We start from the raw sequence: 72,089 nt of genomic DNA, 5'->3' as shown, positions 1-72,089 counted from the left end.
AAAATTAAAATGTGTGCAGCGAGATGATGACGTATGGCTGTTAGGAGAAGGACAAGTGGTTTTACTGAATAATGACTAGATATTATCATGGTCAAGCGCATGTCAGAAGGGATGCCATGATTCGTACATTTAAGCAATTTTGGTTCAATCCAAAGTTTAAACAGGTTGCTGAAGCAGTTTGCCACTGTTGCATCATATGTCAGCAGATGAACGTGGGAAAGAGAACAGTGGTCAATTTGGAAGCGTGAGAGGTCCATTTAGCAGGATGCAGATGGATTGTATTGAGATACCAGTATGTGGAGGATTGAGAAATGTGTTGGTTTGTGTGTGCATTTTTAGTCAGTGGATTGAGGCATACCCCACACGAAGAAGTGATAGTCTTACTGTAGCAAAACTACTGCTTAGGGAACTGATACCTTGTTTTGGGTTTCCAGTCTCCTTAGAATCAGATAGAGGAAGTCACTTCAATAATTAAGTAATTAAATTGCTATGTTCAGCTTTAAACATTGAGCAGAAGTTGCATTTTAGCTACTGCCCTGAAACATCAGGACTGGTTAAGCAAATGAATGGTACCTTAAAGTCAAGACTTGCCAAGATGTGTGCGTCCAGGAATCTGAAATGACCAGATGCACTACCGCTAGCACTGATGAGTATGACACCCGACAGGAGGACTGCACTGTCACTGCATTAAATCCTGATGGGAAGAGCAATGAGATTGCCAGCGGTTCCTGAGAATGCTCTTGTGAATATAACAGATGATATGGTGTTGGACTACTGCAAGGGCCTGGCTGATGTGGTTCGCTCTTTCTACATCTGTGAGGTGTTCAGGAGTCCTGAACTGGATACACAAAAGCCATACTAGGAAAGTAACCTGTCCTTTGGACAATGAAGATGTGTTGTTGAAAGCACCAACAACTTCTGGACGCTCTCCAGAAAGGGAGCAAGAAACGGAATCAGAGACTGAATCTGAGCAGACCGTAGGTGGTTCAGACACTCCTGTGAGAGATGAAGTGGAAGACTCACAGGAGGATAACAGTGAACCAATCTCACATGAAAGAGCAGGAGAGTCTAGTCAAAGGAGGGCTCTCCCAGAAGCATTTGACGATTTTGAAAGACAGTCCGAGCAAGAGACGAGCTCTGAAGAAGTGGAAGGAGTTGAGGCAGGTCATAGTCAAAATGATCTGACTCCTCGGACAGAAGTTGCACGTACATCACATCAAAATCCTGCAGAATTGGAAAGTGCTGAAAGTTCGAAACTAAAAAGAGCATTGACTAAGGGTCCACTGAAAGGAGATAAGTAGCTGAAGCCAAGAGAAAAGAAACAATTACAGTGACAACAATTGAGGAAGAAGTAGACACAACAAGAAGAGAAGATTTGAGCAATGGAGAGTTAAATGGAGATCGAAGATTGAAAAGAAAAAGAATTGCAAGCAGGAGGTACTCTGGTCTTGAATGGGCGTATGCAACGAGAAATCAATGGCAAAGTAAATTTTTGTCTTTTTGTTTTGATCGTGAAATTCCAAGTCAATATTTTGACATGTGAAGAAGATCAATAAACTGTAATTAGTCAAAGTTACACAAGTAGAACATGAAAAGAGACAATTGAAGTTAACTGGAAAAGACATTTTGTGGGAACTGATTTGACAAGCTGCTAAACCGATTGTGACAAAAGTGCCGATTTTGACAAGTTACCTATTTTTTACCAAGTCCTGGGAAAAGAGACTGAAAGCTGTAAATATTTTTTAGCAAGGGACGTTTTTTGTTTTGCTGCAAAGCTATACTTTTAAGTTCCTTCTAATTTCTAATGCTTTACACACCATGAATAACCCTAACAAAAACATTAGAAACAATAGATATTGTAGATACATAGGTATTGGCTTAGCGGTCATATGCCTGATGGTATGTTTGATATTGATTGTGAGTGTAAACCTTATTGAGAAAACTATGGTCAATAATGCTACTGCTTTAGAGACAGCTACCACACTTACAGGATTAGAGAAGTTTAATAGGGATGAGAGATATTAACATTTAGACCATTCACAAGGAGATCTTTCTTCTAATGTCTTCTATCGCCTATTTGATGAGTATGTTAAGACAGTGAAGGCGAGAAAGTGTTATATATGTGCATGCAAATTCCTTCATCAGTAGAGGAAGGAGTTACTTTTCATAGTCTGTCACTAACGTATGCGATTAGTTGCAGTCTTTTACTAACAAGATTCTATAACCAAGAGTACATTCAATATTTCTTTTCAAATCAATATGTAGTATTTTCATTTTTTCCTACAATTAAGTATTGGAGTAGAGTAGCTAAAGAGAATAATATACAAGTAGTGAGAGGATTCTTCTTCGAGCCTACATTAACATTTGGCACAGCTTACGCACACTGCAATAATTTGACATTCATGCTAACACCAGTAGAAAAGAGTTTCTTAGATCAGAGTGATGATAGGAGAAAGGTACTGAAAGAGAGGTTAGAAAAGGTCTTAGAGAAAAGGACATTTAAAATGACCATGCATTTAGTAATATCCAAACACAAGGGAAATTAGCTTTAGATGTGCCACACGTAGGGAAGCTTTGTGTATATAGGTCTAAGTCTAGAACTGACACATTGTTTGTGGGAACGAGTGAATGTAGACATGTGGTTTTGTTTCAGATTAAATGAACTTTTATGTTGAATGGACAAGACCCGGCAATTAAAGGGGTTTATTATATCTGTGGACCAAATGCATATTACCGTCTTTCAAGAGGATGGTATGGCACATGTTACTTGGGGACAGTCTTCCCAAAGATTTATCAACCTGAGAACCTTTAAGAGTTGTATAATACTAGACCAAAGAGATAGTCTTATTCTGGCATAGTTGGAGATAAATTTGGAGCAATGATTCCCTCAGTGGGAGTTAGTTTGAATTCAGTGAAAATTTGAAAGTTGTCTACTATTGTGGATTAGATGTTGACTAGTTTTTCAGGAGCCATGATCCTAACGGATACAGAAATGGCTGTGGTGAGATCTAAGACTCTTCAGAACTGCCTTGCGTTAGACATCCTTTTTGCAAAGGAGGGCGGAGTTTGTAAACTAGTGAAGGCGCAACATTGTTCTACTTTCATTCCAGATAATAGAACGAAAGTTAGAAGCCTTTTTAACAATTTAGCTAATAATAGCTCTGAACTAACAGAATTGAAAGAGCCTGGCATTTGGGAAAAGGTATTTTTTTTTCTTTTATATTTTTTTATTTCTTTCATTATAGTGAGATAGAACATAACAAAACAGTCCCGGCACATCAGGCAGAATGCATAATGAACAAATTATGATTGACACACCTCATGTTCAAACATTACAATCACCGTGAAGTTGTATTACCGTCCAGTTCCTATTTTTTGTAATTAATCATTTGGTATGTGTTCATGTAGGTGAAATTGAAGTAAAGATTATTCGGGTAACTCAGCTACGCATGACACCATCTGTACCAGTAAACAGTAAAAAGGAAAAAAGAGCAGGAAAAGCAAGTAGGAGAAAGGAATAGAGGAGTCCTAGCATTTATAGCATTCAACCTGAAAGGTAAGGCGTTGGCTTGTCTCATCACGGGGGGCCAACGCGGTCACATTTGGCTCTATACACCTACAACTGTTTCACACCACTATGGCTGAGATTCAAGGTGGGCCCGCAGGGGAGTCCATATATATTGTGGCCAAGAGTTAGACAGTATCAATTCCCAGCAGGCCATTAGTTGTTCTTGGCAGTACGCAGCATCACGCAGCCAATCCTGACAACGGGGTGTCTGTCCCCTACCTCAGCACATCTTCACTCTGCACTTCGTCAGTACCAACATCAGCCCCACTAGTCTCCTGCGTTCGGGGGGCATCTCCTTGACATATCCCAGGAGATCAAATTTGGGAGACTGTGGCAGCTCGAGTTCAACTATTTCTTCCAGCTCATCCAGCACAATCATCCAAGTATCTCTGCAATGTCCTGCAGCTCCACACCAGATGCAGGAAATCCACCTCCGGCGCTGAACACCTATCGCATCTAGCGTCCAACCGGACACCCATCCTCTTAAGGTGCCTTTGCATATAATACAAGCGATGCAGTCTATAATTGGGGGAAAGCTCACGCATATGTGCACAGCAATTTTCTCACACGTCATCCGAAAGGGTCTCCCCTATATCCACCTCCCACTGCGCTCTGGCCTTGGCTGTTGTCGAGGGCGCAGTTATCTGCATCCACCTATACAGGCCTGTAATAAAGCTGCGGGGAGATGGGGGACCTGTGCACTAGTTCCAGAGCGTGGCTCACCGGGGCACCCCAGGGAAGCCGGGGTATCTAGCCCACAAAATTGCCTTGATTCGTAAGTAAGTGAAACGATAAAGCACAGTATTGTGCAGTTCACAGAGCACAGCTTCGGGGGAGATAAATGTGCCCTCTGGATACCAAGACCACAGGGTCGTCATCCCTAAGTCACTCAGATGCTCACATATCCGTCCGCCCTCCAGTGTTGGCGGGTTCACAATGTCCCGCACTTGTGTCGTGGTCGCAAAGGGTTCCTCCGTCCCAGCCCGCCGCAGAAGCACCCACCAGGCCCACACTGTGCCCATTACTGTGTCAACATTCCGCGTCCTAGATCTGGGTGGTCCATAAATCACCCCAGAAAGTCCATCAGGCCAAACAGAATCATGTTCCAGAGCCAGATGCGGTAAATATTTCATGGGGTGCTCCTAAAAATGCTCAAAGTGTGCCTGTGCGCAGTTATAATAAAGTTCCAGAACCAGAGCAGCAGGCCGCCCAAGTCAAACAGCTGTGTTAGCATTTCCCATGTGATTCTGGGCTGTTTACCGGCCCAGACCAGAGTTATGAGTGAGGACCTAAGCCGCTTCAGGAAATTAGACATGACCGCGAGAGGAATATTGGTGAACAAATCGAAAAATGTGGGCAGGATTATCATCTTGGCAATGGCTATACGGCGGACAGTCAGCGAAAGCGGAAGATAGCGCCAAGCCATCACCTTATCCTCTAGCCACATATTGGCCTTGCCGTAGTTGGCCGACCATAACTCATCGACCTCCCTGCTAATCCGTATGCCCAGATAGCCTACCGGGCCATCAGCCCAGCTCAGGGGGTATTTTGAGCAGTACGGTGTCGTAGCAGCCGACATGGGTGGAATCACTGACTTGGACCAGTTTATTGTAATCCCAGAGAACTGACCAAAGCGTCCAATCTCATCTATTAGTGTGTCAAGGTGAAGCTGTGGGTCCTGTACATACAAAAGCAACATCATCAGCATACATAGAGATCAGGATTGGGCCAAGCATCCAGCAAGTGGCTCCATTGCTACCGAAAAATAGGAGGTGCGAAAGGGGGCAGCCCTGCCGAGTTCCTCGAGACACCGGGAAGGGATCTGATATTATCCCGTTAATTTTCAATCTCACCACTGGAGCTGAATACGATAGACGGATTAATTAGAGAAATCTATGGCTCAGACCCACCCTCAACAACAGGCCAAACATATAAGGCCACTCGAGGGAGTCGAAGGAGTTTGTGGCGTCTTCATTGTTCACCATTCGGTCACCGCAAAAAAAGTACAGTGGTTATGCAAGGTCTAGCGACCAGGCACGAGACCAGATTGATCCGGGAGCACCAGAGACGGGAGTAGGGGTTGCAGACGAGCCACAATTAACTTTGCTAGTATCTTGTTGTCCATATTTAAAAGCTATAGTGCCTATACGAGTCGCAGAGGCACGGGTCTTTACCCGGCTTCAATATTGTAACAATGAGAGCTTCACGCAGCGAAGGCAGAAGAATTCCACCCTCAAGTGCCTCTGCATATACATAGTTGTGGCGCCAATAAGTCTGCGTATTCCGTATAGAAGGCCGCCGTGAGCCCATCTAAGCCAGGGGCCTTATCTCCCGGCAGGCCACAGATAACTTGTATGATGTCTTCAACTGAGAATGGTGAGTCTAAATACTGCCTATGCATGTTCTCAAGCCAGAGCAGGCTAAAAGTATTCTGTATACTCCTGCGGGTGAGGCCTCGCCAATTTGGAGTAAAGGGAAGCATAGAAATCAGTTAGCACCTGCTTTTCCTCCTCAGTGCCACTCCAGGATCACTCCAAGCACACTGTGCTGCTTAGCCAGACACAGCCCCTCTCGGATCACCACCTTAAATGCCTCCCACAAGGTACTCGTCGATGCTACAGATCCCTTATTCACAGTGAAGTATTGCACTATAGCGGTTCGCACCTCCTCCCTAAAGGCTTGATCTCTAAGTGCGCCGTGAGGCAGCCTCCACGAGAAGCAGCAACGCAAGCCCCCAGGAATCCTCAGCTCCAAAAGAACAGGAGAGTGGACCGACAGAGTGGGAGGCATATGTTCAATAGACTCCGTCCAGAGCTCTACGTCTCTGGTTCAGAGCCATCTATCAATGCGTGACGAGCTGTTATGTACTGTATTGAGGCATATTCCCTCTTTTTCAGCACCGTGTTTCACCCTCCACAAATCTGCCACTGCACCCTCCGCCATAATCAGGGATAGAGCGTTAGCAGCTGCCACATGCTGAGGCCGCGCCTGGCTCTCACGGTCTGCCACAGTGTCCAGCACTATGTTGAAGTCTCCCCCCGTAGTAGAGACCCAGAGCCCAGGGAGCACACCATACGCCACACCCCCTCAATGAACACCGGGTCATCCACATTGGGACCATACACTGACACCAGTCGAAACGGCCTGTCTTGTAATGTACCCTGCAGCATAACATAGCAGCCATGCATGTCTGTAAGCACTCTCTCAGTGCGCCACTACCGGCCCTTTCCAAGCAGGATGGCCACCACCCTTGCATAGCTCGAGGACACTACCACGTGACTTTCACCAATCCATCCAGCCCTCACCCTATGTTTCGTGGCATTAGTCAGGTGGATCTCTTGAAGCATGCAGATGTTTATCGCATGGCACTGCATGTAAGCCGATACCAATCTCATCTTGCGACTGTCATTCAACCCTTGGACATTCCAGGTCAACCATCTCACAAGCGTCATTATAGCAGATATCGCAACCGCGCTGCAGCCTCCCTCCACCCGGCCGCAAATCGAATCAGCTGCGAGGACAAGTAGGTACAGATGAGAAGAAACAAATGAAAAACATCCATTTATCCAACATTATAACCAACAAAACATGTGCCGCCCCTGCCCACTCTGGCCCCCCAATTGGGCCAGACCTCCCTACACACCCCCACCCAAAATCACATCCCATTGCATTTCAACAAAAAACTTATTTGGACTCTTCCAATGGGGCGCTGGCATGGCCATCAGACTTCCCACCCAGTATGGGTGGGTGGGAAGGAGCCTTCCCATTGTTAAGAGTCTAACGGGCTGGTCCACTCCGAGGCGCAGTTCGCTTGCATGTTCCAGCAGGCTTCAGATCTTCATCAACCTCTCCATTATCCTGGGGGCAGCCCGGGACCACTTTTAAAAAAATGTTTTTTGCTAATTTTGCTGCCTGTTTTGGGTCTATGAAAAAATGTAGTTTGCCCTTATGTTGCACATGTAGCTTAGCTGGGTAGATGAGGGAGTATTTAGCATCCGTATGACTGAGAGTGCACTTAGCATGGAGGAAACGCCCTGCGGGCCGCCTGCACTCCAGGAGTGTAGTCAGGGAAGATGCTGAGCTCATTATTATTATAGACTATGGGGCGGCGCTCTCGAGCAAGGTGAAGCACTGTCTCTCTGTAATTTAGCAAGTGTGCGATAACAGGGCACGCCGGCGTCCCAGCAGGTGGCCCGGGCCGATCAACCTATGCGCCCACTCCTCCACCAACACCGGGGAGAGCTCACCAGGAAAAAGCGCAGACAACATAGCCTCCACATAGTCCTCCATGCGCCCCATGGCTGTCGACTGTGAGACCTAAGATACCGATGTTTAGAGCGGGCTTCAAGATCCTTGTTTTTATTCTGGATTACTTCCAGCATCCACTCCATGTGAAGCAGCTGCTCGTCTTTTCCACGCCGACTGTCGTCCAAGTCTGAAGTGCGCGATTCCACCTGCTCAAGACAGGTGTTGTGATCATCCACCCTTTCTTTTAAGCAATCCATTTGCTCCGTCAGATGATCTAGCTTAGCACCTATACCCACCAGGCTGTGCTTAAGGTCTAGAAACATAGCTTTCACTGAGGTTGACTGACAGTCTTCTTCCTGAGGCAAATCATCCGTTGCTTTGTCTGCTTGGCTGCACTTTCTTTTGCCCTCGAAAGAGAGGTTAGGTTGCTTATGGTCAGCCTTCCCCATCGTAGTAAAACCTCACCCTGGGGGGGGGAGGGTGCACAGTCCAAGGTGGACAACGTAAGCGCCCAGTCCAGCACTAGTCACTCCTGAGCGCTACCGTGCAATATGGGCAGAGGGGCACCCCATCCCAGCCCCGGAGGTTCCCCAGCATGTCGCCAGGCGAGTCACCGGCTTCTTTCTGCCCTCAGGTACACACCTACACCACGGCCCCGTTCCCTCCTCAGGGCCCTGGGTCCCCCAATCATCTTCTGCTCCGGCGGGCAGTCTGCTGGCCTTCACCTGCTGCAGGGGGGGCACTCACACTACTTCTGTTTCACACCCCCAGCAACAACGAATAAGGTATTCTGCCATGGGTGCTGGGGTATACAGCTCGGTGCTCCTCACCAGAACGCCGGCTCCTCCATAAAAGCGGGCATGCCGCCCGGCGTAATCAGCGTGTTCCCCGCTCTCTGCCAGCCATCCTCTGCTCCTGCCTTGGGTACAGAGCCAGGCAGTGCGCTCCACCACCAGTTCGACCCCAAGTGCAGCACACCCACCTTCAGGGCCCGCAGCCCTATACCTGCCGCCGTTCCGGCCCCACAGGCGCTCACTGCCCGACCCGCGCAGGTGGCTCAGGGGCAACGCAGCTCCAGATCTCCAGGTCTCGTTGTCCAGGGGGGCAGTCAGTACCCCCCACGCTGTCCTCTGCTGTTGCCGGCCCGCATCGGGGTCCTGCCCGGCTGCTACACTCTCTGGCCGGCCTCGCCGCCAGGCCTCACCGTCAGTCGATAAAGCGAGTCTTTATATGTATTCCACCATCGAGTCGGCTCCGTTTCACCAGCCCCCACCTCCTTGGCAATTTAGCACATGGGGCACATGATGAGGAGCGCCTCGGGCAACCGATCCGTTCGGATTTTATACAGATTTGTGCTCCTGCCCTGCAGAGCCTCACGGAGTGGCTGCCATCTTGCAGGATGGCCAGGCCACGCCCCCCACGGAGTTTGGGAAAAGGTTGGCAAAGGTTTTGCTTCTGTGGGAAATTGCTGGGCAACCTAGGGATAGGTATAATTTTGAAAACAATACAGATAATATTGATTACTGTGATTTGTATAATTGAAGCATGGGGAATTTACAAATTGTATCATGTGATTAAAATGAAGAAACTGAAGAATGATCAGAGGAGGGAAGAAATTAAAATGGAAAAGTTCTTTAGAGAAAATTCAAAAAGGGAAAGGAGAAATAAAAGTTACAGAGAAGGCAAATTTTAGGTGAACACAATTTTTTCTAAGATGATTTAAAGTGTGGTGACATATTTAGTCATCAGAGGAGGGATTGTGAAAGCTGAATTAATTACTAATGATTTTGTTTATTAATAAGTAAGAATTTTCATAAAATGGGACTAATATAGAAAATAATGTGCGACTTGGAAAATGTGCCCACCATAAATTACGTAAATGTTTTTAGTGAATGCATATTATTATTAATCATAGTGCACATGTAGAGAAAAATGTAGAAGTATGTCACGTTAACAGATTTATGGTATGTATTTGATTTATTAATTGTAAGCCATAAATTGGCGAGATTTGGGCCTAGTTTGCAAGGTCTAATGTCAAGCTGCAATGTTTAATAAAATAATGGGAAATGTCTGGCCAAAGAATTACTAACTGCATTGTTCACACTGTGCTGACCAAACAAGTTGCAGATGTCTTTAACTTTCTCATGAGAACTGCTTGTAGAATCATGTTGTCCTCGAAAAGATACAAATGTTAACTTGATGCGTGAGACTGAAATGTTCCCAGGATTGAACAATGGTTGTTCTGACTAGAGTAAGGATTGCAACAAATAAGACACCAAGACACCAGATGAGCCTGACGATGAGAACAGGAGAAGAAGAGCCAATCATCGACATGTGAAAGACGGTTTGGTTATATCTCAGATTTGGGTTTTAGTTTCCATTGTTTTGAGTATATTTTTTTATCTGTTCTATTGTGACTGCTTTCTTTTTTATTATTCCAGCAGTCGTGGCCCATTTTCCACATTACCTGTTGTTATCTTTTCTGTTTGCCTGGATATGGTAAGAATATTACACATCCCTGTGTGTAACTCTCCTTCCACCACGGGCGCTGCATGGTTCTTCAGAATTCAATATTGCAGTTTTATGACGAGGCTTGTTATGGTGTGTACTTCATTTGCATGCAGGATTTCTTTTTGCTCTTCACTTCTTTAGGCAAGAGTCTTTTGTGAGAAATGACGTTATGAGCTCAAATCTTTCCAGCATTGACGCCACAGAGAGCTTTGAATTTAACTTTTCTTTATCTTGTGGTTTCTTGTGTTTAGAACTTGATGGCATCGTTTTGGTGACTTTGAAATCTATCTTCCTCACAGATACCGGTGCTCCCACATGGCAACAGACACATACATATTTCTTATGCACCCACTACATTTACTAGGCTGGATATAGATGAATATATATGTTTTTAATCCATACATAGATTTGAAGGAATGGCGCTATGCGCAATAATGGACATAATGCCCTGATGAAGGTGGCTGTTAGTAAGATGAATAATTTTGGAAGCGTAAGTCCACCGAAACGTGCGTCGGCAGGAATGATAACTCAGAAACAGATGAAGTATCATCTCTCAATAGATGAACCGGATTAAGTCTCATCAGCGTGAATTCAAATAGGGATCATGAGCATTGTTGTCTGAGATCATTACCATAATATCAGTTGCACAAACCTTGTTTGACTTTTGTATTTAAGATGATGTGCAGATCAATCACACATTAATTTGCTTTTCCACTATGATGTACATATGAGAATTATACCTGTTTTGAGAGAAGATTTTTGATTTATCAATTATGCTTTTAAAAATATATGTAGTTATTTGTTATTTTTTGTGATTCCGGTGTCTTGATGTTGTCTATATGTTTGTTGAATGTTCTACGTGTTTTTAGTCCTATATGGTATTGGTCTTTATATTTGTTGTGTGTTAGGATTTGATTTAGGGGGAGTTTTTTGTACAATCTTTGATTAAATATTTCGTATAAATTTGAAGATTTATGTATATTTATTTATGGTTTGATTATTAAAAAATAAAAACACTTTATATATCATTTAAGGTTTGCTGTGTTAGATTAAGTTGTCTTCTCATACTTACATGAGAGAGATATACCTTTGACTTTTTGTACTTTTCCCTGAATCTCTCTCTCTGTGAGGTCAGGGCCCCTTTCTTTCCTTGTTTGACTGGTTTTCTTACAGCCATTGCTGTCAGGGTTTGTTACGTTTCACAATCCTGTTGTATAATTATTTCCTTTTTTAATTTTTTCTTTGTCTGTTACCGTGTGGTTGTGCGGGTCTGTGATTGTTCATAGCCACAAGTTTCAATTTATCTGTTGCTTACAGTAGACCTTTCAGTGAGTTGGTTACACACAGTGCTTTGATTTGATGGAGAGTATCAAGACCTTTGGGTTTTCTGAAGCAGATTTCTGTAGAATTGTCAGTGCAGGTCTTAACCCTGGGTCAGAATCTTTGTTCTCAAATAGTTTGAACAACGATTGGTTGAAACTACTTTATTTAAAAAAGAAAGCCCGCAGAACAGAAGCGCATGCTGAATTCTTACTGGAATATCTAAAGGCTGGCACAATTCCTAATGGTTTGAGAATGAAGAATATCGCAGGTCTATTTGTGGAGATTTTTTTAGAGAAATGATCGTTGATCTCTAATCGTTGTTCACATGACTGGATGTTACTGATCATAGAGACAGCCAGAGAAATCGTTACTGTATTGCTTACCGAAATAGAGGATTTGGAGGGCAAACTTAAACAATCTGTAGCAATAGAAGAAGCCAAAAAGAAACTTGAAGAAATAAACACTGATTTTGAGTCATATAATCAGTACCTCATTAAGAGGAAAACCGATAAACTTAAGAAGGACATCAGGTATTTTACCCTAGAAAGGACATATTCTCCAACACCTCAGATTCTGAGGGAGAAGGAAGTTCCCATTTTTTTGATACCTATGAAAATAGGCAAAATCAAGTAGAATATTATCAGTCCAATCCTCGTTTTTTAGGGAATCGAAGACACAATTTCCGACCCAGATTTCGTCAGAATCGGGGGAACGGACCCCCAAATTTAGATCAATATCCCCACTATCTACAGACAAGACGCAATCAGTATTGGAGAGATTAGACAGCATTCCCATCTTTAATCTCAGTACGGTTGCTCTAGATTACAGCTCAGAGCATCTTTTAACGAGGGGTCTGTCATTTGTCCCCAATACTGACATTAACAAATTCGAACTTATGAGAAATTTATATGCCTTCTTCAGACGGATTCCTCTCAAAAAGTACTTTTCTTCTTCTCCTCCTTCTTCTGATTTCAACAGATCAGGTCTGAAACCTCCATCATCATTTACCCCAGGCCTAGAACTTCTAGGCCCAGAGGTGGCCATTTTTGAAAAAGAAGTTATACAGAAATTTGAGAAGATGTTGAAACATATTCCCAAACCTAAATCTAATCTTAACAAAAAGGAATGCACAGCTTTATGCAATTTAAAAGGGAACAATACGATCACAATAAAACCAGTAGTTTGAGAGGAGGAAGTTTTATTGGCCAAACACCAGCATCTAGCTGCTTTTTCAGTACAAGATCTTGAATGTGAACTACCTAAAATGATTTCTGATGTATCTCCATCCATATGTTGAGATTCCTTTATGTATCTTAAAAGATCGTGAAGCATTACAGTTAAGGAGACAAGGAAAGAACAAATAATGCAGCAGGCTTAAATAAATTATGCAGCATGAAAAGGTAGATTTTACAGAGTATCACGACACATTTTGTGATATCATTACTTCATTATTTTTCCAGCTACAGATGTTAGCACTGCCTGGGAAAAAAAGTTTCACCTTATTAGTCCAGGTTTAGTACCCAGCAACCCAATAAGCATCTTTGCAGCAGGCCTTTCACTATGTGGCAAGATGTGTATCTGTGTGCTTAGTAACTTTTGATCCGTCTAATACTATAAAATTTGTTTTTGCTACAATCTGCAAATTATTCAGGTAATGATGGACTATGTAGCAAATGCGGCAAATCTATTATTATGTAGAAAAAACTGCAGCCACACAATCGCATAATTGTAGTGGCCCTGGTTATTGGACATCAAAGACATATACATCACTGATGAGGACAGAATAGTAACTATTCTAGCACATGGACAAACAAAATACTATTACAAATAAAATATTGGGTACTTCAGGGTGGTATTTTTAGGATACAATTTATCCACCTGAGCAAAGGACTGGCAGCAAGATTCTTACAGAAATGTGCCACCTTACAGCCTCCAAATAAGTTGAGAAAATGACAACCCCTCACAGGCTTCCTGAACTTTGGACAAGTTTAAGTGTCAAACACTGTGGTTAGCAAGTGAAGCCCCTATATGATTTGATGTCATCCACCTTTTCAGGAAAAAAACTGGACAAGCATGCATACAGCTATTTTATGTGAACTGTAAGCAGACATGCTAGAGACAAAGCGCCCTATTACGAGTTTGTCGGCCAAGAAAATCTGTCTGCCAAACTCCCGACAGGGTGGCCGCTGGCTTCGTGGCGACCTCCCCACCGGAGTGATTAAGAGATTCCCGCTTGGAAACCTCAGTTTCTGCTTGCCAGCCTAGTGGGAAAGAGGCTACAGCATTGTTTCCGGCTTGTAATTGAGCCGGGGGCAATGCTGTAGCCCACAGGGTGCACCAGCAACCTCACAATGTTCACTGTCTGCAGCGCAGACAGTGAACATTGTGATGGTTCTGGACAGGGGGGCTCCTGCACTGCCCATGCCAAGTACATGGTCAGTGCAGGGCCCCCCTGTGGTGCCCTGCACCTGTTCTCCGCCAGCCTTTTTATGGCAGTTTCACTGCCATGAAAAGGCTGGCGGAGAACAAGGTCGTAATCCGCAGGGCGGATCATGATCTCTGCCACCGCAAGGCCGCCGGGATCATGGATTTTTGTGGTGCTGGCAGTTCCCCGGCGGTCTGACCATGAGGGATGTAATGTGGCGGTCGGACCGCCTCAGCAGCACTGGTCCTGACTGTCACTGCGAATGTGGTGGTCTGTAGACGACCACACTAGTAACGAGGCGCAACGTATCTGCAAACACAGGGCAACAAGAAAAAGGTAGTAATTTGGGTTATTCATAGTGATTCAGGCTACACTTATGTAGTTTACAATGAAGGACAGACAGCTCCCAAATACAAATCAAACTTTTGTTAATGATTCACTCCAAATAAGAAACTTCTCTCTGCTATTTTAAGGAGCATTCTGTGGCAGAGGCAAACAGACTATTGTAGTTTCCAATACACCTTCTCTTGAGGTGGCTACTAAAGCAAGTCCTCTAATGCACATGTGGTACACCATAACATTTTAAACAGTATAAAATTGGACTATCATCCCACACTTTGAACACAGAAATCTTTATAAATTCAAATGGCCATTCCACAAACTCAAGAGTTTTTTCCATGCACTAGTATGAGTGTGCTTTATACCAACAGCTTTGCACAAGCTAAGGTTGATACTAAACATAAATATTCTACAGCAAGTGCCACAGTACAGGGAGTCTTTCAAGACTGTCATTTGTTTACAGCCGTGCCCAGGTTCTTCTTTTTTAACTTGTATGACTGAGTATGTATGGCTGTATATTTTTTTATTTGCAATTGCTTTTTCTCAGGGGATAATGCACATGTTTGCATGACTTTTTTTTACGTATATCAAGTATGTGAATCATTAAATTGTAGCATTCTTTCATTGAATGCCATTTAGGATTTTTTTGGTCTTTAATAATTATTGTTGTTGGCTTACTACTGTATTGTGTGTTTAGAGGGATTCTGTTATTTCAGAACCCTTACCTGAAGGTGTTTTTTTTTTTTGCTTATTCGATTCAGCATTCTCTACACGGTGGTAAAATGTGGGGTTTCCTCATTACCTTGGGGAATGGAGGCTGCTTTAAAGGACAAGCTAACCTTGGTTCATGTACAACATATGATGGATGAATTTTGGGTTGTAGGGACGTAATTCAAACACCAGACATTTTATGCATTTTATTGGATGATCTTGACTCACATGCTTCATTAGACTTTGAAGATCATTATCTGAACACCGAAAATAATCAGTTGCTGTTTTTGTTTCCATCATTATGGACATCATTTTTTTCAAACCTTTATTTTTCAGTTTTAGAAAACACATTACAGTAGTGAGTGGAGTATGATGTGTACAACATGATGGGATTAACATGTGGATTTTTACTAACCATCCATCACTCACTTGTTTTATCAAAGTCTTCCCAAGGTACAATACATCTTTCCATACAATTCTCTTTGTTGGTGTTAGCTATGATTACTATCCCGCCTCCTAAGTCTATGTTATCTCCCATGTATTCATCAGTGCTGGTGCTGTCTGTTGACTTGATATCAGCATATGGGTCTAGAAGTGTTTTACATAGATCCCGCAGACCAAGACATCTTTGTCTACTTTTTTGTTTCGTATGCTAAACTTCATATGGGTCTTCTCTGCTAGTGACCACTCTTGTACGTCCCTGTGCCTTTATTCAATCTCATGTGCCCTCTGGCCCATCCAGGTGATGGCAACTCTACATCTGGCCAACACCAGTGCCAATCTAAAAATGTGTGCACCATTTTATGGTCCTTTGGCCTTTTAACATTGCCTAGTTGACAGCTCTGCAGTGTGTGTTCTATTCTGAGGTGCGTGGTCTGCCTTGCACTGCCAGGCCAGGTGCAAAAAGTCTGCTCCGCTAACACCACAATGTGGGCAACAGTCAGGTAGGTCCATGCAGGAAATTGTAGTGTACCAGCTTACAGCCAGCATTGCAAGAGACTGTATCGGTAATGTCTCAGAAATGCGTCCTGTCTTCTGCGTCCAATGGAGTTTTTAGATTGGCAACCCAAGCCAAACGGGCCAGCGGCAGGAAGCCTGTAACATCAGCTCGCATAGTCTTGTATAGCAGTGTGATCAATATCTTCCTATCCTGCAGGACAGTAAGATCTGAGGGTGTGAATAGTGCTGGGCATGGCGGGGTAAGAGGGCAAGGTCATTTTAGCTACTCCGGCTAGACCGGCATGATGTAAGAAGTGCCCAGGTCCAAGCACAAATTCTTTACAAGCCTATTTGAAGGTTATGAAGGTCTCTCCAGGGTATAAGTCCCCAAGCAGGGCACAACCGCCCTCCCTCCATGCTTGAAAGGACACATTGTCCATGTCCATCATTTGCCTAATCCGCATCAACCTCCAAATTATGAGCTCACTGTTGAATGGTGCCCAGTTCAGTACTGTCTCAACAAAACATTGTCATATTTTCGCTGTCTGTTGGACTATGTATGAGATCTCTTTAGAGACCCCCTCACCCTCCGTTTATAATTCCGGTAGTTGACGTGTTTCGATCAACCCTGTTAACAAGCACTTTCCCCAATTGTCACCAGCGTCCAACCATTGGGCAGCATCTTGTAGGTGTGCAGCATAATAATACAGGTCAAGTCGTGGCACCTCTAACCCACCCCTCTTCGTATGATTTGGTCATCTTTGCCAAGGCCACCCTGCTACGGTTGCCTGCCCACAGCAGCGAAATGAGAATTGAGTCCAACTGTTTGAATACCTTTATTAGAACGGGGCATAGCGAGTTTTGTAGAACATACATGCATCTTGGCAGTGGCAACATTTGTGCGCAGGCCAGCCTGCCATCAAGGAGAGGGGCAGTGTATTCCAAAAGATCATCAACGTTTTTAACGCGTCAAGCACACTGGCTATGTTGAGGCCTAATTGCTGTATTCTGGTGTGTGCCACCCAGATCCCCAGGTATCTAAATTATGCCAGCTCCCATCACAAGCCAATGTTCGGGAGATGGTCCTCTGGTGTTCCGACCAGGGACACAAGGGAAAACAGCAGCGATGTGGTGCAGTTGAGCCCGAGAACAGAGAGATCATCAAATTCATCCAGTAGCTGCAGCATTATCTGCAAAGCTTCGTGGAGGGAGGAGAGGTAGAATAGGGCATTGTTCACATACAGCGATATAATGTGACAGACGTGCCCAAGGTGCATGCTTCAGTCCCGCGGCTCTAGGCACACCTACATTGCCAGGGGTTCCATTGTGAATGCAAACAGGAGCAACAAAAGCGGGCAGCCCTGTCGCGTCCCACAACCCATGGTCCACGCGTCCAATCGACTGCGTCCCAAGCACTCTTTGGCACTGGGTTCAGTGTGCAACAGCCAGACCCTTCGGCGAAAGAGACGGCCAAAGCCCATGATTCTCAGCACTTCAAGTAAATAACCCCAGTCCAGTGTCGAAGGCTTTTTCCAGGTCAATAGAGACCAACACCAGTTCTTTGTCACAATGCTTGACTTCATGAAGGACATAGAATAAATGTCTGAGGTTCATTCCAGTGTTCCAGCACTGTAGAAACACGCACTGGTCTTCATGTACCAGTTGAGTCATGTGGGTAGCCAGTCAGTTGGCGAATAATTTACAAAGCACCTTCAGATCTGAGTTGATCACCGTGATTGGGGTGGTATGCTGCGGGGTCAGCCTTGTCGCCTCTCAGTTTAAGGAACATACATATCTATCCTCCTTCATAGTCAGCACCAGAAATCCATTGACATGCACCACTAGGATGGCTTCCAGGAGTCCTTGGGTAATCGTAGTTGAGAACGCCTGATAGAATTCGGGTGGGAAACCATCCCCCCTTGTGCCTTAGCCCGTGGGAGCATACTCAATGCAGATTTAAGCACTTCTAGTTCTATGTGAGCATCTAGTGCCTCGGCTACCAGGGGTTTGAGCCTCAGGATGTTCACGCTCTCTAAGAATGGCATATGTCAGTTTGGGTCTGTGTCTGAGTCCGGGGTGTACACTGTCTGCAGGTGCTCCCGGAATGTGTCCACTATGTCTGCTCTGGAGGTGACCCTGGTGCTGTTGGACGTCGCTAGGTATGTCGTGAATGGTGGCATGTTTTCCCTACGCAAGATCCATTCTAATAGTCTACCCAATTTGTTGCCCTCTCTGTGTAGTTTCTTCCTATATTGTTTTAGCATATACTTTTCTAATCAGTCCCAGATTTCCGATATATGTCTGCGCACCCTTCCTACGTGTTTTGGGATGTTTCAGGGTCCCTGTCCGTATTGAAACCAGCACTGCTTCCTCCCTATTCAACTCTACCTGTAGCTGTCGGCGTACCTCGCAGGTTACACCTATACAAGTTCCCCTCATCACTACTTTATGGACCTCCCATTCTGTGTCCCTCCGGGCTGTGGAGCCCAGGTTAACCTCCATATAATCTGTTAATGCCTCCGATAGTGCTTCCTGTCCAACCGGATCCACTAGAATTTCTACTGACATCCTCCAGGACCTAGCACCTCACGCAGTCCCCACCTCTGGGGCAAGCATGTTATCTGACACAACGTCCAACGTGAGACTCTAAGACCTGGTCTTAGTTCCATCGTCTAGTAGTTGCGTGGCAGTATTCTTCTCCATGTCTTGTGTTTCAAAGGTGCTTAGCTGCATGGTTCTGTCCTCACTATTGTAAGCTTCCGGTGGCCCTGGGGAGGGAGTTCAGATTCTTCCTTGCTGGGTGGTATTGGCAGGGTCCCCCACGAGGTCAGGAACCCCAGATCCGTCATTGGCTGTTACCCAGTCGGTGTACTGCTGTCTCGTCCCTTACTTCCAGCCATTCCCACACCTCCCCCTGATCATCAAAAAAGTGTGCCTTCCGCTGGAAGATGAATTTCAATCTTGCTGGGTAAAGGAGCATGTATTGTAAATGTAGCGCTCTTAGTTCTTGCTTGATGCGGAGACAGGATTTGCGCTGTTCCTGTACCTTTTTTTGTATAGTCAGGGTAGATGGCTATCTTACTGTTGCCGAAGAGTGGGACTGCCTGCTCACAGGCCGCTCAGAGGATGCTGTCCCTGTCATTGTAGTTGAGGATTTTGGCTATAATGGCCTTTGGGGGCCTCCCGGTAGTGGAGGAGACACCAGAGCTTTTTCCACAACAAAAAGTTTGGACCGATCCAGTGGCTTGAGCTCTGTCTGCACCCAGTCCTCCAGGAACTTTTCTGCAGAGACTCCATCCACTCTTTCTGGGAACCCCAAGACACGGATGTTGCTACAGCAGAAGCGGCCCTCTGCATCTTTGGCATGATGTTCCAGCTCCTCTGTGACTGTTGCCTTCTGTAACTTCACCCTGCAGCTCCGCGATGTTGCCTTCAGCGGTCAAGACTTTGGGCCTGATTCTAACTTTGGAGGACGGTGTTAAACCGTCCCAAAAGTGGCGGATATACCACCTACCGTATTACGAGTCCATTATATCCTATGGAACTCGTAATACGGTAGGTGGTATATCCGCCACTTTTGGGACGGTTTAACACCGTCCTCCAAAGTTAGAATCAGGCCCTTTGTCTGCAACCGTCCTCAGGTCTGCTTGCAGACAATTAACATCAAAAGATACTGGGCCTGATTAAGACTTCGGTGGAGGGGATTACTCTGTCCCAAATTTAAAAAAAGATTGCTTTATTGAAAAGCAATCACAGACATGGTGGTTTGCTGAGCCCAGCAGGCCACCATCCCTGTGATTGTAGCCATTTGCAATGGCTCGCAAATAGCAACCTACCACATGAATATTAATGAGGTAGGTCGATTTGTGAGCCATTGCGAATTGCGGTATGGAACTCCTGGAGTTTCATACATTCCAATAGCGATTACTTAATAGCAACTCACTAAAAATCGCAATTAGGCAATCGGTATTGTAAAAAATGATAGATCTGGCCCTAAATTTACAACTGATATTTCTGATTTGCTTGGTGCTGTATTTAATGATGGTGTTTCACATTTTTTAAATATATTGGCTCTGGATTATTGTTTTTTTGGACATGTATCTGCATTCAAACATTTTTGTTGGAATATCAGTGGTTGTCATCGTAACAGCCATTCTTCAAAGGAGATAAGCATGAACAGTTACACACCATATTTGACTGAGCACCACTTTTGCCAAGCTACTACTTTCTACTTGGGAGCAAACCTCCTCTCTAGCCTGGCTGAACATTGAGTTCTTTGATTTTACAATCTTGAACCTTAGGTGAGATCTTCATTTTAGTGCTAGAACTGTAATCAGACTACCGTCTTGAAAATTCCTTTAGAACATCCGTGCTCTCTTTAGATCAATGGAATCTGATTCAAACAATAAGTAACATCAAGCTTATAGCACTGCTAGACAATTGTCCAATCTCAAAGCTGCTTTGTTTGAGTCACTACTGGTTCTGACACATGTCACAACCAATAATTGTGGTAGTGTCAAGTGTCATTTTGTATGCGAGTCCCATTTCAGCTGGTGTACCACTGATTTCAACGTTGATGCCATATATGGTAATTATTCATTCATCCGCAGCATTACAATTTGAAGATTCAAATATGTATTGGCATTTGTATCATCTACAGTAGTTGCACTGGTGCAACTGGTTCCTCCTTCATCTCTGACGTCTTCTGATATAAGCAGGACTTGTGACATGTTATTGTCTCTGATTTTAGATTCTGTTTTTGACGTTGGAGGTCTGGCAGTTTACCATAATGGTTTCATAATGAAAAAATCAGTTAAGAATGAAAAAATCAGTTAAGAATTAGAAAACAGATAAGCAGCTGCTACTGGTCCTTATATAGGTGTCCTTTACCAGCTTTAGTGCATGTTGATCCTTTTTGGATTTTTAGTTTGGCACCAGGCGTGTTCAAATTGGGCTGAAGGCTACAGCTTAGCTTGAACATTTATCAACGCACATTGGCATTCTAATGATACAACAACGGGGATTTTAAGAAGCAAATGGAGCGCTCACTACTGTGTCACATTTAAAGTACCCAATGGACGGTGCTGCCCAAGGTTGTTCCCCTAAACAACCTTGAAATGGAAAGCCAAAATGCTGTCCCTAACACAATAGATCAACGGAAGCACTCAAGTCCTATAATAATGTTAATGAAAGCCAAAATCAGAGTCCAAAGTTTCATTATGAGTATCCATCATCTTTTTTAATGTTTTCCTTTTAACAGCCACATCCAAGCCAACATGTGTTTCTTCTGGGTAACCATCTCCCCACAGACTTCCTCAGGGCTTCTCTTAACTGTTAATAATACATAGTATCTAATTAGTCTAATATTCAGACTCTTAATACAACCAGAATATTAATAATTATCTTATTCCCTATACACCCAGTGATACATAGTTATATTCTATATGGTGGAAATCTATTACATAGTGATATTATTTCATCCAAGTATTGGTGATTTTTATACAAACAAACTCACATGCACCAACAAGTGACGTACCCAATATCAGAATAACCTGTGTGTAACCATCTAGTTGCAAAAAGAAAAAATAATTTTTTTTTAGTTTTACCTGGTGTAAATGTTCCGTTTGTGTCTCTATATCAAAATCTAGAATAATCGTATCTGTAGATGTAAACGAATTAGAAAGAAGAGAAGTTCAGACACTTTCTCTTCTGTCATTTTAAATCATATTTAGAAAAGTATATTGTCAATGTCCAATACTGTATTTGCACCAAGTTGTTGAAGTCCATAATTAGCTAGAGTATCTCTTATGTCCCTCTGTAGAGAGAGAGAAACACTCTCTTGGGCACCCAAAAATTACGCATCATTGCTGTTGTGCGATATCGCGTTTTTGACATTATATATTACCTCTTATAATTGAAATATCCTGGAGGTCATCGCAAAACTGCTTCCAGTACGCCATCACGCCACCTCGAATATCTTATTTGATAGCAATGTCAAATAATCGAAACCTCTTCCCCACCGCGAGTACGCGAAAGGAAAGTCCGTCGCTAGTTAGTCTGTTTTTATTCATTTCCTCGTAAACATAAATAACGGCCTTCCCGTTCTACTTTACTGCAACAGTCTCAATAGAAAGAGTACTGTAATTCCTCTAAAAAGTATGATTGAACTAGTACTAATAAACACAAATAAAGGACTTGAATTGTTATTTTACCATTGGGACATGTACTGATTACCCTCATAAATATTTATCTTGTAAATTCCAATATTCTATCAGGTTAATTAAACCTCTAATTATAATAGTAACAACCAAACCCAATTTATACAGATCTAACATTTAATTACAATTCTTCATATTTATACTTATCATTAGTTCTATAGAAATAACCCATGTTATGCCCAGTATTGAAAGTCTAATCAAATGTATATGTACAATGTGTACCCTTAGTTAGAATGCATGTATTACTTAATGGTTCTCTGATATTCAGACCGCACCTATCCGTGCATGTGATTATCTATTATAAAGTACACCACTCATTTCTCTAACTTAGTTTCCCAAAAAATATTCAAGTTAGTAATCTGAGTTGAAACCTTGTTCTACTGCCATTATTCTAATAATCCTACATGATTCTCTTCGTCTTAAAGCAAGTTCTCTATTTCCTCCCCTTGGGTCTATTTTCATGTGGTCAAATCCAAAAAATTTAAACTCTTTCTGTGTATCTTGCTTATCACAATTTTTCATATGTAAAGCAATAAGAAATCTATCATCATTCTGTTTAATAGCTCTCCAATGCTTTCCAATCCTTATTTTCAGTGGGCGGATGGTACTTCCTTTATATATACGATTACATTTGTATACCAACATGTAAACAACATAGCTAGTATTACAGTTTATAAAGGGTTGTATTGGATATCTCTTATTGTTTCCCATTCCAACAAAATCTCTTTGTCCCTGACATGCCCATCTACATACATTGCAATTACCACATTTAAAAAAACCTCTACATTCTTGATCCAACCAACTAATATTAGTATGTAGTCTAGGATAACTAGGACATAATATGTTACTGAGAGTCTTCCCTTTACGGTAAACTACTGTAGGTCTTTTTTCTAGATGTTTTTTAAGAGTTCCATCTTGTGTTAAAATATGCCAATACTTCTTCATACTTTTCAGTAGTAGTGCTGAACAGACCGTATAGTCTAGAACTATCCGGATTTGTCGTTCCCGCGACTCTACTTTTTAAATATCTTTAAGTGTACTGTCACGAGTTTTCTTAATTCTACTAATTTGTTTTGGTATCCTCTAATAATAAATCTTTTACTTATATCATCTACGCAAGACTCAAAATGTTCATCCAAACTACAATTCCTCCTTGCTCGAATCATTTCCCCAAACGGTATTGCTCTTATTTGACTAACTGGGTGGGCACTTGTGGCATGTAACACTGAGTTACATGATGTTAGTTTCCTATACAGTCTACTCTCTATTTTATTCTCCTTTATAAACAGTTCAACATCTAAAAATTCAATGTGTGTGTCGCTATGATGATATGTGAATCTCATATTAACAGCATTACTATTCAAATAATCACAAAATGCATGTAAATTATCCAGAGTTCCTGTCCTGGGTAAAAGACAATTGTCTATATACCTCCCCAATAGAAGATGTGTGTGTGCCATTCCGCCGCTCCAGGTCCCCATAACCACGTTTCCTCAAACCATCCCATGAATAAGTTTGCATATGATGGTGAAAATTTGGACCCCATAGCGACACCTTGTTTTTGTCTGAACCATTCATTCTTGAAAAGAAAAAAAATATGTTTCAAGATTAAATCCATCATTTCAATTAATATCTGCGTATGTTCTGATAAACTTGCCGATCTTTTACCTAATACATGTGTTATAGCTTGTAATCCCAACTCGTGTCTAATATTTGTATACAGAGCCTCTACATCCAGGGTCACCATATACGTAGTAGGTTCCCATGATATATCATTTAACATTACCAATAGGTGTTTTGTGTCTCTAATAAACAAAGGCATATTACATACAAAAGGCTGCAAAAATATATCAACAAATTCTGCTAATCTTTCAGTAGGGCCTCCGATCCCGGATACAATGGGTCTCCCCGGTGGAAAAGCAAGATTCTTATGTATTTTTGACAAAGTATAAATACATGGAAATTTTGGACGATTAACATGCAGATATTTATATTCATCCATGTCTAAAATACCTCTCTCAAACCATTCACGAAGTCTCTGGTTAATTAAGTTGGTTATATAATATTTTAGATTCGTTTTCAATTTCTCATAGTACATCTCATTGTTTAATTGTGTATACGTTTCATTTTCATATTCCTGTCTGTTTAAAATTACCACATTTCCCCCCTTATCCGCTCTTTTAATTATTATATTCTTGTCTGTCAGGAGAGATGTAAGTGCCTGATGTTGTTGATAATCTAAATTATAATTCATCTTGCTTTTTTTAGCTGATAGAAATTTCTTATTCAAATCCTCGTTAACTAATTTATAGAATACTTCTATATTGTTAGCTAGAGAGACTCTTGGTATCCAAGTTGATTGCAGTTTCAAACTACTACTTATATGTGTATCTGAAACTATATTCAAATCTTGTAGAATTCTAGACATAATAGCAGGAGATTCTTCTTGATCAGTAATCGATAAAATTGCCGCTGTATCCCTTATATCTTGTATAGAGAGTAAACTCATATTCTTAGTAGATTCTTGACCTGTTCCATTATTGGAATCCGTAGAATTCAATTCAAAGTGTTTCTTTAATTTTAACTTTCTCACAAACTTAAAAAGATCAATCTTAGATTGACAGACGTCTCCCTGGCTTGTAGGACAAAAGCCTAATCCTTTGTTTAAAAGACTTAGTTCATCCTTGGATAACCGTTTATCTGACTGATTTATTTATAACAATATTAGTAAGGTTAAGATCTGCATTTACGTCTTTCTGTGCCATGATCTTGTCTTCATACCCGTATCTTTTTCTGGCATGTTTTCCCCGCCGACCTCTCCTTGTTTTATATCTTGACTTTTTCTCGTAATTTGATCCCGATTTCCTTGCTGAATTCTCTGCACCTCTAGTAAAAAAGAGCTCTTATCTGTACTGGAAGTCCATTATTTATGTTTACAAGGAAGTGAATAAAAACAGACTAACTAGCGACCGACTTTCCTTTTGCATACTCGCGGTGGGGAAGAGGTTTTGATACTTTGACACTGCTATCAAATAAGATCTTCGAGGTGGTGTGACGGCGTACTGGAAGCAGTTTTGCAATGACCTCCAGGATATTTCAATTATAAGAGGTAATATATAATGTCAAAAAAGCGATATCGCGCAACAGCAATGACTCGTAATTTTTATGTGCCCAAGATGGTGTTTCTCTCTCTCTACAGAGGGACTTAAGAGATACTCTTGCTAATTATGGACTTGAACAACTTGGCGCAAATACAGTATTGGACATTGACAATATACTTTTCTAAATATGATTTAAAATGACATAAGAGAAAGTGTTTGAACTTCTCTTATTTCTAATTCGTTTACATCTACAGATACGATTATTCTAGATTTTGATATAGAGACACAAACGGAGCATTTACACCAGGTAAAACTAACAGTTTTTTCTTTTAACTTTTTGCAACTAGATGGTTACACACGGGTTCTTCTGATATTGGGCACGCCACTTGTTGGTGCATGTGAGTTTGTTTGTATAAAAATCACCAATACTTGGATGAAATAATATCACTATGCAATAGATTTCCACCATATAGAATATAACTATGTATCACTGGGTGTATAGGGAATAAGATAATTATTAATATTCTGGATGTATTAAGAGTCTGAATATTAGACTAATTAGATACTATGTATTGTTAAGAGAAGCCCTGAGGAAGTCTGTGGGGAGATGGTTACCCAGACGAAACACGTGTTGGCTTGGATGTGGCTGTTAAAAGGAAAACATTAAAGAAGATGATGGATACTCCTAATGAAACTTTGGACTCTGATTTTGGCTTTCATTAACATTATCATTGGACTTGAGTGCTTCCGTTGATATATTGCACATTGGCATTCTGCCTGATTCAGACCACAATTCTGAAGAGGAAATACATTTTACAGAGGAGAAAGCCCTTGTAGGTAAATTTGTGGTAAAATACTACAAATAACTACATGGGCTGCCTCCAGTCACCCTAACTGGACCCAAAAGGCAGCATTTTGAAAGCAGAGATAGACTGCGTCAATCCACTAGGGGAGAAAGCTGGCACTCCTGGGGATATTAAGAAGATCTGGGGAGGTAAGAGGAGGTCGTGTTATGCGGTTCCTACTTTGCTAATAGGACTCCATGTTTAGGTTGGCAGAGCGAGAAAGTGTGGGAGACTGAATCTCTCCATGCAGTCAGTAACCACCAGCCTAACTCCTGGCTAGTTTACAGTGCTTCACCCAAACCTTCAAACCCACTGGGGTAAAAAGTAATTACAGCAACCTGAACTTGACACTCTGACTCCCCAGCAAAGCAGTGAAAACAGATCATACACATTTCACTCAGTTACTCATGCATGCTGAGGCAAGACAAAGTTGCGAGATAAGTTTTCAATACATTTATTGAAACAATCGTAATATGGGATAAGAGTGAGCTGTAATAATTCAGACAGATGAAACTAAGCAAGGTAATCAGCATTACGAACGTGGTAAAAAAGATAAAAATGCGATCATAATGTATGTGGTTCTAGATGTTCTGGTGGATCCTACCCTACCGTATGTCTACCCCTGACAGCATAGTGGTGGTAACCCTCTGCCTGGCCCAATTTAAGGGATGATCCTCATCCTCATACCTGGGTAGAGTATTAGGAATCACCCTGTTGTGTAGATGGCAGTCCCCTCAGGAAGTTAGCAGATCAGCGCCAGCTACGATGTGTGTCACACAGCATATGTCCTAGGGATCATCGTGGCCGGAATGCCCTCTACCCTACATGGGTCAGTGCATGGTTTATGTACTAACCATACACATTGGGAATACAGTTCTAACGTAATGCTGAGTCTTGGTTATTGAACCTGTCTCCTGGACCAGCAACGCTAGTTAGCATACTGTGTACCTCGTATCATAGCCTTAGACAAGATGCACTGATTATATATTGAGCAAAGACTGGTAAAGCAAGCAGAATGTTACCTGCCTTCCAAGAATAAAAGCAAACTGGTAAAATATGTAAAAGGCCATCACTAAAAAGCAGCTTTGCGAACAGGGATAAAATATGAATGAATAACATGAATCATAAAACTCGGCTAAAACAGGGGTGACCAACCCGGGTCCTAAAAGGGTCCTCATTACACCCTTCCCTTGCCAGTACAATGGAGTACAGATTCTAAAGACCATCTAAAATAGAACAAAAAATGTCCTCACCTACAAGTGGAGCACACTGATCAAAAAGCAGCTGATTAAAAGATCAGAATTGAAAAATAAAAAGAGTGCCAAATTAAAAGTCATTGGAGGTCAAAAGGAGGTCATCAAAGACAACAGTTGAGATGAAAACCAAGAGGAACCACCAAGGCCTCATTCAGGATGTCGAAGGAACAAACATGAGCAGTACCAGAGGAGGCAGTATTCCGTGCCATGTCCCTAGCTCATGAACCAGTGGAAAGGACCCCTGGAGCTGAAGAATCCATTTCCCCATAAGGTGGCTCATAGATGGCATCACAAAGCAACCGTGTTCACTTAGGACAACTCTGATAATAAACCCTCAATGGGAACATCAGCAGATTAATGTCTGTAGAAAGTAGCTGTCACTTAGCAAGACACACTTCCAAAGCGCTTTCAAATGGGCACCACATGCAGTGGAACACAGGCGGCATACAATAAAACCACACTGTCCGAAAAGACAATGACCAATCTTTGTTCAGTTCCTCCAATACCGGTACTCCAAAATATTGCATCGTACGACCACAACACAGTTGGGGAGGTGGTAACTCCATCACTCTGTGACTTTGAGAAGGGACATCCATTGCGGAGCAAAAATATCAGTAGCAAAATACAGCCATTTAATGGCAATACAAGCGGAATACCTCCAAAAAAACTTGAAAAGAGTGAATGGATGAATAAAGTTATCACCCCAAAGACAATCTGGAATGTACTTACAAAGCTAGACCCTATAAACTTAAAGAAGTGTAAATCCTCACATTATTTGAAGCTTTGGAGGTGCAGCTCACAAGTTCACTGAAGTACCTTGGTAAGTTGGTACTCAAGAGGGGTTGTAGCTCTTGAATCTCGACACTTGTATGTCATAGGTTTCAGATGTAAGCGCTACATGTTGTGGAAATAGTAATGCTTTCAGGCTGCTCAGCTTGTCAAAGTTGACACTGAAAGTGGCAATGTGAGGCCACTAATTTGCTACTCTAATTTAATGTGTGGGAGGGGAGAACACATTTCCACAGCATGTAACTATTTGAGAAACAGAAATCACATATAGGACACCTGCTCTCATCCCACAGCAACCTTGATCACTCAGCATCAAGTAACTTCCATCTGAAACTATCTGAAGCAATAAGCGAGTCAAGGAGACAGGAATAACCTTCAAGTAGCAGGTTAAAATAGCCACCAATGCATTATAAATGCTGTGCAATGCAACCTGTTTACAAATCATTGAAAGTCCTACAGAAGTTTCACAATCACTACTACTAAAAAAACTTCCTTTTCCCCACTCATACAATTGTAGTCAAAAGGCAGTTCCCACACCTCATGCATAAAACTCTTCCCTAACCCTTCATACCTGCCTACTGGAAAATGTTTTGAACCAATAGTGAATTGAAAAGTCGATATTGGCAGGGAAATTACTCATGTTCTAACCACATTGATGACGGTGCTTCAGGCACTGGAATAAGCAACTTTTCTGTTAAACATTGTATATGCTCCATCTTTATTCGCCATTATCTGTTGTTTAAGTATCAAGTTAAATGGTGAAAATAACTTTTACAAGTTCACATACTTCCAAGGCATGCGGTTTGATTTCAGAATCTGTAAAGTCCAACTCAGCCGCTTGATGGACTTAAGCTGACTCAGTCCAAGGTGTAAAAATGACATGCCATTTTGTATAATGTGTACTACAGATGACGCAATGTTGTTAAGTGTGTAAATGTGAGTGGACAACAAGTTCATACCAGTATCGACAACGGCTAATGCTGTCTCTAAGTTTGCCTTATCTATTTGCCTCAAACTAGTAGCAGCTTAAATTTGAGAAAACTTCCAAATCTCATTGTATATTGCATGCAATAATCATTTGGAGCATGGTGATCCAAGACCTAACAAGAGCTCTTGCCAATCCATGTCCTCAGAGAGGAGAGAGAGGTGTTCTTTTATAACTGTCAAGGAGGTGGAACGTTGCAACCATTGCTGACATAACTTTCCCATGCTATACGTAGTGATTGTACCTGCGTGTTGTGTGTCGACATAACAAGGATCTGGTCTGCTTGCTTTAAAACCTTGTGTAGCTTTTATAAAACATGCATGACAACCATTTGTTTCCACTGGCCACAATAACCACCCATTGGGACCTGAAAGCGTAGAATATATAATCTACCTTTCTGACCATATTGTTGAGCTGATCCTCTGTATAATTTACTATACTTTGCCAATTGTCAAACTTTGCAATGGACAGGATACAGGGCACGTTCATTATTTTGACTTTTGCAAAACTTAGGCAAGTTGTTTGTTGAACAGTGTCATTCAGAAAGATCACTTGCTATAGAATAAGGTATACTTTAAATAAGGCATCAATGCCCTGTACGTGCCAGTCTTTTGTTCCTCAAACTGATTTTAAATGAATTGTTTCTTCCCAATGATCATAGCCCTTTATAGCTAGTTGGGAAATTAAGCAATTTGAATAAATTATTTTTGTGTCAGTCAGCATGTTTTTCCTTGCTTCTGTTGTTGGTAATTTAAAATAGTATGACACAGGATTAGTAGTATCATGCCCATAAAAATATGTGAATTTGTCTAAATATGTCGTGGAACTCCTCACTGGTGGAGTTGGACAATGTTCCCATTGTGTGTATTTAAAAATTGTGCTTGGGGTGCTATCTCTATGTAGGTAATGATGTCCAAAGTAATGATAACAAATACATTTCATCATAATTTGCAGATAAGTGTGTTTAAGCTAGCAAAGAAGTTTACGTATTCCATGAACAGATGGTGTTGTTGAGTTTGAAGAGAAGTCATCAATGTTGACAAAATATCCAGAAGCAGTCTGGTAGAAGAGAGGACCTGCTGCAGGTAAAAGAGAATTGGTAGATGCCTCTTATGGTGGATCATCATAAACAACTCCATTGCTCTGTGATGTAGTAGAGGACTGTAGAATTATGTCTGGTACATTTCTGGTACTTGATGTAGTAACTGGAATCAACAAAAGTTCATTCTCTGCCCTCCCCAACATCAGTGAAATCCTCTAGGTCTGCTGTGCAGGATTTGCCACCTGAAGCAATGTTTATCTTTACAACCAGCAAGCAGTGGTAGAAGCACAGCTCTGGTACCTTGTTCCCCACGAAATGGCACCAATGCATGGTGTGATGGGCTAAATTCCTTTTTCATCACAATCTTTTCTTGAACTAGATCCCCAACTTTTGAAATCCAGCCTGCAGATGTTAGTAAATCCCTCATTCCCAATGTGGCGGCATGTGTAGTACAACATTCATCTAGGAAATAATGTAGTTCCTGCAAGACAGTGAGATGTTCATTTATGTCAAAAGGTGTGTCTACTGGCACTGCTCCAGGGCCATCAAGATCTGGGATGAATATTGGAAGGCCAAACAGGACTTTGTATGGGGTATGGCTACTCAAAGATCTTCTAGCCAGATTATTTAATGCTCTCTGGACCTCATATAGGTGATGGACCCAACTATGACCTGAACCTAATACTCTAGCTGTTAAGGATTGCTTTGTCTCGTTTTTGTTTTCCACTATTGAATTTCCCTCATGATGACAAGGAGGATAATAATGCACCGCTATACTCAGGGTTCCCATGGTATCCCTGTAGGCTTTTGAGGCAAAGGAAGGACCCTGATGCAAGTGGAATGCAGAACTGCATATGTCCTATGTAGACATGAATATCTTTAATAACAGTACGAGTGTCAGCCGATCATTGTGGCAGCACCCAAAGGAATCTAGAGCAAGATCTACAGCAAGTAGGATGTATTTGTATGCACCATTAGAATTTAAAGGACCACAGTGCTTCAGGTACATACACTGCAAAGGCTTGTTTGAGCTTAAGAGGGGTGTCTGCGGTGGGAGCCTAATGGTGGATCTTTTAATTTGCCACAACTAAGGACATAGGCCCTCATTACACCCTGGCGGTAAATGCCGCTTACCGCCGTGCAGAAGACCGCCAACATACCGCTGCGGCTGTGGAATTCCGATACAGCTATTACGACCCACAGCTCAGAATCCCCCATAATCCAGACACCCACACAAGTCCGCCACACCAAAGGTCAGTGATAAACTGCCGATAACAAAACCTCCACTATCACGGCAACTGGAATACGCCCACACTATCGCGACCCACTAATACACGCGGTGGTCTTTCAACCGCGGTATTCCATTGGCTGTACACACCACGCACTCAAAATACACACACATTTACAAAACACAACCACATTGGACAATTCACAATACACACACCTGACACACATACACACACCACACCCACACACACAATCCAATATAAAGGACAGACCCACATCACCCATAAACCCTTACTACCAGATTTCTAAAACCACACCAGAGAGAGACACCATCATAAACAACACCAGCATCCAAAGACACACAACATCATCACTTACACAACATCCACGCACCTCAAACAACACACACCAACACATCCCCTCACACATCACAACACACACCACCTCACACATCACCCACACCACATCATGGCACCTCAACGACACCCTATGTTCTCTGAGGAGGAGCTCAGGGTCATGGTGGAGGAAATCGTCCGGGTAGAGCCACAGCTATTTGGATCACAGGTGCAGCACACCTCCATTGCAAGGAAGATGGAGCTATGGCGCAGAATTGTCGACATGGTCAACGCAGTGGGACAGCATCCAAGAACTAGGGATGACATCAGGAAGAGGTGGAACGACCTGCAGGGGAAGGTGCGTTCCGTGGTCTCCATACACCAGATTGCTGTCCATCACATACTCCCACCCTCACCCCCATCACTCCAGCACCTCACATATGCCTCACTATCACAACCCACCCATCCCAATACCAAGCCCTGCATGCAACACCAAAGCATGGACACCCATCACCAAAGCATGTCCACTACAGATACCCACACAGACCCCAAACCAAATATCACACAAGAACCAAGACAAGAATGCAAGCAATGGAGTACAGGGTCACTCACCCATTGCACACAATGGCACACATAGATGCAATCATCATGCCTTTACACCCCTGCAGAACCCCAACCCAATGTCACCGGACAGGAGGTACCAGACATATCCAGTCCCCCCCACAGAAGAGACCCACAGTGATGACAGCAGCTCTGCACACAACTAGATCAAGATGACCAGCCCGGCCCATCAGGGACCTCGGGACAGTCGGTTCCCCTGACACTGGCACAAGCCACCACAGAGCCTACCCCCTCAGGAAACACCAGCACAGGACTCACCCAGCGGGCCCATCCCTCTGTCCCCAGGACACGTCAATCAGCAGTGTGTCCACCACTACAGGGAACCCAGGCAAACCCACCAACCCAAGAACATCAGGGACCTGAGGGGCAGTGGGCACACGGTTCAGGGGACAGAGGCTCAGGAAAACAGGGAAGCTGGGAGGACTGCTGTGCGACAGGGGGCGGATAGGCCCAGGGAACCCACTCTCCACGAGGCCCTCTCCAACATCATGGGAGCTTACCATCATTCCCAGGAGAAGATGGCAACGGTCTGGCCAAGTTTCAGGAGAACCAGCGGCTGCAGGAGGAACACTATCTGGGGATCAGGGAGGACCTGAAGTCTATAAACAACACCCTGGTCACCATTGCAGGGGTGCTGCAAGACCTTGTCAACACCAGGAGGAACACTGTGGCACAACCAAGGGCCACTGACACTAGCCTGGATGATGAACAGTCCTCCACCTCTGCCGGCGCTAGTGGACAGGAGGCACCGCCACAGGAACACAACACCAGCACCCCACCCCCTGCAGATGGAGAACCACCCCGCAAACAGTCCCTGAGAGCCAGGAACAAGACAGAGAACATTGCCAAGACCCCCGCCAGGAAATGAGACCCCCCTGAATGTCACCCTTCTGCCCCACTTTGTCATCCTGTCCATTCTTCAACTGCCATTGCCCCACTTCCTGTGCCCCTTTGGACAATGCACCTGTGAAACAAATAGACTGGACTCTGCCATGGACATTCCTCCACCATCCCCCTGCCCATTTTACAACCCCCTCCACTTATTTGCACAGAAATAAACACACTTCAATCACAAAACAATCTGGAGTCAGTCTGTGCTTTCACAAATGTTTAATTGCAATAACCATGGAATATAGCAATGTCAATTTACTTGTGCACATACCGATGTAACACAGCTGTAGGCCAAGAGGAAATATAGCAGAGGGCACAAAGTGGGACCCACATCCGTGAAATGGAAAGGCAAAGTGACAAGTCAGGGTCCATACACTGAGTGAAAATGACAGACTTATGCTAGCTCCAATAACAGTATGAGATATGGGAGGCAGTGACATCTTCTTACCTGTGTCTCACTGGAAGTATTGAATGATTATGTTGTTCCTGTTGTCGATATCCTCTTCTTCTGCCTCCTCTTCTTCATTGTCCACAGGCTCCACAGCTGCCACAAGACCACCATCTGGCCCATCCTCCTTCAGAAAATGCACCTGGCGTCGCAAAGCCAGGTTGTGCAGCATACAGCAGGCCACGATGATCTGACACACCTTTTTTGGTGAGTCTTAGAGAGAACCACCTGTCATATGGAGGCACCGGAATCTGGCCTTCAGGAGGCCGAAGGTGCTTTCAATCACCCTCCTAGTTCGCCCATGTGCCTCATTGTAGCGTTCCTCTGCCCTTGTCCTGGGATTTCTCACTGGGGTCAGTAGCCATGACGGGTTGGGGTAACCAGAGTCACCTGCAAATATCAAGGGACAACTGTTAGACACACACTAACCCTTAGGGAAAACCCCATACCCAGACACCTATTCACACTGTATAGGGTCCTTGTCCTCACCTATTAGCCACACACGGTGCCTCTGCAGTTGCCCCATCACATAAGGGATGCTGCTATTCCTCAAAATGTAAGCGTCATGCACTGAGCCAGGAAATTTGGCATACACATGGAAGATGTACTGGTCTGCCAAACATACCATCTGCACATTCATAGAATGGTAGCTCTTCTGGTTTCTGTACACCTGTTCGCTCCTGCGGGGGGTACCAAGGCCACATGTGTCCCATCAATTGCACCAATGATGTTGGGGATATGTCCCAGGGCATAGAAGTCACCTTTCACTGTGGGCAATTATTAATCCGCAATGTGCCTGTAACTGTGTGTATTCAAGGCCTACATTGGTGTGATGCAATTAATATTAATGCCATGTGGCCCCCTGAAATGGCGTCTGCCTGACCTTTGAGGTAGGACAAGGGGATACGAGGTAACTGCGCTGGCGTTGTACACCATCGCGGTGGGCGGTCGAAGACCGTGGCGCAATCCAGCATTGGTTAACATGGGACCCTATGTGTCCGAGGAGCCAATGACGACGTACGCCGGTGGTGACGGTACGCACCGCCGCGGACGTGACCACCATTTTCTGTCTGTTCACTCACTTGATTCCTGACCTTCAACAGGAGAGGACCTACACTGCAAGTGCTGCTATGACCTGTGCCTGGAAGTGACAAAGGCTCATGTGTCTGGGAAAGGGCCCCTGCCGTCACTTCGGAGGAGTTGGAGAAACTAGCTGATGGGGTCCTCCCCCAGTACTCACAACTGTACGGTCCTCCAGACAAACAGGTGAGTACACTGTGAGCATGCTGCATGGGCAATACCTGTTTGGAGTAGTGTGGATGGAAGATAAATGGGGGGGGGCTGAGGCCTGCACGTGCGGACGGTGAGTGTATGTGCATCAGGGCAAGGATGGGAACGTGGGTCAATGAGTATGACAGTCCGGACGGGTAATGATTTTCCTTTCCCCCTGTACTATTCCTCTAGGTCAGCGCCCACCAGAGGAAGGCTATTTGGCGTGCCATCGCCAAGGACGTCCGGACCCTGGGGGTCCACCACAGAAGGAGCACCCACTACCGTAAAAGATGGGAGGACCTACGCCGCTGGAGCAAGAAGACGGCGGAGACCCAGCTGGGGATGGCCTCCCAACGTGGGAGGGGTGCCCGTCGCACCAAGACCCCCCTGATGTTCCGGATCCTGGTGGTGGCGTATCCGGAGTTGGATGGGCACTTGAGGGCATCACAGCAGCCACAAGGGGGTGAGTACACTCTCATTCAGCTGACTCTGCAGGCATTACGAGGTGTCTGGGTGGGGGAGGTGTGCAGTGTGTTCCCCTAGGCCAGGGCGATCTTGGTAGGCAAGGTCCCTTGTGAGGCAGGCTCTGTGGCACCCCAACCCCACTAGTGGTTAGTGCCATCTACACCTAGTCAGGCTTATGTGACTTTCAGGTGTGCAGCAATCGGGCTTAGGCCCTGTACCCCATGGGCATGTGATTAATCTAGGAACTATAAGTGCATGGCGTAGTGCAGAGGGCTGCTGTGTCTGCCAACGGTAGTGGTGTTGCATGCACTGAACATGTCTTTCCCTGTTCCCCCCCCCCTTTTGTGGTCTCCCTGTTTCTGTCTGCAATAGCATCATCAGGCAGAGGAGCATTGGCACCGGAGTAGGAGGGAGCTGCATCCCACTTGGCCCTGGAGGGCAAAACAACGGAGTCTGAAGCCACCAGTGGGACGGAGGGCGAGGGAAGCTCCACAGCAGGGACAGGAGCAGCAACTCCTCCTCTGATGGGAGCTCCCTTGCGGTGGCGGGCACCTCTGTGCCCACCGCATCAACAGGTACAGCCGCCACCCCCCTACCAGCAGTGCCCTCCCAGCAGCCCCTCAGCGTGTGTCCCATGCCCGCTCACCCAGGAGGGTGAGCATTTCCTTCGCCCCAGGCACCTCAGGCCCTGCCCCAGTCAGCCCTGCTGCCCTCAGTGAGGAGGCTTTTGACCTCCTGAGATCCCTCACTGTTGGACAGTCTTCCATTCTGAATGCCATCCAGGGTGTTGAGAGGCAGTTGCAACAAACAAATGCATACCTGGAGGGAATTCATTCTGGCCAAGCAGCCCAACAGAGAGCATTTCAGGCTCTGGCCTCAGCACTGATGGCAGCCATTGTCCCTGTGTCCAGCCTCCCCCTCCAACTTCCACCACCCAGACCCAATCCCCTGCACCCCAGCCTATCCCAAGCACACCATCAGACCAGCATGCACACACATCAACACACAAAAGTGGCTCAGGCAAACATAAGCACCACACATCTCACAGACACTCACACAAGCATCATACCCATGCACACATACCAACATCCACTGCCTCCACTGTGTCCCCCTCCTCCACGTCTCCCTCCTCCCTCCCTGTCTCGTCTCCAAACACACCTGCATGCACTACATCCTCAGCCACTACCTCCATCACCAGCACGCCCATCACCACACACCGCTCACGTGCACTCACCACCCCCACTACCATTCACACATCCCCAGAGTCCTCTCCCAGTGTGTCTGTGAGCCCTCCTCCCAAAGTCCACAAACGCAGGCACACACCCACCCAACAGCCATCCACCTCACAACAGCCTCCAGCCCATGCACCTTCACCCAAATTCAGCAAACGTACACCTCCTACAACCACTACCTCTACCTTCACTCCCAAACCCCCTCCATCTACCCGTCCCAGTGTGCCTAAAAAACTTTTCCTGGCTAACATTGACCTCTTCCCTACACCTCCCCCCCGTCGTTCCCATAGGGCCAGGCTTTCCAGGTCCCAGCCCAGCACCTCAGCCACCACATCCCTAGGCACAGTGGTGCCAGCAACTGCGGGGTCATGGAGTGCGCCAACCATCAGGGCTGCCAGTGTGCCACGGAGCGAGGGCAAGGACATTCCGCCACCTGCCAAGGTAAAAAAGGTGAGAAGCCAAAAACACCTGCCACCAAGGGGTCAGGGAAAACGAAAGGGAATAGTGGCAAGACAGCTGCGCCACCATCAAAGGTGGGGAAGGGACAAAAACTGAAGGGCCGGTCAGGAGAGGGCATGGTGGCACCGACTGACACCCTGTCCACGTCGACGCCAACCTGTACGGTGGAGAACACTGCCACAGACCCCGCAGCCAGCACCGCCGCCACAGAGCCCGCAGCCAGCACCGCCGCCACAGACCCCACCGCCAGCACTGCTACCACAGACCCCGCCGCCAGCACCGCTGCCACAGACCCCGCAGCCAGCACCGCCGCCACAGACCCCGCCGCAAGCACCGCCGCCACAGACCCCTCCGCAAGCACCGCCGTGACTGACATTGCCGCAAGCACCGCCGCGTCTGACACCGCCGCAAGCACCACCAGCGGCCCCTCGACGTCCTCAGACAGTGGCACCACTGCTGACATGGCTACCATCCCCAGTGGTCAGTCGTCCGAGGCTGGTGGTGAGTTCCAGGACCCTAGGCAGCTTCCATGAAGCATCACTGTCATCACAGTTGTCACCTGCATATGGAATGCGAAGCCGCAGCAGTGTGGGGTATGTCTCTGTCTCCATGGCGTATCATGCTACCTGTACCTCGGCAATCTCATGGCACACACACCCAGGCGCGTGTATTGTTACGGCTACACTGCACGTGGAGCACTCTGGGCACCAAGCCCTCTCCAGAACCAGTGGAGAGATACATCCACTACCTCAGTCCTTGGCAGGATGAAGCACTCTGGGCACAAAGCCCCCTCCAGAACCAGTGGAGACTGTTATCCACTAGAGAGACTGTGGCTTTGCACTCCCCAGGATAAAGCAGTGGGCAAACCACCCACTGGGAAGACTTGAGAGACTGTGGCTTTGCACTCCCCAGGATAAAGCAGTGGGCAAACCACCCACTGTAAAGACTTGAGAGACTGTGGCTTTGCACTCCCCAGGATAAAGCAGTGGGCAAACCACCCACTGGAAAGACTTGAGAGACTGTGGCTTAGCTCTCCCCAGGACCAAACTGTGGGCATGGAGCCCCCTCATGGAGCAGTGGTGTTGTGCGTTTATCAGGCTGAGGTGCCCACCTCTCCCCCTGAGGTGCCTGTATATTTTCTATGTGATGCCCCTCCAGTGTTCTCTCCGTTTGGAGTCAGGTATCTAGTGTAGGCCTCGCCCATGCATTTTGGGCCCAGTGGTCCACAGACAATGATTGGTGCACTATCCGGATTTGTGTATTTGTTGTACATAATTGTATATACTGGATTTTGCATTTTGATAATGATATTTCACATGATTACATTCGTTCAAATAATTTCCTTTTGTCCTTGCGTTCTTCCAGGGGGTTGAGGGGCTGTATATGTGATGTTGCAGCATGTGTTTGTGTGTATGGTGTTGTGGGTGAGGCTGGGGGTGGGGGTATTGCGTGCTACGTGTGTGTGTCACTCTTTTTTTCCTCCTCCCTCCCCTGTGTTGTAGGTGCAGTACTCACCGTGGTCGTCGCCACCGTAGTTGGAGCTCCTGCTAATGGAGCAGGAAGACCATCGCCGGCAGTATCTGCAATTCGGGCTCCATGGCGTCCTGGTTCCTCGTGGGGTGTGGAGAGGTGAGTGTTTTCCCTTCTGTGTACTGTTTCCGCCGTGTTTTTATTCTCGTTGGTTCTGCCCCGGAAAAGGTGGCGGATAGGCGTGTTGTGATAGGGTGGGCGGTACATTGTCTCCCGCCTGTCTGCTGGCGGTGTCCGCCGCGCTGTTTGTTTGTACCGCCATGGCGGTCGGAGTGTTAAAGTGGCTGTCTGTGTTGGCGGTTTCCGCCACGGTCATAATCCCATTTTTTTTTCACCGGCCTATTGGCGGTATTACCGCCGCTTTAACACCGATCGCCAGGGTTGTAATGAGGGCCATAGTGCTTTATCTGATTACACAGACAATGCCACCAATAGCGATCCTGTAGTAATTAAATAGTAGCAGCCACACCAGCATAGGCAGAATCAACATCCTCTTGAGTTGCCTGGATGAATTCTAGCCTATGATCTTGGTTGGGGATAACTTGATCATCCACCTGTGAAATTGTTACAAAAACTGTTTTGGGCACTTAAGTGGTAAGAATATTTTGCTGGGTATGCTTTGGGTAAATGGATGCTGTTAGCCAAAGCTTTTACGGCAGCCAGTGTTCTATCATCCCTCCTCATATGTGTATGAGAAGTCACAGCTACAGTAACCACTGCAGATTTGACTGCTTCATCAGCCTGTGAGTCCCTTACAAGGTGTATTTCAGCACATTGATGCCCTAATGTGTGTGTGACATGAGCCTGGCCCAGTTTGCCCTGAAACTGACACCTTCCCCAGAGCAATTTATGCTTTAGTGTGTTTCCTCTTGAGTTTCTCAATCCATTAAGGTGCCAGTAACACAAATTTTCATTGAAAGACTGGATACAATAATACGAATCACACACTATAAGTGTCAGGAATTCAGGATTTGTATACTCCAGTGCTAAAATCAACACTTTTAGTTCAGCTTGCTGTGCAGTACAATCCGAAAGGGACTGTGTAAATGTTTGTTGAGCTTAAAATACTCCATCCCTCATAACTTTCTAAACAGCTGCGCATTTTGCGGAGTATTGGTGTTTGGTGCCTACAGCAGGTTGGGCTGAACCATCAGTGTAAATAATATATTTATACTGATCAAGAGGCATAATGTTAGTGGGCATTGAGTACTCCAGCTCATAGTGGAGAAATTCTTAAATTTGCAACTTTGGGTCAAACACATAAGCCCTAATTACATCCCTGGCGGTCGGTGCAGAAGTGGCGGTAATACCGCAAACAGGCCGGCGGTAAAAAAAATGAAATTACAAGCTTGGTGGTTACCGCCATGGCAAACCGCCACTTCTCTACTCCAACCGCCAGGGTGGTAATGACCGCTGGTCTGGAGACTTCGGTCTCCAACCCGGCTGCCGTCACTAGACTGCCGGCGGTATCACGACCCGCATACCGCCATGGATTTCTTTTGGTTCTGTACCATCATGAAATCCATGGCGGTAGGCACTATCAGTGCCAGGGAATTCATTTCCTAGCACTGATAGGGGTCTCCCCCACTCCTCCCTCCCCAGGGTCCTCCCCCCAAATCCACGACCAGCCTACAACCCCCCAAAAAGTGGCAGAACCCCACCCCCCAAAACATTGACACACACACACCTCACGCACACTCACAACTACTACACATACACGCACACATGCACACAGACATAAACGCACACATTTCCCATACACACAACACCCCCTGTATGCATACACGCACTCACACACCCCCTCTACACACTCACACGCACACCCCCATGCACGCACACAACACCCCCTCCCCTAACGGACAATCACCTTACCTGGTCCGGTGATCCTCTGGAAGGGAACGGGATCCATGGGGGCTGCTCCGCCGCTGGCTCCTGGTCACCAGAACACCGCCACACCAGATCCTGGGACGTGATTCAGTGGGCGGTGTTCTGATGACGTGGCCGTGGAGGTGGAGCAGCCTCCACTTAACCGCCTGTATGGCTGCTGGCGGCTCTCTGTCTGGAAAAGGGCAGAGGGCTGCCAGCAGTGATGATACGCTGTGCGGACAACTGCCTGCACTGGCGGTCTTCAGCACGGCGGTACCTCAGTGGTCTTTGAAAAAGACCACCTAGGTCCAAATGAGGGCCGTAGTCTACATCAGTGGCAGACAAGGAAGTGGCCCATTGTATCCATCATGGATGTAAGTCTTTTGCGTTCGAAAAGCTAGCCTTTGTGACAGCCTATAAGGCTGGAATTGGGTTTATGACAATGAAGTGTTTTCCCAGAGCCAGTTGTCTCTCCTTAATGACACCCATCTGAACTACAGTCATGATTTTTTCAGCAGATGCAAAACGCATTGCAGCATTGAAAAATGATTTATATGAAGTCAGCACTGTGTCACCTTCTTTGAATGTGACATAGGTAAAGCCAATGGCACCAGGAATTATCCTGATGACCAAATTTGTTTTGTTGTCACATGTGTGTAGGTGTTTTGCTTCAAGCATGTCAGTATGTAGTGATATGAGTATCTGTGTGTGTACTGCTGTCTATGTTTAGTGGAACTATCTGGACAAATTACCTTGAAGGGAGTATTGAAAAGCCTAAACTGGATGGCCTACTGAGTCTAAATCCATCTTCCCAATAATTTAGAAGGGTGGTAAACAAATCCATGAACCTCCAAAGTTATTAAGCTCGAAGTGGGTGGCCTGCAGAGTCTGAAAACATCTGGCCAAGTATTTAGAATGGTGGTAAACAAATTGATTAAGCTCCAAAGTCCGCTATAAGACAAGAGAGAAGTGGCCAAACGGTCACACGGATGGCTGGTGTTGAAATCTTTCAATGACAAAAAAGAGCTCTCTCTGCTGGAGGTCACCTACTCCCTCAAGATCAAGCAGATGGCTGAGACTTGGTGATCTTCCGACTCTGGACTGCATCCCAAAGTGGAAGGAAGAAGTCAAAGGGGGGACCAAAATGTTGTTTATGTCACCAGGCAGACAAAACATTACAGGATGTCATTTGCATTTGCCCAACTTTAGGCCTCCACTGGAGAACCATGTTGACTAAAGAACTTAGGGGGTCATTACAACATTGGCGGGCGGCGGTTGCCGCCCTCCAAGTTGTAACCGCTGTGCGGCCGCCAATGCGGCCGCACTCCCGCGGTACCCATTAGGACATCCCCGCTGGGCCGTAACATGGGAGCCAGCTCCAAATGGAGCCGGTGGTGTTGCGAGCAGACAGTGAAAAGCAGCATGGGGCCCTGCAGGGCATGGGCATGGCATGGGCAGTGCAGGGGCCCCAAGGGGCCCCGCGACTCCCCGTACTGCCAGCCTTTTCCTGGCGGTTCAAACCGCCAGGAAAAGGCTGGTGGTAGGGGGACTCGTAATCCCATGGCGGATTACTACAGCCGGGGCCATTGTGGCGGGAAACCGCTGGCCCCGGCGGTGTGACCGCGGCACTTCCGCTGTGGTCATAATGACCAGGGGAGCACCGCCAGCCTGTTGGCGGTGCTTCCGTCATTTCAGCACCGGCGGTCCTCTACCGCCAGGGTTGTAATGACCCCCTTAATGCATTAGGGATTAGGTGCTGTAGATTATCAGTAACTGAATCTTTAGACCAAAGGAATGCAATGCTTAATATCCGACTGGTACTATTTTTAGAAATGTTTTAATCTCTTGTCAAGTGTTTAAATTTAGACGGGGGTTAAGGAAGATGGACAGTAGAGCCTTCAGCAAAAAAACTGGAAATTTGCTAACGTCATGGCAGGCTGCTGTGCATGAACTACATTTATTGGTTCCCTATCCTGCCATGTTTGATAGCTGCCCGGCATATTTGGACATGTCCCTTTGACTAAACATTAGCACTGTTGCACCTTACATGTAATTTTGCACACAGTATAGGGCCATGTTAATCCTGGATCAGTGCACCGCTAATATGGGATGTTCGGTAGCATCAGGGTGTATTGCCTTTGCATCTCATACTGGTTCATGATAAATCATGACAGGGCTCCTGCTCTATGGAACTGCACTCGTTATTTTGCATGCAACTGTTTTATTAAATGATTATTCACAAAATGCTTCTTCTTTTTAAATTTATTCTGTGATATTAACTGAGTATTTGTATAATGTTTATGGTTTTTAATGACTAATAAACAATTTGTTACTAGTAATGTATGAATTAGTCATATCATGGTTTTATGCGTTGTGCATAATCAGGGCTGTATGTTCTGCCAAAGCTGAAAAATCCTAGTATGGATTGTAGTTTTGTGATGGTGTTTGGTGGTTGCAATTGTATCACATTTCTGTAGGAAGTGTGGTGCCAGACTCTTTCTCTCATTTGAGAGCTTGTATCCCAGAAACAGAATACTGAGAAAAGCAATTTTTGTTTTCTTAAAGTTGAATTTGTAGCCATGTTCAGTAAATCACAGTACAATGTGATCTACTCTGGCTAGTTGTGTGTTTAAGTCATCATCGTCAGATATATGTCATCTACATAGAACAATGCCTCTGCATCAATATCATGTAATATTGATGTCACCCAGGAAGGTAACAGCCCTGGACTAATCTTATACCCTTAGGGGAGTCAGGAAAATCAGCACTGAGAGCTGAGTGTGGAGAAAGCGGTCAGATCCCTGCTTAAAGGCCCTATATTCTGGAAGAAAAAAACATTGGAAATATCCAATGTTGTTTTGTATTTTTTGCGGACAATATTGTTAATTAGTGCTATATTGTCCGAATTTTTTATTTTAAAGGTTCGGGTATGACTATTTAAAAGTCTGTAGTCTAAGACTATTCTATAGGAGGAATGGTCTGTCTGGCTTAGCTACAGAGAACAAAGCGTTGCTCACTGGAGATGCACATGGTTCAATTACTCCCTGGTATTCAAGCCGTGAGAGAGTCATAGCAGCTTGTGCTTCATGTTTATAGGGTACTTTGAGTGTACTTGTGGGCTAGATATTATAGGTTTCACATGATAAAGGGACTCCTTATCCCAGGCCACTTGGTTGCGGTAAAGTGCTGGTGCCCATGCAAGAGCCCAATCTGCAGCATACGCTTGTTTTACTTGTTCTGGAAAAAGGACTGAGAAAGAGTGTAATCCCATCTTCCCCTTGAAGGAGAGTTCTAACAAACTCCGGTGGCCAATCTTTTTCTGCCAAGAGAAGGTCATAGCTTAATGGTCATCTTTCACAGAAAAATACTTGAAATTATGCACATTATGTCACCCTCAATTTGAATGTTCAGTTTATACATTCGGTCTGGAGGAGTGACTTGCCTGTCTGGGGTTTTGACTTCTAGATAGTCATTAGTTGCTTTCACACCCAGGAACTCTTTAAGATTCTGGTGAACTATTGTGACCTCTGCTGAGCTGTCTAGCAGAGTCAGTACCCACGTCCTGTTCCACAGAAATGTTCTCAGTATGTTTGACATATTTTGCCAAAATTCCGCGAACTTCTTCTTTTTAATTGTGTTTTTTGTTGTGGATGATTTTTTTTTCCTTTTTTCTTTTTACGTCAGACAAGCATTGTGGGTCCTTTTTGGTTGGACATACTCTTCTTGTCTGCACTCTGGCCACCCAATTCTCTCAAATCGTTTGTCTGATGAGTCCTGAAAAGAACAAGAATGGCATCTATCAGTAAACTGATACCTGTCAGGTTGTTTCAAATTTTCACTATTACATAGGTTGTCACATTTTTAGGAGCACCCCAACTGCGAAGATTCTCCCCATGATTTTACTTTATCTTTATTTGATTTTCCTATATCCAGTCGTTTTTAAGAACACTCTTGTGTTTGCTTGGTATTATCCTTTTCAGGATTACCTTTGAGCTGTGGCATGTTTGGTCTGGCCCCCAAGTTATCCCGACCTACACAAGTATAAGTCTTGGAAATTATTTTTAGGCAGCTTGCATTCCTGATCTATTAAAGTAAGCTGTGCGAGCCATTTGCATACCGCCAATGCTGCTGGTTCCCTTTAATCTTTAATACATCCCTAAATGATTGAGCATACAGTGGCAAAATTGCCCATTAATTTCATTCCCAAATCCAGGACAGGGACAGACCTGTATTCATTTTGCATTCATTTTAACAAGTCTGGTAAAACCACAAGAGATCGTTTACCATGTGTTATGGTATCTATTGAGCAAAAATTGTGCTCTGAGTAGCACTATTATCTATTGAGGGTAAAATCCCAAATGGTAGGTACATTGTGAGAATTCTATGTTTATTTTGAGGTCCTACATGGAGAAACACTGCTTCCAGCTGATTAGCAAAACTGACTTTCTTCCTGTTTGGTGGGTACCTTATCCATGATAGCATTAATAGTCACTGGGTTAATCCCTGGTATAACCAGTTGTTGATGGGCAGCTGGGCAGTATTCAGTGTTCGCATTACAAACTGTGTTAAGCATCTATATAGGCTTATTAAGTTATTATATAGTGGTCTTGGATCTGCTCCCTTTAAATTTTGCATACTTGGTTATGAGTACAGGCAGCTAGAACCGGCATTGTGGGCCTGTCCTTGCTGGGAGGATCCAATCTAGTGTGTGCAACAACGTGTGGTAGGGTGCCTTGAAACCAATTTTGGTGTCCTTGACAAGTTAGAGGTATTTCAAAATATTGATATTCTCTTTATCGCGCTGGTGCGTTAGCTAGTGCAAATGTGTGAAATATATTAGAGTTGGGATCAACTGTAAGAGAATTACCCCATGAATAAAAATGTTCAGTTTTGTATGCACTGTGTGCCTTGACCACAAACATACCGTCTCCACCATTAGGCAGCCAAATATAAAGAGTGAAAAATAGGTATCAAGAAAACCTTTGTATTTCCAAATTGGGCACAAGATAAGGTGTTGAGGAGCAGTGGTTATTTGCACATCTCTGAATTCCGGGGTGCCCATACTACCATGTGAATTACACAACATTTCTTGAATAGACTTCTTTTTTACACGCTGTCTTATATTTGGAAGGAATAAATGTAGAGAAAGAAAAGGAGCAATAACACTTGTTTTGTTATTCTATGTTCCCCCAAGTCTCCCAGTAAAAATGGTACCTCACTTGTACCAAAGAAAACATAGGTGTTTTTTGCAAAGTGCCTACCTGTGGATTTTGGCTTCTAGCTCAGCCGGCACCTAGCGAAACCTACCGGACTTGTGCATTTTTGAAAACTAGAGACCTTGGGGAATCCAAGATGGGGTGACTTATGGGTCTCTCACCAAGTTCTGTTACCCAGAATCCCTTGCAAACCTCAAAATGTGGCTAAAAAACAGTTGTCCTCACATTTTGGTGACAGAAAGTTCTGGAATCTGAGAGGAGCCACAAAGTTCCTTCCACCCAGCGTTCCCCCAAGTCTCCCGATAAAAATTATACCTCACTTGTGTGGGTAGGCCTAGTACCCGCGACGGGAAATGCCCCAAAACACAACGTGGACACATAACATTTTTCCAAAGAAAACAGAGGTGTTTTTTGCAAAGTGCCTACCTGTGGATTTTGGCCTCTAGCTCAGCCGGCACCTAGGGAAACCTACCAAACCTGTGCATTTTTAAAAACTAGAGCCATAGGGGAATCCGAGATGGGGTCACCTGTGGGGCTCTTACCAGGGTCTGTTACCCAGAATCCTTTGCAAACCTCAAAATGTGGCTAAAAACACTTTTTCCTCACATTTCGGTGACAGAAAGTTCTGGAATCTGTGGGGAGACACAAATTTCCTTCCACCCAGTGTTTCCCCAAGTCTCCAGATAAAAATGATACCTCACTTGTGTGGGTAGGCGTAGTGCCCACGACAGGAAATGCCCCAAAACACAACGTGGACACATCACATTTTTCCCCCAAAAAACAGAGGTGTTTTTTGCTAAGTGCCTACCTGTGGATTTTGGCCTCTAGCTCAGCCGGCACCTAGGGAAACCTACCAAACCTGTGCAATTTTGAAAACTAGAGACCTAGGGGAATCCAAGATGGGGTGGCTTGTAGGGCTCTCACCAGGTTCTGTTACCCAGAGTCCTTTGCAAACCTCAAAAGTTGGCTAAAAAACACTTTTTCTTCACATTTCGTGACAGAAGGTCCTGGAATCTGAGAGGAGCCGCAAATTTCCTTCCACCCAGCATTCCCCCAAGTCTCCTGATAAAAATGATACCTCACTTGTGCGGGTAGGCCTAGTGCCGGTGACATGAAATGTCTCAAAACACAACTTGGACAAATCACATTTTTCCAAGGAAAACAGAGTTTTTTTTTGCCAAGTGCCTACCTGTGGATTTTGGCCTCTAGCTCAGTCAGCACCTAGGGAAACCTACCAAACCTGTGCATTTCTGAAAACTAGAGACCTTGGGGAATCCAAGATGGAGTGTCTTGTGGGGCTCTCACCAGGTTCTGTTACCCAGAATCCTTTGCAAACCTCAAACTGTGGCTAAAAAACACTTTTTCCTCACATTTCGGTGACAGAAAGTTCTGGAATCTGAGGCGAGACACAATTTTTTTCCACCCAGCGTTCCCCCAAGTCTCCTGATAAAATTGATACCTCACTTGTGTGGGTAGGCCTAGTGCCTGTGACAGGAAATGTCCCAAAACACAACATGGACATATCACATTTTGCCAAAGAAAACAGAGGGTTTTTTGCAAAGTGCCTACCTGTGGATTTTGGACTCTAGCTCAGCCGGAACCTAGGGAAACCTACCAAACCTGTGCATTTTTGAAAACTAGGGGAATCCAAGATGGGGGGCTTGTGGGGCTCTCACTAGGTTCTATTACCCAGAATCCCTTGCAAATCTCAAAATGTGGCTAAAAAAACACTTTTTCCTCACATTTCGGTGACAGAAAGTTCTGGAATCTGAGAAGAGCCACAAATTTCCTTCCACACAGCGTTTCCCCAAGTCTCTCGAAAAAAAATGATACCTAACTTGTATGTGTGGGCCAGGTTCCTGCAACAGAAAAAGGCCAAAAACCTGTAGAGATTGAGGGGATAGCACAGCTAGTTGCTAAGCACATATTTTTCTTTTATACATCTTTAGGCTGAATCTGCTTTGGGGACCCACACAAGTATGGTGTAATTTTATTTGGGAGACTGAGGGGAACACTGGGGAGTAGGAATTTTGTGCTGGAGCGGTGATCCTACAAAGAAAAGTCAGGAAAATATGCTTTTTAAACAAATTTTGAGGTTTACAGAGGAGTCTGGTTAAGAAAATGTTGGGGCATCCACGCAAGCCACACCTCCCTGGACTCCTTCAGGGTGCCTAGTTTTAAAATATGTCTGGGATTGGTAGGTTTCCCTAGATGAAGGCCGCACCCAGGACCAAAAACATAGGTGCCCCCTCACCAAACACAGGTAGTTTTGTAATATATCATTTTTATGTGTCCACGTACATCTGTGATGTGCCAAACACTAAAATTGTGAAAAGAAACACACTTAGGTTATGTGAAAAAGACCCCTCACCCACCAACCAAGTTGGTGGCATGCTTCATCATCGGGGTCCCACCTGAGACACTTAGCGTGTCACAAGTGTGCTGTGACTGCTGATTACAGTGGAGCAGGTTTTGTCATTTTTACCACACATACTGGTTGGATTTGGCACAAGGGTGAATGATGGTTCAGTAGATCAATTTTATTAACAAGAGATTTCACAAAAGTGAAATGCACTGTTAATAACTGAAAGGCCAAGAAACTGGACCAATGACTCACAGCTCGTGAGCTGTAAAGCCGCGTCAAGGCACCAACCGTTTTAGAGTCCATTCACTCACCTTTCACACATGACATGCACAAGACCATTCAAGCTGCCTGCCACATGCCCAGCACATTACAACTATCGCATCGACAGACAGTGCCTCTCAAGGGCCCATCACTTACATATGCTCACATGCCTGATGCAGCAATCACATTAGCTGATGGGAGTGTGTGGACTGACGTTTGGCTGGCACCGCCAGCCAAGCGCCACCCCAAGCACACCGCCAGCCAAGCGCTACCTCAAGCACACCGCCAGCCAAGCACCACCCCAAGCACACTGCGGGCCAAGCGCCACCCCACGCACACCGCCAGCCAAGCGCCACCCCACGTACACCGCCAGCCAAGCGCCACCACATGCACACCTCCAGCCACGCGCCACCCCATGCACACCGCCATCATTTTGTTGTTGTTTATAAACAACAAAGAAACCACTAACTAATTATAAAGTAAGTACAAAACTACAAACACAAAAGCTTTAACTAAATACATGACAGTAATGCCAACCGTGAAACTGGACAGATGAAAATATAAAATAGGCAGTTTACGCTCACGGTATTTCCCCAAAAATTTTCTTGGTGTGGTAACTCCTGAAACAGCCGGCCACACGCAGCCCATGGTTTGAAAGGCAATCTGGGCAGTACATCCGGCTCTCCCTCTGGATACCTCTTCGGGCACATACTCTAAATTTCTTAGTGGGCAAGTCTTTTTTGGGAGTGGGAGGAATGTGATCTGGAAAGTGGAAATCTTTCAATCTAGCCACATCCTCCACCACTGCTACTCTAGGAACTCTTGCCTGTTCCACCACAATAAGGCTGTCTATCACTGACTCATGAAATTTAACTAATTTCATCCTTGACTCACGTGAACAATCCTTGAACACAATAAAAGCATTAAAAGTTGCCAAATGAAATAAGTGTAGGGCCAACTTTTTATACCACATGTAAGACTTTCGAAGAGCAGTGATCTACTCTATCAACACCACCCATGTGCCTCTTGTAGTCCAAAATGCAAGCAGGTTTCTGCACTTTGGCAACCTGACCCCAAACAGTCACAGCGGAAGTACTCTCATCATGGATGGTAGATAGCATGTATACATCCCTCCTCTCTGAAAATTTCAGAGCTAGCAGCTCATTTTTCCACAAGGCACTGCACTGTACCCTCTCAAGTTTTTAACAGACAAGCTCCCTTGGATAGCCTTTCCGGATAGAACAGATTGTGCCACAATCAACAGTGTCTACTCTAAACAACTCCTTGAACAAATGCACTCCAGTGTAGAAATTATCTACATACAAATGGTGACCTTTGTTAAACAGTCGTCTACCAAGGTCCCACACAATTTTCTCGCTAACTCCAAAAGTCGGCGGACAACGTAGGAAGGTCAATACTGGAATTCCTACCAGTGTAGACCCAGAAATTATACACGTGTCCTGTACTACTTTCTGACAGCATATACAATTTAATTCCATACCCTGCCCTCTTACTGGGAATGTACTGCTTAAAAACTAAACGCCCCTTGAAAAGGACCACAGACTCGTCCACACTCATCTCTTTGCCTGGAACATAGACCTCTGAAAAACGATCTACAAAATGATCAAGGACAGGCCTAATCTTAAAAAGACGGTCACAATCAGGGTGATCTTGTGGCAAGGCTAAAGCATTGTCTACAAAATGCAGCATACGAAGAAGAAGCAAATAGCGATTACGAATCATAGTTGTAGGAAATCTAGCCGTTGCCATCAAGGGACTAGTAGACCAATAAGAAGCCAGTGACAGCTTCCTTATCAACCCCATCAAAAAGGTCAAACTTAAAAACTTTTTCATCTCTTCCAGATATGTGGGAACCCACTGAGTAGCTCTAGACTGAGACCTAAGTCTGGTAGCGTTGTCCCTCAAATATTGCTCCGCGTACAAATTAGTCTGCTCCACAATCTCTTCCAAAAATACATCGTCCATAAACAAGTGAAAGAAATTGACAGTAAAAAGTTTTCCGTATTGACTCTACACCCTGGGAGACCAGTAAATGCAGGTAACTGTGGCTGCTCCATGTTTGGGGCAATCCAGGTGTCAGGTCTTCTAATAGGAAACCATTCAGCCCCAGGCTGCTGCACTCTTGGCACATCAATGTTCTCCTCTAAAATAGGCCCTTCATCTGCACTGAGTGGCTTTCTCATCAGAAGAATCCTCTCGGACAGAAAACTCACTCACAGAATCTCTCACTTCCTCCTCTGCCTCAGATGCAAAGTCAATCTCATAATCATGGTCAGAAGACGACTCAAAAAGCATGCTAATTACCTGCTGAGCGGACACTATGAGGCTAGCTATTATCCTTTCTAACAACAAATGGATTGCCAACAACAACCAGCACTAAAATAAGTAGTAAACAAAGTGTAGCTTTATCACAAAGAGTTATGTACTAAAAAACTATACTACTCACTTGCCTGAAAAAGCTACTCACCAGCAACTACTCTGCACAGACACAGCAATCACCAATAACATCCCACTAAAAAGGAAAAAGCAAATTAGACATATGACAACACAAATATCATTGTGCTCAAATCTAAGGGCAATTTCACACACAATCCTGAATTTAGTACACCACCTACAAACATGTCATTCATGCATGTCAACAATACTCCTTTGGAGTAAATTGCTTGTACTTACCTAAAACATGCAACTATGCAAACAGAAGGACAACTACTGCCAAAACCGCAAGGATCCACAGCAAAGGAAGCAAAAGCTTTGAACTAGAACAAAAAGAAGAAATACATTGTTATAATCACAAATACTTCAGCAGTTGACAAACACTGGCCACCAATAATTTAGAAATTGTCCCTGGTGCCTAAGTGGCTTCTGCCCCCCTCGGGGGCACAAGGGCCTAAAAAAAATAGGCTGGTCTGCCCCCAAGGGAGGCAGAAATGGCCAACAGCTCTGTACCCTGTTTTGGGGGGGGGGGGGCGACCCTTGCCAAAGGGGGCAAAAACGGGCTCCCTAAGCACTATAAAACTAAGGGGAACAAAAAAAATAAATTCCCTTACGTCTTGATGGCTTCTGCCCCTGTGGGGGCAGATAGGCCTAAAAACAATAGCCCGATCTGCCCCCAAGGGGAGCAGGAATGGTCATCAGTAATGTGCCCCCCCTTTGGGGAGTGACGCTTGCCAAAGGGGCCGCCCCCCCACACAAAACACACACACAAGATCCCTGGTGCCTACGTGGATTCTGACCCCCCTTGGGGGCAGATGGGCCTAAAAAAATAGGCCGATCTGCCCCCAAGGGGGGCAGAAATGGCTAACAGCTATATGCACCCTTCGGGGGGCGACCCTTGTCAAAGGGGGCGACCCCAGCACACAAAAAAACAAAGGGAACCAAAACAAAAAAAATCTCTGACATCTTGGTGCCTTCTGCCATGGGCCTAAAAAAATAGGCCGATCTTCCCCCAAGGGGGCAGAAATGGCCATCAGTAATGTGCCCCCTTTGGGGGGCGATCCTTGCCAAGAGTGCTGCTCCCCCCACACAAAACACACACACAGGATCCCTGGTGCCTAAGTGGATTCTGCCATCCCTTGGGGGCAGATGGGGTTAAAAAAGATAGGCCGATCTGCCCCCAAGGGGGACAGAAATGGCCAACAGCTCTATGCTCCCTTTAGGGGGGACCCTTGCCAAAGGGGGCAAAAGGGAGCACCTCCAGCACAAAACAAAAAAAGGGGAACAAAAAAAAAAGTCCCTGGCGTATTGGTGGTCTCTGCTCCCCTTGGGGGCAGATAGGCCTAAAAGAAATAGGCCCATCTGCCCCCAAGGGGGGGCAGAAATGGCCAATACTAATCCCCCCCCCCTTTGGGGGGGTGACCCTTGCCCAAAGGTGCCCCCAAGCACACAAAACACACACACTCCACACAATCCCTTGGGCCTAGTGGGTTTCAAACCCCCCCCCCCCGGAGCGAGATCAGGCAAAATCATGGCCGATCTAGCCCCAGGGGGGGCCGAAACATATAAAAAATATTGCTCCCGGGGCAGCGACCCTTGCCTAAGGGTTTGCTGCCCAAATACTTCAATAAAATAAATCCCTGGTGGTCTAGTGGGTTTCGCCCACCCGGGGGCAGATCGGCCAACAAAAACGGCTGATCTGCCCCCGGGGGGGGGGGGCGAAACAGGATTTATAATTGCCACCCAGGAGAGCGACCTTTGCCCAAGGGGTCGCTCCCCTAAATAACATGGAAAAGGATTCCCTGGTGCCTAGTGGTGATTCCTGCTCAACGATCGCGTGCCCCGCCAGCGATTGTGGAGCAGGAATCCACTGAAAACAGGCACCCGGGAAAGGAAATACTCTTTCCTTCCCCCCTGTGTCTGTTTACCCCACCCAAAACCCACAAAAATAGATAGACTTACCAAACCAAGTCCTCTCTTGCCGACGTGCTGGAAGCAAATGGCTTCCAGCGCGTCCTCTGCAGCTTCTGATGATGGCGCGCTGTGAGCGCGCTGACGTCATCAGATTGCCTAGGGGGGGGTCGGGTGGAAGGGGAAGCGATTCTCCTTCCTTTCCCGACTGGGGGGTGTGGGTGGGAGGCCCATGGGGGCTGGGTGCAGGACAAGCTGGTCTCGTCCAGGGCACACGGTCCGTGTGCCCTGGACAAGACCAGCTCGCCCCAGGTACCCGTGGGGTTAAGTCGGGCAGTATGATCATTTCTTTCTAAATTCCAGTCCCACTTAGGGAAATTAGAGGTGTGCTAACTGAGATGTTCAGGAGAGATATCACCTGATTCAGTTGGGTGCCATCCCCAAGACAGCAGATTTCTGCCGGGTACAATACTCCTCCAATGGTACGGCTCTATATATCAGGAGGGCTGGCAAGACTGCCCTGCTAGATTTTCACTTTAATTTTTTCACAATACCTGCTGATCTGTGCAAGACAATGGAGTTACTTTTTGACAACCGGAGATCCCAAGCAAAAGTGTCCGTAAGTCTAACACCTAGGTAGTAAAAATTCCTGACAAGCTCAATAGTAGCTCCATCAATGAACATTTTGTTACTGAATGTATGCTGTTGGTTTAAGGCTCTGAACTTAGACTTCCCAGCATTCATCTCTAAGCCCCTGGGCTTACTAAACCGCCAAAAGAATTCAACAGTTTCTGCAAACCCACTGGTGTGCATGACACCATACCAAAGTATCGTCAGCCAACACCAAGACCGGGGTGCTGGTATAGGCTAGCTTAGGTGTGTCATGTTGGCATTCATTCAATAATTTCAGTATGCCGTTCATACACTAAGAGAACAGCTTAGGGGCCAGGACGCACCCTTGTCTCACCCCCATTTTATAGGAATCCTGGTAGTCAACTCCCCTTGGACATTTCACCTGACCTGTGTATAAGTGTCTTTATGTACTCTATGACATGAAAGGGGATCTTGTGGCATTCCACGTTGACCCAGTATCTCCCATAGAATTTCCCCTGGTACTAACTCGAATGCAGCCCTCATGGCCATAAAGGCTTTGTACAAATTATCTTTATTAATGGAGATGTACTTCCAACAGATGGTCATGATGTGAAATACCTGGTCGATGATACTTGTTTTCTCACGAAAGCCTGCCTTGGAGTTAAACAAGACCTGGTGTTTGGACATCCATCTCTGCAACCGGACAAGGACTTGCATACAAAATCTTTTCTGTGTGTTATCAATGAGGCTAATCGGTCTATAATTTGACGGGTTATCTTCTGCCTCCTTATGGATTGGGACAATGATGGCACCATGCCATGAATCTGGAATTTTCTCCCCGCTATGATATTACTGAGTGTACTGAGGTGGGGAACAATATGTCTGGCTCTGAGTGAAACAAATCCCCTGGTATACTATTAGGACTGGAAGATTTTTCTTTTTTCGTATGGAAGAGAGCAAACTCAGTTTCCTTAGGTGCACCTAAGCAGGATGGAGGGGCCAAAAAAGGAATCGATCTATATCATCAGTATTAGAATATCAGCCTGTCCTAGTGTTATCTCTTACATCATATACAGGAGAAAATCTGCTACTCATTGCTCTGCCAGGACAAATATGTCTGGTGTGGTCATGGCAGAGCTGCTGCCGGTGGCAATGATTCTCCAAAATGCTTTAAAATCTATTTTTTCAATACATCTATTAGGTCAACCCACTGATCTTCTTCAGATTTCTTTTTAGAATTAATCAAAGTAGCCTTATACAGCTTTCGGGATCATATTATACCTGGTTTAGCTCCCTCTTTTATGGCCTCGATCAGACTCCCCTTTACCACCCTACAGTCTTTAGTGTACCAGGGACACCAAATAGTTTTGACTTTCGACTTCCTGGATTGCTTCCTGTGACAGGCCGTCTTCGGCGACCGCAGCCCTCCGACACCCCGGGGGTACTTCCGTGGCCCTCCGATACCCCGGGATACTTCCGGTTTCTTCCTTCCCAACCCGGAAGTACTATCCCCGTCACAAATGGGAACCGGACTGCCAGTTGGAGGTGGGGTATTGAAATCCCCTGATGCCCGCACTGGGGAGACGCCTCCATATTCCCTCATCGAGCTGAACGCTGAAAGGCCGAGCGCAACGGTGAACGACGACTCCGGAAGACAGCTGCAGATGAGACGAACAGGAGGTGACAAGACGTTGAGGCCGGCCACGCTCTAGGAATAGCGTGGCCTAACCAGGTACGACACGGGGAAAATAATAATTGTTTTATTTTCATTTCTTTCTCTATTCAAATGGTAATAAGAAAAAGGGGTGAAACAACAGAAACTGAGATTGATCCCAATAATATCTTGTTTGTTTTTTTATTTTAATTTATTTTTGGTACACCTTTGATTGGGTTACTCTCTTAAAAACTAAGCAGGTTATGCTTGCTATATTATTTACATATATATATATATATATATTTGTTTTGGGGTGTTCTGAGACTCTGACTGTTGTGAGTAGCAAAGCTCAGGGAGCAGAACAGGACTAAGGAAAAGCAAACAAAAAAAGAAAGAATAAACTAAGTCAGAAAGAAGAGGTGAAAGACAGAGAAGATACAGATGAAGAAACGTAACAAGAGACAAAGAAAAGGCCACAAGATAGGCAGAAAAGAAAACTTCAGCGAGGAACTGGAAACAACAGCACAGAAAAAGAAAAGGAAATATCAGAGAAATAGGAAGAGAAAGTCAGAAACAGTAAGGAGAAAGAAAGAAAGACAAAGTGGGATACATACATACCAACCCTCTTGTATTCCTCTTTCTTTACATGCGCCTCCTGAGTATCCATTTGGGTAAATAAGAATATAAAGAGAGAGAAGGTGTGTATGAGAAGATAAAGGTGTAGAACCTAAAACCAGGAAAAGAATACAAAGGATTAAAAGACTGTAAATACTCTTATCTCACTTAATAAACCACTATATAAAGATCTGTGTGTCTCTCCATTACTGACCCTCTGGTACACTTCCTAAAAACAAGCTTTAAAGTTTGAAAAAAGTCAGAATGCATTGAGATGGAGCTAAGAGTGCCAGACTTAGGCCCTCATTTCAACCTTGGCGGTCTTTGGCAAAGGCCACAGAAGCTGCGGGCGCCAGTATACCGCCAGTGCTGGTAAGAGTGTTACCGTACACTGGCCCATTGGAAAAGTCACATAAACATTGCAGCCGGCTCGTAATAGAGCCGGTGGCAATGCTGATGTGGAGCGGGTGCAGTAGCACCCATCGTGCATTTCACTGCCCGAAATTTGGGCAGTGAAATGCGCAATGGGGCTGTGCCTGGGGGCCCCTGCACTGCCCATGCCAAGTGCAAGCACCACTGCCCTGGGGACATGGTCATAATAGCTGGCGGAACACCGCCAGCTTACTGCCGGCCGCCACGGTCGTATTGAGGCCCTTAGTTTGTTCATAAAGTTCAAAGTGAGCCACCAGTGCTTGATAACTCTTGGACTTAACATATTCATTGTCATTGATGTTGGCCCATTTTGTATTCCTACAATTATTTGTAAGAGCTTGAAGTACTGGAATATTATTTTTAAGATGCTCCTTTGGCTTACAAAAAAAATCTAGTTGAAATTCTGCAGAAAGAGCATTGTGAACACTGTCCGGACGTACAACAATTTTCATGTCGACAATACAATGCCATACCCTTAGGTCAAGCAATATTTAACCTATGTGCTCAATAAACCTTCCTCTTTTAAAGGTATGTTGTGGGTAATGATCGGATTTAGAGCGCCCATTTACAGCTCTTAGGTCATATTACAGACAAAGGTTGAAAAGATGATTGGCTACTTTTGGCCATTTCTTAGCCGGGTTACTTGGAAGCTCGGTAGGCTCCACTCTACAGCCACCTGGTGTGGTCTTAAAACTACTCTGTTGTGATGGAATATCAAATAAGGTTTTGTAGAAAATTAGGCATGCAACTAACTAAATAGTCTAGAGGATGCAAGTGCAACTAAAAAGCTACCTTCCACAAGAGATGCTGTAATGTGGCTTCATGAATAGGCACAAAAGGAGGAGCCATACATTTGGAAATAAACTTATTTTTTACCAGGCCTTATAATTGGAGAATAAACCATCTATAGTCCTTCCAGGAACTCTTTCATGAGTGGGATGGAGAAGACATTTGGTCTGGGCCTTTAGGATACACTGTAATAGCAGCCAAATACACTTTTATTGAGAAAGAATGCAGGGTTGAGTTTCCCAATTTCAGTAGATAAGGAAAAATGTTGTTTTCTTGACATTAGAGTGGATTGTAGGGCCAGATGTACTAAACTTTTTGCACGTGGCAAACATCGAAGTTTGCTGTTTGCGACGTGCAATAAGCACATCGCGATGCCCAAACCCCAGTTTGCGATTCGTTAACCTGGTTACCGAATCACAAAACGGGATTGCGAGTCGCAATTAGGAAGGGGTGTTCCCTTCCTAATTGTGAGTCGCGGCGCGATGTTGTATTGTTTTATGACCGCAAACGCGGTTGCAAAACAATCGCAGTTAACACCCATTTAAATTGGGTGCTAACCCATTCGCAAAAGGGAAGGGGTCCCCAGGAGACCCCTTCCCCTTTGTGAATGGCATTAAAAACATTTTTCCAGAGTAGGGAGTGGTCCTGTGGACCACTGCCTGCTCTGAGAAAATGAAAAAAAATCGTTTCATTTTTTAGTTTTGTAATGCATCTCGTTTTCCTTTAAGGAAAACGGGTTGCATTACAAAAAAACAAAAAACTGCTTTATTTAAAAGCAGTCACAGACATGGTGGTCTGCTGTCTCAAGGTGGTCGCAAATTGCGACCCACCTCATGGATATACATGAGGTGGGCCTTTGGGACCCCCTTGCGAGTCGCAGATGGTGTCAGGGACACCATCCTACATTCCGATTTGCGACTCGCAAATTGTGAGTCGCTCTGACTCTGACAATTTGCAAATCGGAACCTACCTACATCTGGCCCGTAATTCTTAGCAATACACCAAATTGCAAATCTCTTTTATTTGAAAGCATAAGAACTCTTGGTGGATGGCCTCTTAGCTTCTTTGAGTATCCTCATGTAATCCTTCTTAACGTCCGTATTGCGTGACTTCACAAGGCATGCTGCCAAGTTCAAGGATTGTACTTTGTGATGGAATATTTTGCAGCCCATTCCGGACAGAAGGTTGTGGTGGCACGGCAACCTCCTGTGAGGTTCAAGCAATAGGTGATGTTGCTCAGGATACCTGCATTGTATCTGTCACTCCAGGGATATTAGGGTAATGTTAAGCGCAAATGTTTGATTTTGGTTATCACTGATGGAATGAGTGGTATTGAAGGAAAAGCGTACAGAAATCTGTTGGGTCAGTTCATCAAAAGATTGTTGCCTTTGCAATGGTGTTCCCTGATCCTGGATCCATAGTCTTTGCATTTTGTGTGATGGCTAATGAGTATATTTCCGGATAAACCCAATCTTTGAAGATGAAGTTTAAAACAGTGTTTTGACTTCACACACATAGTTTTCATAGAAACATCTGCTGAGTAAATCGGCTTGTTGGTTTTGCAGACCTGACAGATGAACAGCTTAAAGAGACAAATGTCTGACTATGAACCAACACCAAATCACCTGTGCTTCTAATGATTGTGTGATTTTGTTCTTCATTGTTTGTTTAAATAGTACATGGTGATGGTATTGTCTGGCTGTACTAGTATTCTGTTTGAAGTTACTGCTGGGAGAAGAGCCCTGAGATCCAAGTGCACTGCTTTTAGCTTGAGGACGTTGATGTGATACAGCTGTTACTTGGGAGACCACTGGCTCTGAATCACTGGATCATTCAGATGAGCTCTCCATCTGGAGAGGGAGCCATCTGTCATAATGGTCTAAATCAGTAGCCTTAATGAAAGGGGACTCCTTGGATTGTGTTTGTTGAGCCACCAATGAAGGAACTGAGTAGCTTGTAGAGTTGAGAACGCTTTACCCTCCAAATCCCTTTGGTATTTAGGCTATTGGTTTTCTAAACATTGCTGCAGTGGTCTTATGATGAGACCAGCACTGTGGACTAGAAAGATGTATGAGGCCACTTATTCCGGTAGACAAGAATTCTGTCTTACTGATGGATTTGTGTTGTGTAGTGACTGGTGATATTTCTGAAAAATGGCTCACACTGAGGTGTCTGAAGGAAACACTTCTTTTTTTATTGTATTTAACTGTATTGGAGATATGGTGGATTTTTCTAGGTTCACACAACAACCTAATTGATTCAACAAACCGACAATGAAAGGGGACAGAGTTTGCCGGGGTGCAAGATGGCCGCATTTTGATTGAGCTCTGGAAGCCACCTAACAATCCTACATTATCCGTAAGTCCTGTCTGCCAGTGGACTATGCATTAGGTCACTGGAGCTCCCGCCACAACCTGTGCCCCTTGTCTGGCGATTTTAAGTGGGCCTTGTGGAGTTAGTCCACAGTTTGAGCAATGAGGCTTGCCCTGACTCAACGGTGGCCTGGAGGAAAAAGTTACAGAGTAAAACGTGGAGAAAATGGCTGTTTTTTTCACCTCAATTTCAATTTATTTTTATTTCAGCTGTTATTTTCTACAGAAAACCCTTGTAGGATCTACACAAATTACCCCTTGCTGAATTCAGAATTTTCCCTACTTTTTAGAAACGTTTATCTTTGGTTTCTTACGAATTTCTGTCACTCACTGGAAGGAGGCTAAAGGCACAAAAAATAGTGAAAATGGGATATGTCCCAGTTAAATGCCAAAAATTGTGTTGAAAAATTGTGTTTTCTGATTCAAGTCTTCCTGTTCCTGAAAGCTGGGAAGATGGTGATTTTAGCCCGCAAACCCTTTGTTGATGCCATTTTCAGGGAAAAAAACACAAGCCTTCTTCTGCAGCCCTTTTTTCCTATTTCTTTTTAAAAAAATGACATTTCCGCTGTATTGTGGCTAATTTCTTGACCTCCTTAAGGGGAACCCACAAAGTCTGGGTACATCTAGAATCCCTAGGATGTTGGAAAGAAAGGACGCAAATTTGACGTGGGTAGCTTATGTGGAAAAACAGTTATGATGGCCCAAGTGCGAACTGCCCCAAACAGCCAAAAAAAGGCTTGGCACCTGAGGGGGAAAAGGCCTGGCAGCGAAGGGGTTAATGACCAGAGGAGTGGGATATGCTCTACTGGGATAGGGGCATATGATTTGCTGTTCATATTGTATATATGTAGCAGGTAATCGTATTTGGTTGTGCCCTTGGGCGAGGTGACGGGGACTAACACACTAGTCTCATATTTTGGACATTGTTCTCCCAGACAGTGAGGAAGACAAGGTCGACCCGGTGTTTCTTTCTATATTGTTAATGTAAGTTTCGATAAGATTTTCTTTAACTTGGGCAGGTGCTTATATTTACAGGTGGCATTTTCTTTGAAAGCTGGAGGCAACGCCTGGAAATATCTACCCCCGTGTGTGTTCCACATTTTCTATGGTTTCCTGTTGGCAGAATGGGTGTGGGAGGGTTGGGAGAGTTTCTATACTGACATGCTTGCTGGGGATGTGCTTTTCGTGGGTGGGGGAGATTTTGTGGGTTTTTGTTGTTCACTAATTTATATATCCATCACAACAGTCACTTCCACACAGTGGGACTGGGTACGCTGTGTCATACAACATACTACATGCTATATGTCAGAGGTAATGTTGGGGTCATACCGACCCCCTAATTGCACGCTCCTGAAATTCATAACCTGGAACATCAGGAAACTCAATGATTTTAGAAAAGTGCGCAAAGTGGTTGCCTATCTAAAACTTCATCCTATAGATGTGGCAATATTGCAGGAAAAACACTTCGCCCCGGGCAGTATGACTTTGACTCCATGCAGGTTACAGGGCAGTTCTTTGCTGCAAGATATACCTTGCATGCACGAGGCGTGTTGGTCTGGGCGAGTAGGGGACCAGGGGTTCGTCTCCAGGGACTCTTTGTGGAACCAGAAGGTGGATATGTTGTAGCGTGCTGCGACATAAATGACTTATTGCTACTATTGGTGGGGATTTATGGTCCCAAATATGATGATCCACAGTTTGACTACAACTTACATGCAAGTTTGACTAGTTGGGGAGATCTACCACAAATTTGGGACGGCGATTTCAATTGTGTGTAGACCCGATACTTGATCCGTCATCTGGTCCCCCGAGGCAGCCTTCTGCTGCAGCATGCCACATAGCCAACATCGTGACCAACAATGGAGTTGTTGACATTTGGAGGCACAAATTTCCTTCTGGGACAGGCTACACCCACTGTTCTTCGACACACAACATACACACATGGATCGATTATTGGCTGTTGTCCAGAAGCCTTGCGCCTTGGTTATATACTTGCGAGACCTGGTCCAGAACATACTCTGATCATTCACTGGTCTTCCTTACACTAGAGACCCAGAGTCAGAGGATAGAGCCCTTTACGTGGCGCTTTCCACCATACTTTTTATTGAATGCTGTGTACCGGGATGACTTAGCTAGAGCCGTTGGGGAAATTGTTTGCATAAACATGGGCACGGTTTCCAAATTCAGTACTGTCCGGGAAGTCTTTAATGTTTATATCAGAAGAGTGACTATAGCTTAGCATGCTAGTGTCCTAAAATCTCTACAGGGTCAGTTAGACCTTCTGGAGAAAGAGATTGCTGACTTTGAGAGGAAACATCTTAATACAGCCAACTGTAGATTGCTTGGATTAATCCAAGAGAAAATAACCGACTTTCACCATACGGCACAAAGTGAGCTCCGACATCTGGGAAAATATGCAGTGTCTCGCTTCTATGGTGAAAGCAAATGCCACAGCGCCACATTAGCAGCACTTATACAGCCCAACAGGGAGCTGTATGTCATTCTAGAAGTACAGGATGAAGAGGGATGACTAATCTGTGACCCTATACAAATTGCGGACAGGTTTTGCATATATTGTACAGAATGGTACACGTCAAACATTTTGTATGATGAGGTTTCCTCCAGAGACTACCTGGAACATATTTCTATGTCTTGGCTGACCAATGCTGATAGGGATCATTTGATGGCCCCTTTGCTGCCGGGAGAGGTACGCAAGGCCCTTAAGGACAAGGCAGCAGGGAAAGCCCCAGGGTCAAATGGGCTCACAGTAGCTTTTTACACGGCTTATCAGAAGCTACCAATTCCACACTTAGGCCCTCATTCTGACTTTGGCGGGCGGTGGTCGCTGCCTGCCAAAATCAGGCCGCCGAAAGACCGCTCCGCGGTCAAAAGACCGCGGCGGCCATTCTGGTTTTCCCGCTGGGCCGGCGGGCGCCCGCCAAAGGAGCGCCCGCGGGCCCAGCGGGAAAGGCCCTGCAACAATGAAGCCGGCTCCAAATGGAGCCGGCGGAGTTGCAGGGGTGCGACGGGTGCAGTTGCACCCGTTGCGATTTTCACTGTCTGCAATGCAGACAGTGAAAATCTTTATGGGGCCCTGTTAGGGGGCCCCTGCACTGCCCATGCCAGTGGCATGGGCAATGCAGGGGCCCCCAGGGGCCCCACGACACCCGTTCCCGCCATCCTGTTCCTGGCGGTAAAAAACGCCAGAAACAGGGTGGCGGGAAGGGGATCGGAATCTCATGGAGATTCAGCCCATGCAGGGGAAATCCGGCGGGAAACCGCCGGATTCCCTTTTCTGACCGCGGCTTTACCGCCGCGGTCAGAATGGGCTGGGAAGCACCGCCAGCCTGTTGGCGGTGCTTCCGTGGTCCCCGGCCCTGGAGGTCTTAGACCGTCAGGGTCGGAATGACCCCCTTAGTCACCCTATTTGGAGAGATGGCTAATGATCAACAGATGCTGGATTCCATGAGAAAAGCTATAATTATTACTCTGCTGAAAAGAGGCAAACTGCTGCATCAATGTTCCTCGTGTAGGCTCCGCTCCCAGCTAAATGTGGACACTAAGCAGTATGCGAAAATTCGTTCCAACAGACTGGCATCCCTTTTGCCCAGGGTGGTCGGGCCAGAGCAGGCAGGCTTCGTCCCGGGTGCAGTCTCACTCTTAATTCTAGAATCTTATTCTGCTCTATCCAATGAATAGATCCGGAAGTGGGAGCGGTGGCGTTCTTTTTAGATGCTGAAAAAGCATTTGATTCGGCCAAATGGGGCTTTATGCTGGACGTGTTGCAGCGTATTGGGGTGGGGGAAGTCTTGATACATCTGGTCCGGACCCTCTACACCGGCTGACCGCTGGAGTGCACGTCAATGGAGTTGTCTCAGCTCCCATATCCATCTCTGGAGGTACTCAACAGGGGTGCCAGTTGCCCCCCCTTTTATACGTCCTAGTGGCTGAACCACTGGCATGTGCCTTAAGAGAATACCACGGACATAGAGTTTTCCGCTTCCCAGGTTTTAATCTCATTGTTTCTGCTTATGCAGATGACACCCTGCTGTACGTCCGCAATAGAGATTGGAACCTTACTCCCATAGTGGTGCGCTTTGAGGGACATTTCAGCTTACAAGTCAATTGGGATAAGTCTATCATATTCCCACTCACCCCAACAACGACCCCTGAGTCACTAGACTTCCCCCTTACATGGACCACCAAATCAAGGAGATATCTGGTGATCTAGATCCACACCGACCTGTCAGTTGTCATGATAGACAACTACATGAGAGCTATACAGAAATTATCGGAAGCAGTAGAATATTGGATCAGATTGCACCTCTCTCTAATGGGATGGATAACAATTATGAAAATGGTTATCCTTTCGAGATTCTTATTTGTGTTTCAGAAAATTCCAATATTGGTCATGAAATCTGTGTTTTGCACACTACGATTCTTACTGAACCGACTATCCCTGGTGGCTAAACAACCAAGAGTTTTCTGGGTCATACTTACTTTACCATACGATATGGGGGAGCTTAATGCCCCCGATTTGGAGGCATATTATGCAAAGGTGCACGGCATGTTGGGACAATACTGGCTTCATGGCCCACAGAATCTACTGCACCTCCAAATAGAAAGGGATGCCTCGCGACCATAAACACTACCCTATCAACTTTTCCTGACCCCCAGGCGTCAGTATGGCACCTTTAATTCCCTGAACACTACAGCACACACATGGCATGGCCTTATGACACAGCAGGCACACTCTTTATTATATTTGCCACATATAAAGGTGCCTTGATGCGCCTGATTCCCACTGTGTCAGGACAAGGGCGCGGTGGATGCCCTTCATAAACTTGGCTTTGATACAATGGGGGGGTCTTTTTCAACCAGGCGCAATGTGCCGATGGCTGGCTGTTACGGAACACATGGATACGCCCACTCCCTTCATGAGATACCCCTTCTATAGAGTTAAGCACATCCTGCTGGAGCTCATGGGTGCTGACCTCTCAGAGCCACCAGAACTATTGGCACTCTCCACCGTGCTGCAGGACGATGTGCCTAGTAAACTGGTAGACTGGTTATACGCTCCTGCACAGGAGGCAAGTAGGCCTGGTCTGACTAAGCTCCGGCTCGACTGGCACAGGGACCCAGACATTGCTCTTACGGGCTCTCAATGGAAGTATTGCTGTTCCATGGTGCACTATATCTCCCTAAATGGAAGTCAGAGAGTGATTCACTTTTAATATCTCAACCAGGTATACTATACTCGTGCTCAGCTATTTCGCTATGGACTGCTCAGGGTGTGGGGAGGGAAATGCAGATTTTCTCCACATGGTTTGGACCTGTCCTGGCGTATACCAATTCTGGATGAGGGTGCCTTGTGAGCTGGGGCTCATTGTTGGGGTCCAGCTGACGGACAGGGCATTGTTGGCCCTGCTAGGGTATGAACAGGGACGTGGAACAGGGAGTCAGGCACCTGGTGGCCATGGGACTCTTACTGGCAAAACGCAGAGTAGCAATGAGATGGAATTCTGGTCCATTACCCACCTTGAGAGACTCGCATACAGATATGGCATACTGGAATACTCAGACTGATACATATAATGAGCTGGTCCCCCCTCTGAGCCACCCCAAAAAATACTGGGGCTCATATCAGACCTATTTGATTGGTAAGGAAACTGGGGAGGCAGAAAGTGGGTCATCACATACGCCAGAGAAAGACATAGACATGGGTGCAGACGACTCCTCTGACCCTACACATCCTCTTTGACAGCATTGAGATGGGAACAATACTAAGTGTACTTATGCATTACAAAGACTGCACATTTCTGGCAGAGTGGTATGATAGCGTATCAGATTCCACTGATGTGTAATGTTTACTTACCTTCTGTCGATGTATGCAGCGATGTGGCTGACCATGGACACTTTGCATTCTAATGTCACATTGTTGTGAGTATTGTATGTTATATGTTGATTTAATAAAGAAAACCTTTAATAAATAAAATTGACAATGAAGTTGAAGTATTTTGTACTTGCTTTGTAGTGTGCGGCTTTATCAACCAATTGTCTAAGTGTAGCTAGACAAAAACCTTGTTTCTGTGTAGGAAATCTGCAACTACTACCATGCATCTGGAGAACATTTTGGCGCAGATTTGGAGCAGTAAGTTAGTACTTTGTACTGGTAATGAGTTTTTCCCAAAAAGGAAACAGAGAAGTTTTCTGTGCTTTTTTACTACTGAAATGTGGTGTGTGGGCTTGTCTCAAATTGAGCAGCCCTACCAAGTGTTCCTGGTCCATGCGTGATGTGCTGGTCCAAGCCAGGTTTTCCCTGTTGAATTCTGGGACTTGTAGTTTTATTTATTCCATTATAAAACAGGACTACAGGTCCCAGTATTCAAAGGAAAAAAACATGGGCTGGAGCAGCACATCATGCATGGGCCTGGGAAACTTGTCAGCTATGATTGAGGAATGGTCTAAACTCTTTCTTTGGGCCTTTCTTAGAGACCATAAGATATCTTAAATAAATATCTTTCCCTCTCTGTGAAAAAGGAACCAGTTCTATTGCTTGTTTTTGGAGTAAAGATGTTATTGCTGAGAGTGGAGTAGTTGATGTTAAGGGCCTTTATTTGGTGGAATAGTGAGAGGCAGAGACTTGAACTGAATATTGTAGCCTTCCTGAATTATTTGTAAGACACATTTGTCAGTGATAATTTGTTTCCACTCTTTCAGATGTTTGCTCACACTCCCTCCCGCCGGCAAGAACGGAGTGTTCTGTTCACTGTCTGTTATTAATGTTTTGGGGTTTTGAGTTTCCTGTAGTGAAATCTCAGTAAGAGTTTTTTGGATGTTGAAGTCTGCCATCAATAGTCCTTTGCGTATATTTGGACTGTTGGTGTTGCAATTGTTATGCTTAGACTGAGGATAATAAAACCAATGAGAAAATAGAACCCTCTGTATTTGATTCTGTCTATAGCCTCTCTAATATTGAGAATAGTAAAAGAGTTTCTACCCTTCAAGACCCACAACTTTTAACGTTTCAGACACCTTCTTCATCATTTCAATAATACAATAACGTAATAAATGGTTTCCACAGTTCCCAATATGTCTCACCCTGTTGTGTAAGAACCAGAAAAAACTTTTCCATGCCTAAGATGTGCCAGAGCCTATAGAGCCAGGATAAATGAGTGGGAATTGTGGCCGTGCACCAGTGTGTCATGATTACTTGGTGCGCTGCTCCAAGGCCTAGCCCAATGCATCGACCCCTGAGAGATTTGACCAGGAAGGTGATTGGATTGGGCAATCCTAGGATCATGTATACCGGGAAGCGGGGTAATTGTGTCTCCATGTGTGTATCAGTGTCTTGTAGTACCTGGTCCCAGAATTGCATCACTTTGGAGCATTCCTAAAGTATATGGAGTAACGTGCCTTCGTGGCCGCATTGTCTCCAACAGTTAGCTGAGCATGTGGGATAACACTTGTGTAGTCAATGGGGTGTGTGGTACCAATAGGTAGTGATTTTGACTGCGGTTTCAGTACTCATGACATTGTAGCCCGTGGTCGTAGCTCTATAATGGATCTCTCCCCAATCCGTATGGCTCAGTACCCAACCTATTTGCCTCTCCCATCACACTTACCCTGACGGTTTCAGGAGCGAGAGTGCCGTAAGTAATATGCAGTAGAGATCCAATACCATGCCCTTGTCTGTACATTTTGTGAGCAGCCATTTTTCATAGGGTGTTGACATACGTGGGCCCCAGGCTTCATCGAAGGGTGTGTCACCCAACGTCTAACTTGGAGATATGTATAGTGCTCGGATTCTGACAAAGAGAAGGTCTCTCAAAATGAATTCTTCAAAGGGAAGGATTCCCTCGTCCCGAAGAGATGGGCAATGAAGCGACTTCCCCTCTCCTGCCAGCATTGAAATGCCACGTGATTCAGCCCAGGGATGAAGTCTGGGTTATCCAGAATGGGCGCCAACAATGAGGGAAAGGTTGTGATGGCAGCCCCTGCTGCCACCTTATCCTACACCCGAAGCAGCAACTTTGTGACCATAGAAGAGTAGAGTCCCCACGGCTGTTGTGGTTTAGAGAGAAAGGGCACTTCCACAAGTGTATTCGAGCAATTGCCCTGTCCAAAAATAGCCACATCTTTTCTGACTCCCCCGCAACCACTCAACTAGATACAGGAGTTGAGTAGCTTGAAAATACAGTTTCAGATTGTGGACTCCCAGTCCCCCTTCTTCTAAGGGTCTATAGGTCTGTTGCCAGTGCATTCCTGGGCACTTGTATGCCCACACATATTGGGATAACGCCCATTGTAGGGTGTTGATCATGCCCGCTGTTGGGTCAAGCAGCAGGGTTTGACACAGGAATAGAATCCTGGGAAGAACGGTCCTCTTTAGCACCGCTATTCGACCAAGCCAGGCGAGCAGGAGCAGGCACCACCTGGCAAGGTCCTGCATTATTTGTGCCTGCAGAGTGTCATAGTTCGTCTAACTGTCTCAATCACTGTCGAGCCAGTTAAAATCCCCAAATATGGAATGCCAGTCCTGGTCCATTAAACCAGGAAGCTTCCTGCCAGTGTTGACTCTGTCTGCGGGGACACAGTGAGATTAAGGGTTTGAGATTTGGCAATGTTCATACGAAATCCCACAACTGGACAGACGAGCTCAACTTCCCCAGGAATGACGGCAAGGATGTTTGTGGGCCATCCAAGGCCAGTAGGACATCATCCACATAGAGGCATATGGTGTTGTCTCCACCTCAAAGCGAACCCCCGTGATGTGTCAGTTGTTTGACACTTTCTGAGCGAAATGCTATATATAGTGCAAATAGTAAGGGTGACAGCGGCATCCCTGTCGAGTCTCTCTGCCTATCGGGAAGGAAACTGAAGTCCTTCCGTTGACCCTGGCTGTGGCCTTGAGATGCGTGTAGTTGCTCACCACCCAGGTACGAAAGTTAAGCCCAAAGCTGAAGGCTGTGAAAGTGGCCGAGAGATAGGGCCAATGGACTTGCTCAAAAGCCTTTTTAGTATCAACTGTGAGAAGCATGATTTTGTGCTGTGATCGGCCAACCTTGTCAATAATGTGCAGAATCCGCTCGGTGTTGTCACTGCATTGCCTCAAAGGAATGAATCTAGCCTGGTCCAGATCAATATACCCGGGCATCAGCAGACCCAAGCGCACCGCTGGAACCCCAGTAAACAGCTTTGCATCAACATGAAGAAGGGATATCGGCCTGTATGACCCACATCTCAGGGGTTCTTTACCCTGTTTAGGGATAACCACTATAGAGGTGTCGCTCATGGAGGCGGGAGGGCGTAAGTGTCAACCGCTGAATTCAACACCCGGGTCAGCAGGGGTTCCAACCAATACATTACAAAAGGTTTTATAAGCCAACAGAAAAGCCATCTGGGCCTGGAGATTTATGAGCTTCCATATGCACAATAGCGGCTATTACTTACTTGATATGGATGGGTTTCTCAATTTTTTTGGATGCAGTAGTGAGCCGAGTAATATTCCTTCAACCTCTCCTCGGGGTAGAGACTGTGCTGAGTATAACTCGCTATAGAAGCCCCTAAATTGGGCCGCTATCAGATCATCATTCTGGATCTCAGGGCTATCCCATATGGCTTTAACAAATGAGTTGATATCCTCCCCTTTCGCTGCCATTTGGGCACACCTGTTACGTATGTTATTGCACCGTGACCTATTTTCAAGGTCCTATATGTGTGCCTGTAAGTCGATCTGTCGTTCCTCAAGGCGGATAACTTTCTGCTGAAGATATTCGAGTTCTTCGTCTCTGCCCGATGGACGGTTTTCTAGCGTGGAGACACGATCTCCGCCACATCTCTCTGTACTGCTTTAACAGCTTGTGGTAACTCTTACTTAACTGTGTGTAAGTCATCTCGCAGAAAGTCGAACGGTGCCTCCAGAAAGGAACATGTAACTGGGCTGTCTGTTTCCGTGTGCTCTCTCAGAGCCTCTGGGGGTGTCTGCAAGGGGCAATCCAAATTGAGGTGTTCACCAACATATCTTCAAGGGAGTGCTCTTTTTTGGATCAGGCTGTTGCCACATTGGGAGGGCAGGGTATGGCAACTGTGAAGCTCAGTCTCTCGTCTGGTCAGATCCCCAGCCACTCGGCCCAACTAAGCACAAGGTAGCGCTCACACAAGGTTCCTGGGGTGCTGCAGTCCAGCCGACACAGAGGGATTCACCTCGGTGCAATGCTCCCTTGATGGCTCATTGTAAGTGGGCACTGTCTTTTCCATCTTGTGAGCAAAAGCCGGCTCCTTCAGAGCAGTGCATACTGGAAGTGACCGGGTTCCAGCAACCAGCGACCCGACTTGCCAGTGGCTCTCAAGGCTGTTTGTCCCCCCCAAGATTGACTCTATTGACTCAATCCCGGTCCTGGCCTCAACTTGTGCTTCCGTGTCTCCTCGGGGCAGAGACTCTCCCACTAGCTGGGTCCTATGCACAGGCCGGATGTCTTTTGGCGCAGTTAGTATGGGGCTGCAAAGGCCCACACCAGAATGCGTGTGGCCCCACATTGCCTCCAGGTGGGAAACTGGCTCCAAGTGTCACTGCTCCCAGAGCTGTCCCCGTCTAAGACATGGGGTCTGCCACCCTGCGCAGTCCTCCTAATAAGCCTAACTCCTCCCTGGCCTATGGAGGGTCGCGCGGAGAGAGAGACACGGTCTAGTCTCTCCGCGAGAACATTCGGGAGAGGAAGTGACTTGGCAGCGACAGGATTAGATGGCAGGTAAGTGGGGTGGGACATGGGAGGGAGTTTATTAGGGGCTGAGGGGGAGGGACCTCTTCCGCGCTGCTCATCGCACGGTCAAAGAAGTTGGCCGGTCCCCAGGGAGTGTTTTCTTTTAGCAGGCAAGTTTCTTTTTGTACAAAGAGCATTCCGCCTCAGCGCCATGGCAACCAGCCACGACGTGGAGGCTGTGTGGGCCACGCTTCGCGTTTTAGGCAAAGCCGGCTGGGCCGACTTGCGCAGGCCTGATGTTCTGGACCAGGCCTGGGTCGGCATGACACGCCTGACGCGTGTCGCGTCAGGCCGGATAGCGGCTTTTGTAGCTGCGTGCAGGTCGCCGGAGCGTCCCAGAAAGAAAAAATATGCGGGGGAGAGCGCGCAGTGTATCCACCCGCCTGGGGCAGCAAAATATAATTGAAGATAGCCAGGATGGGGGGGGATGCAAATAAGGGAGAAGAGGGCGAGGCCCTTGTAGTGAATGTTTCTACTGGCCCTGAAGGGCATTTAGCAGAGGTTGAGGCCTTGGAGGAGTCAGATAGCCTGGCCCAGGAGCGGGCTAGGCCCAGTAGTGGCATGATGCCCTGGATCTCTCCCTGCCCAAGGGCAGGCAGGGCATGGGCAAGGAAGGGGGGGGCCCTTCCAAGAGGAAGGCCAAGAGTGCTGGGAAGGCGGCAGGGGGGCAGCCAGGAGTGGAGTTCAGGAGTTGAGGGGGAACAGTGCCTCCCAAGCGTGTGGTGGGCAGGCAGGACAGGCTGGGAAACTTCCTGGGCCAGCGCAGGTGGGCACAGAGGTGGGTAGCCAAGGCAGCAGAAGTTTGATGTTGGGGACACCTGGGATTTGGAAGCCAGAATACAGGAGCATTGTGGCAGAGACGGAGGAGAGATGGGCACAGTTGTGTAGAGACAGGGACGAGGCTTGGTCCAGGAGCAAGCAAACGAAGCGGCCAGCCATGGTAGTGAGTGAGACAGGGCCCCCGGGCCAGACATCAGGGCGAGGCAGTTGGGTGTGGGTGCCCCAGGAAGAGGTGGGGAGGGGCCAAGAGGCCTGTGCGGCCGGGGGGTGTGGCGGCGTGATGAGCATGAGTGGCGCACACGGGCGTGAAGGGCGTGGAGAGTCAATGCCAGTCGTGGAGATTGGCAGAAAGAAGGTGCTGCAAACGAGGCGCAACACAGCCTCAGGACGTTGGTCAGAAGCAATAGAGGGGTCTTCGGCGGCCTTCTCTACGACGCAGGAATGGGGTCCTCACAGACATGGTTTGCACCACGTGGGGCGTGCAGACGATTCATCAACTAATGTACTGATGACTGGTGGAGATGACAGCAGGTGGGAGATGGTTGATGAGGATGTGGTTGATCTCGATTATGAGGAGGAGATGGATGAATGGGAGGACAGGGAGATTCGCGAGCCGGAGGTGAGCAGTGGTGGGGGGAGAGGGCACAGGAGCGGCGCAACCCCTTCTTTTGTTTCTGTCTTGCAGGAACGCAAGGCTGGTGGTGAACCACAAGAGGTGCTTCGTGGACTGGCACGTGGTCACGGAGCACTGAAGGGATCGTAGGCTCTGGTGTCAAGAGGCAAAGGTAAGGCTGAATGGTGGTCGGTATGGGGGGGAGGACATGGAACAGGTAGGACTCACACCCATAAGTCCATTGGGGTCAGAGATTTTTCAGTTAATGAGACTCCTGAGGTTGGGGTGATGCTAGAAAGTGACAACTCAAAGTCGCAAGATGCGGGTGCTGCATTGGCGGCCAAAACTGGTGTTAAGACTACTGGAGAAGGAACAGAGACTGAAGACAAGGATGCAGGGGGCACAAGAAGAGGCTTCCTTGTATGGGTTTGGCAAAGCCATTAGGCTCCCATGTAGCGGAGAAAACAAAGGCACAGATATGGAAACATGAATATGTGGATGTTTTCAAGCTCTTGCATAGAGACATACAGGCTAAGGAAGGTTCTAAGGAAGAGGAGTTGGAACTGGCTTGTCAACTGCGGGTACCAATAAAAATGGATAATTGGACCTCAGCTTTTTTGATTT

The sequence above is a fragment of the Pleurodeles waltl genome, chromosome 5, assembly GCF_031143425.1.
Source record: "Pleurodeles waltl isolate 20211129_DDA chromosome 5, aPleWal1.hap1.20221129, whole genome shotgun sequence".
NCBI lineage: Eukaryota > Metazoa > Chordata > Amphibia > Caudata > Salamandridae > Pleurodeles > Pleurodeles waltl.
Note: the sequence above shows the minus strand (reverse complement) of the source record.